This window comes from Lytechinus variegatus, chromosome 7 (assembly GCF_018143015.1).
Source record: "Lytechinus variegatus isolate NC3 chromosome 7, Lvar_3.0, whole genome shotgun sequence".
NCBI classification, from domain to species: Eukaryota; Metazoa; Echinodermata; class Echinoidea; order Temnopleuroida; family Toxopneustidae; genus Lytechinus; species Lytechinus variegatus.
In genome coordinates, this window is record NC_054746.1 from 37,346,035 (window position 1) to 37,418,123 (window position 72,089).

Consider the following 72,089-nt stretch of genomic DNA (forward strand, 5'->3'; position numbering starts at 1 on the left):
GGTCAAAGGTCATTTAGGGTCAATGAACTTAGACCATGTTGGAGGAATCAACATCGAAATCTTAACCTGAGGTTAAGTTGAAGCGAACCATCAGGGCTAATAGCCCCATCTTAAGTTCCCAACTAATCAAATGTGGCCAGGTTCATTACCCATAATGCAACAGTCTAAGCAGTAGAGTCTTGTAATATAGGCACACTTGAATGATAACACACTAATTCACTACTCACTACACTAATTGTGCATATTACCAAGTAGCAAAACAGGTAGTTTTCATCTAAAAGTAAAAAGAAAAACACTTCAGTTTGTCTGAGAAAAAAAAAATATCAGTGAAGTTTCTCTCTGTAGTTATCTCAAAAGGCATATTTTAAGACCAGCTATTGATAACACACAGTCAATGGAAGGCACTGTAGGTCAGTTTGCTCCCCCTTTAAAGTCATTATGCAGTATTTAATTGTAAGAATATAAACTTTTGTCTAGCTAGCACTCACTTATTTGTAGAATCTAATTGTAGAATTTACTGGTAGTTTGGTTATATTTAGTATAAAGGCCACACTGTATTAATGAGAATGGATAAATATCTCGATATTTTCTTGAAATTTATATAACATTTAATCATGTTCATGTTATTTGAAATATAAATCTTATTAAAAGCAACTAATATGGTACTGAAATGCAGATTGACATTCTTTTTAAAATATTGTTCACATTGTATTTTATTGTACTGGTTTATAGTACATGTATGGTATTACTTATCATGATATATAATTATTTGAATACTGTATGTTATTAATATTCTTATATATTTTGTAATTTTGTAATTGGAAGTGTCTAAAATATTAAGTTTTATGTTTTTCTTGGGGGCGTCGTGGTCTAGTTGTTATGACGTCTTTCAATCACCATCAGAGGGACTTGGGTTCGAATCCCAGCCATAGCGTATTTTCCGTCAGCAAGAAATTAATCCACAGTGTGCTGCACTCAACCCAGGTGAGGTAAATGGGTACTCGGCTGGATTTATTCCTTGAATGCAACAAGGGCCTTTTTCCAACTGGAGCTAAAGCTGGGGTAATATACAGGGCGCCATTGAATAGGCAACTAGATAACAGGCGCCTCATAACTGCTATATATTACTATTATTATTATTAATTTGTCATTCTATAAAGCAATATGTTTTTTTAATATTTATTTTCAAACAATATTGGGAATAGTATGTTACAGCAGCTTATTCAAAAGTGTAAACACTTATTTCAAAGATTCACTGCACCAAAGCATACATGTAATATAAGTACCAAGTGCTGGAGCATGGTAAACCATAATCATTGTAGTTTTTAGTGATTACTTTTTTTTGTTAGTTGATATGTTGATCACGAAAATCAGTAAAACACTCAATTATATATATTAAAAAGTGTATTATATCCTCATGCAAACAACAAAATGCAATGGAATGAAATAGCTGTCTTGATAGAGGAATCACTAATATGAGGGTTAGATGATACTTACATGTAGATCTGTTCTGGTCAATGGAAAAATAATTTAGCGAATTGCCTTAGAGGGTTATAGCTGTCCCAAAAAGTAAGTAATTATACCATTTACTGATTCCATCCACTACATGTATTAACTGTTTCCTGCTGTATTATAACAGTACAAAATCTTGCACAAAAAGTATATTTTTCATTTTGACATTTAGATGATTGGTTTATGTATCTGCACAAGATCAATTAATGGGACCGTAAAATCATTATGTGTTCTAATTCATTTAATTCATGCATTGCTTGTCGTGAAGTCAGTGTATAGTCTACAGTTTTACTCTTTATTCATTAAAAGATCTTAAAAGGGTCTGGATAGATTATTATGCCCTCCCTTCTAGTTCCATAGTAGGGAGTTTTTGCAACCAATATGCAGACGCCTTCTGGAATCTATTGTCAAAGCCCTTAATGACAAAGCAGTCTTTGTCAATAATCAATGAATCAAAGCAGCTGTGTCGTCCGACTCTGAAAAAACGACATATTTGAAATTTTTCATCCGGTCTGAATCTTATTGGAAGATCTGCTGTCCTGGGGCCTGTTGCAGAAAGAGTTGCAATCGATCGCAACTCTAAAAATCATACGTAACTTGATTTTCAACCAATCAACAACGCGCATTTGGGACTTGCGATTGACTTTTTTACTTTCGTTTAAACGCAACTCTTTCTGCAACGGGCCCCTGGATTCACCAACTTTCGACAAAAACCTCTCAGCTGTCCATTTTAATCTGACATGTATTTTCGATAGATTTAGCATGTTGTAGAATCCATCCCTGTTGCATTTGCGAAAACTCCCTATTTTCTATCTAGACCATACAGACTGAATTTTCACTTTTGCTGCATTTTACCATATTGTCTATTGTGTTTTATGAATTCTGTATTGTCTTCATTATATATTATTATTTTTATCATTTATATACTGCGCTTTTCCCAGAATGGCCCAAAGTGCTTAAAACAAGAAAATAAATTGTTACAACAACTATAAAAATGAACCTTACAATCCTAAAAATCAGGATTTGAAAAAAGAAAGGTTTTAAGTCCCTTTTAAATGAAGCAACAGATGGTGATTGTCTAAGAGTAAAAGGTAAGCGATTCCAATATTTAGAAGCGGTTATTACAGTTTATGTAGTATTACTTAGAAGGGTGGAAACCTAATTGATGGATGCACTTGCATGGATAATTCATGGGGAATACAAATCATGATGTGGATTGTTTATTTCTCTGCGTAGAAGTTTGGACCTTCATGTATAAGGATGCTGTATAGTATGTTCTGTCATACTTTATTATCATTTTTAGTCTATAATGGGACCAGTTTGTGGTTTAACCTTGACTCCTTGATACGAGAAAGGTGGAAGTAATGTGTTTAGTTAACCTTTTGCACAAAATGTTTAGTTATCGGCTGAAGATGACATTCATTGAAATATAGTAGTTTTGGTAATATATTCAAGTTCATGTATGTTTCTTCTCTGAACAACCATTTAAGTATTGTATTTATAGAGCAAATCTTATATCTAAGATCAAGAAAAAAAAAGGAAAATTTATACAAGATTTGAATACATTTATTCACAATAGTTACTCAATTGCGTGTACTAAAATGTAATAATTCCCAGATATGTATTCATTCTTTGAAGAAAGAAAAAAAGATTTAACAAATCCCCTGAACATTGTGCCAATGTTATGTTATATTTTCTCTCTTCTGTTGAGGGTTATTTCATGGCTAGTACATAGCCTCTATTTTAAAGAAATTTATGTTTTATATATCATTGGATTCAGTTCCCAATTTGATTTGATTCTATCTGTATATGAATGTTGTATTCCATCCATAATTTGATTCCGATCATGTCTATTTTTATTGTTTGAAGCATTTGTCCATGTGGTTGTCATGGAGTAGGTATTCTTTTTACTTCCATTTAACTCTACTTTAGCACAATTTCACATTCATGTAGTTTGAATTATGATATGTATCTAAGTATTTTTGTAATAAAGATATAGCTTGTTCATGCCTTCTTACTATTGGAGATGATTCTTAAGATTTATCGTATCATTATATTGTGAAGAAAATGGTCTCAGTTCACAAAGTTTTAAAAACTGTATATTTGAAACCATGGTTTAGTATATATTTCAAATACAGGCATGAAGTACATTTTCACACTTACACTGAGAAATCTCTAAAAGTTTATACATGCCTTTTTTCAAAGATGTTAAGTTTATGCTTGCTATGATTTGAGACCAAGGCTTGCATGTATTTGAATTTGATATACTAAATCTGTGGGCTCATTAAATAATCATTAAATAAATTGTGGGTTCATCTGAATAAACTCAACCAAATCAATATGTGTCAACTTTGCACTCTATATCACTCTTGTCACTTGAACCTTTTATCATTCTATGTGCCAAATGAAGTGCACTTGATGCTTGAAATCTGCATAAACCTATTTTCAAAAGTACTTTTGTGAATTCAGGCCAATAATTATGTTCAAGTGAATGTATATTATCTGCCTGCAACATTGAATTAGATATACAGTAGCTTGTTATAATTCAATTATGGCCTTGACAGGTGATTCAAATACTCATTTTGCAAACTTAGCTCTATTTTTGAAGGTCAATGGATCATTGATTTCCATTTTAATTTGACAGATTTTAGTGAGGTTTTACTGCATCCACTTTATTTCTCCAAGGAGATCAGACAACATACTCAGTGTATGCCATGGATAAATGAATCATGTAAACTTAAAGCACATAAAAAACAATAAGTGCATATTGTAAAATTGCTGAGTTATACACATGTTTATTTTATATCAAATAACAATAATAATTCCATGCTTAATATCAACTGTGTCACTATTTCAATGCTCTATTGCATTGCTAAAAACTTATAATGAAATTATTTTTTTCAAATCTGTACAAATGTTCTGTTGTTAAACAGTTCTATTTTTGTTTAGAAAGTTGTTCATATAAAGTGATCTAACTGAAGTCATAAAATCTGGTTTAGTAAGAAATGATTGCGATCAAGTGTGAATTCTTCTGATTGTTATACTAGCAGTGATTAAGAGAAAGTGATGTAGAGAGATTTCTGGTAGAGATAATGCAGAAAAAAACATTTAGGCAACATTTTATAACCCTGGTGATCAGTGGAAAGTTGTAAGAATGACATTCTGCAATTTGAATAAGCATTTACAGTTCATAGATATGAATGAAAATGAGCCCTTATTTTTAATTGTGTTTTATTTTGTCATCAAAATACCCCATGTATCTTTGACGAGTCTAAGGTTTAACAGGAAACTATAATATAAAACTGATGGAATTATATCAATGATGAAACTGCCCTCAAGTGCTAAATGATAAACAGATAATATAAATACTTTAAGAATTCGGTCCCATTCAAAAATGAATGAATGAATAACTAACAGTAAAAGGCATTAATTAATCAAATGGAATAAGAAGCTAGCCCCTGAATGGTTTGGAGTAGGACTGTCCCTACACTCATTGACCAACTTCTGTATGCATCAAGTTACACATCAATTTGGATTAGTTTAAAAATAGGCGAAATGTCTTTTCAGATGTCACAAGGGTTATTTTGTGTTCTGTGATAAATTGTTATGACAGATTCTGTATCTGATGTCCCATTTACACACATAAAAAATTAGTCAATGAACTAGCAACACACCTGCACAATAATTTCCTTCAAACTTCTTTCTTTAAACAATGTTATCTTCTACTTGAAAAGGGGGCATTGCATTTTTTATTTGTTCTCTGAATTCCTGAATTTGACCTGCATGAAATTGATATGTAAGGAATGACCACAGATACAAACTGGATGAAAAAATGAATGACAAATGATGAAATCACATTTGCAAGACCAATTTATTTCAATAGCGATATTCATGCTAGACATCAAATGCGATTCAACACTTTAATTCATCACAAGGTTGACAAGGCTAATAGCTTACTGTGATTGATAAACCCATTTTGGTTTAAAAGAAACATCTTTACTTTAATTTTTTTTTTCATAGCTTTAACATTTTCCAAATATGAATGAACTGAATCACTTCTCATCGGTATATTTAAAAAAGCAATTGTGGTGCTGCAGGAGTGTTAAAGGATGGCCATTTCCTACAGTTTTTGCAAATGATCAAGAAATAAAGAAGAAAGATGTTATATGAATATTGAAAAGACTATGCTATATGTCATGTCACTACATAATTCCCCTATTCTTTCTTCGGAAAGGAATAAAATCATTTAGGTGACCTTTCTCCAACCCGTCACCCCCCCCCCCTTTATACATACAGCGATAACTCAGTACCTTATCATACAAAATAAAGAGAAGAAAACATACTGACTTCCCCCCCCCTTTTTTACATAGACATCCTAAAGATGCATGCTTCATTTTTTAATAAAAATAATAATTAGGCAGACATCAAATATCATGGATGTAGGCCATCTGTGTTCCATTTTTCTGTATTTTTTTTACCAGATTCTTTGTTTAATGCTTACAAAAAAGATACATTATTTCTGTGGTCAATGTAAGTCTCTTATTATTATAGCAGCAGTGAGTGAGATCATTGATAAATTTGCTACCATATATATAGGCTATAAATAAATAACATGCTTACAGCATAGAGGGAACTACGTCACAAACATGATTACCTTTACATAGAATATATGTATACATGATTTGTTTTTACATTTTCCCATGTTTGATATACACGCTCTACTTATCAAAGTTCTTCATTGTCACAGATGTCTACAGTGCAGGTGACAGCTCGTTCTGTAATACAAACAAAATCAATGTTATCTAAAAGAATCCACTATGAGTGCATCTTTTCATTCATAAAATCACTGTTAATTTATTTTTTAACATTCCATACAGTAATTAATTAATCCCTTCTTAAGAACACACAGTTGCTAACAATGATGTTTCATGAAAATTCTTAACATTTCGGTCGGGGGGGGGGGGGTACTCTTCATCAAAGCAAATCAAGATGGTAAGCTACAAATCTAATATATAAGAAGTATTGAAATACACAAGACAAGATCAGTATAAAAACGCTGTTGGTTTTACATCAAGGTCCTGAAAAGGTTAAGAGGCTACATAAAAAATCAAAACTGATAGAAGAATATGACTGCTGCATATAACATGTATAATAAGCAAGACAAAAGAAGAATGACACTGACAACTCATATTTAGAATAGCAGATTATAATTTACAAAAATAAAGAAAATACTGCATAGACCCGAGGTTCGAATATTGGGGAACTGTTTTTTTTTTAATCTGTCAGCTCTGACAAGTTATTTTCATAAAACAAAGAAAGTTGTTATAATGTTGATGATGCGCCTCTCTGTCCTATACGAATCAAAACCCCAAACAATTATTATTCAAAGACATAATATTAAATTTAGGCAAATGTTATTCTCAATGAAACCCGTAAAGTTTTGCTAATGCAGCATGTTGGCATAAAAAAGAATGGAGGAAAAGTTTAATTCTTTGGTCCATTCGAATCAAATAAATTACTGACATGAATACTTTGTCTCTACCCCATATAGGCTGAATCACATAGTTAACTTGATAGGTTAATCTATAACAAAAGGAAAGTGTGAATAGAAGTTATGTCAAATATTATAATCATTCTCCTGTCCTCTTCCTCTGCTGAATAAGAACCATGATCATAAACATGATAAACTAGTAATGTAAAAATATGAAACTTACCTTGACACAACTGCCCTGGAACGTGATAGAAAAATGAAAGGGTTTAAGGTATTATTAGCTAATCATTCATTCACGGCAGTGTGCCCTGAATATTATCTCATGTTCTGGCCTCCCATGCAGGATTTAAAGCAATTATTGTACTCAAGATTCTCCTTATAAATAATTCGTTATTCAAATTACTGTGTGCCATTAATAATTATTCTAATAATTATTGTCCCTTCAGATTTCATAATCTTTTCGAGATCCAATTGTATTGATTGTTTATGCATTTCCATATACACTTACATTTGTAAAGGGAACAATAATATAAATGAAGAATAAGAACAGATAACATGAATACGTGTGTTCAGAATACATAGTGAAATGACATTCGTGAACTTTATCACCTGCCAAGATCAAGGAGATAATAGTGCAATAAGTCAATTTGTAGAGGGTGCTATTCACATTAGGAACATAATCAACGTCGATGCATTTGCCCTCACAACAATGTAGGATAATTACTATCTCTCTTGTTATAACAGATGCATTTTCATATTGCTCTAATGCTAGCTATCAATTCAGTGTTGTGATAAGTCTAAATATTTGAGGGGCACAACTTGGCGAATAGGCCCAAATTTCTCAAAATCGTGAGAGAACAAAAAATTTCACCCTTTCTCTTCATTTTCTTTCCTTCTCCCCTTTATCTTTTTCTTGGTGTTTCTTAACCATTTACTGTTGGGGGGGGGGGGGGGGTCAAGTGCCTCCCCAAGCTCATATGCCAGTATGATCCCCCCCCAAAAAAAAATACAAAATAGCTTTAGGTGGGTGATCATAGTCTCATTATCATGGTTATGCAGACGATGCTGAAACTGTTGACTGGGGTAAAAAAATAAAAATCGGATGTGACTATGAAACTTCTTTAAAAATAAAAGAGATTGGTCTGTACTTGTTTCCATGATTGACAAAACCTGATCTTCAATACGATCCATTGGATCAAGAAAAATATTTTTTGGGTCTTTAAAGAATGGGGGGGGGGGATGTGCTACTGACCATAATGATAATATTCGAACGAGTCGTTTCTGATGAAATGAAGGCAATACTTACTTCAAGACAGAAGCTGCAAATTAGAATTAAAAACAGAAACAAAGAGGATAAGCTTTTCAATTCAGATAAAATCAAATTAAGGATAAGGAACAATCGCGATATTTAAATGCCCATCATTATTCCCATCTACTCGCAAACGTCAAAATACAAGTATCACCAAAGTTTTTGGTATCATTATCTTTTTTTTCTAGTTTGGTATGTTAATCAGAACTGATATTTGAATATAAAGATTGCATACATTATACAAATGACAAGAAATTAAGAAATAAAATATTCACCCTTTCTTCATTCTGCAGTCACCCTGTAATGAGAAGGGAAAAAATAGTTAAGAGAAGAACAGCTAATACAATATATAGGACATAGCGTGACTAAATACTTAAATTACTAGCAAATTATTTTTTCAAGCAAATTAAGATAGATATAAATATCATAAATGAATTTTAGACAATAATGTCGTGAAAATCAATTTAGAAAATTATGAAAATACATAGCGCTATACTAAACAAGAAACAAACATCAAGAAGACATATAAATTATCTAAAATATGTCTTAAACTTATCAGTTGATAAAAATAATCTAGAGGCTAATTTTGCGTTTAGACATGCTAGACTCTCTGAGAAAAAATACGGATTACTCATCATACATTTAAAGGCGTCTGTATAAAATGAATACTTGATAATGATTTAATACATTGTGATTGGAATCAACAATAATTAGTCTTTCCATCTGCGCTTTCTTATACTCACATTTGGACATTGCCTGCATTTGAGATGAAGAAACAAAACAAAACAATTTATTTATTTTCTTAGAAATTATATATAAATATCAGGGATTTACTTTTTACTAAAAATGAAATTCACTTTCATAATGGCATGAGTGCAAACATGAAAATTATCTCCGCAGCTCAAAAATGGAGGAAATAATTATTGGTATGAAGAAAATCATGGGTTTGAAAAGTAATATGGTAATAATGAAGGAAGACAAAGGTGAAGTGTGAGATGATTAGAAGGGCGAGCAAGTGACGAGAGATACAAGAAAAAACGGAATGTATAGTCGTAATACCTACAAGCATAAACGAGAAAACAAAGTGAGTGAATCCATAGGAGAGGGGAAGGAAGAAAGAGAGAGTGTGTGTGTGTGTATGTGTGTGTGAGAGGGGGAGGGGGAGACGAGAGGGGTAGGTAGGGGAGGAAAAGGGAAGTGTAGCAAATCATATCCTTTTTAAAATTTCAAATTATTAATCATAACGAAATCCACAATTAAAGCAAAATATATGCCTCTTTTAAAGAAATTGACGACTATGATCATGACGAAGATAATTCATTTTTTGATTAATTGATAATAATAAAATATCTTTATACATATATGACAGGGCCACATTTCAAAACCAATCCTTACCCAGTAGCTAGCATCCTCAGCATCTGAATATTATCATTGTTATCACTGATGCAAACAGACGATTCAAAACCAGAGAGTAACATCTTGTAATCAGTCATAAAGGCATTCAACTTGGTAGTTACAGCTTGGAGAGTACCTTTATGGTAAAAAAAGTTTCTTCTGTCACAAAATGTCTTTACTATAGCCTTTCTATTTTACAAATGGTTTGATATTTTCGGCCATTTGAAAATAAAAAAGGCGTTATATACCATGAACCTAACATGAACTGAGACATAGTTATAAAGTATAGTAGTATAATAACTATCATATTGTAACCGCGGTAAATTGCCAATTCGTCTACTGCCAACTCGTCCACGCACCACATGGTCTTGTTTCATTTAATCTAATGCCATTCCGTCCATCAACATTTCGTCTAACAACCATTTGGCCCATTAATCATTTGTTCCAATTATCACTACGTCTAATCACCATTTCGTCCATGACCAGATGGTTTAATCCATTTAATTTTCAATTTAACACTTAGATCATTTAGACCAAATGGTATATGGACTAAATGGCTATTGGACCAACTGGTTATTAGACGGAATGACATAAGACTAAATGAAAGTAGAATATGTGGTGAGTGGACGAAATGATGGTAGACGAAATGGTAGTAGACGAGTTGGCAATTGGACGAATTGGCATTAGACGAATCCGAAATTAACCGTAGCCCCCATGTGCAGCAAGTACGCGAGATTTTTGGTCTGGGAGGGGAGGGGCTTAGAAGACCTTTCCCATATCAGTGCTGCTGCACAATAGTCGAAATTTTAGGAAGGGGGAGGCGCACGCACCCCCTCCTTGGGGTTCGCTGCCCATTGTAGCCATTTGCGGCGGAAGCCAAAAATTTAGGGGGGTCCCCTGAAATTTGGGATGGACACAGGTAAAAAATTTGACAAGCAAAAAAAAAGGTTATCAATCAAAATTTTAGGGGGCCACCTGAATTTAGGAGGGGACGCAGGAAAATAAATTGACAGGCAAAAAAAAAAGGTTATCAACAGAAAATTTGGGGGACCGTCTCCCCCCTCCCGCCTCAAATTTAGGGGGACAGGGCCCCCGCTTCCGCCGCCTATCATTGTAGCCACTATACAGCTCTACAGTGCGTATCAAAAAAAGTTTATACTTTGAAAAAGCCCTGTGAATTAAATAATATACAACATGTGGGTGATTTTTTCGCATACACTTGAGTAAGCACTGTCCATTTTTGTAAAGCTCGCAGAAACATGTTTGCGCAGAAATGCTCGTTGTCAAAGGGAAAGGGCGAAATCAAACATACCCTGCGAAACATTTCTCATACATTTCCCTTGCACTTTTAGTCAATTGAATAAAAACGGATACATTCAAACATTTTGTAACAATTTTTTCCACCCAAATTGAAATTTCAACACTTAGTAAGCACAACCTTTACCATTTTTATGCCAGCTGGATCTGAGGAAATAACTGAATCTGAACAAAAGTTTATATCAGACATCTCCAGCATTTTTTTTTACTAAGGTTTTATAATTTAAAGTGAGTTACATTTCATTTTTCATTCAATATTTGTTTCTCCACACTTTTCCCAAGCCTAAGCCATTCCATGTAAATCACAGCTCAGTGTAAAGCAAGTATCGTCTCAATGGCCTTGGTGTGTGGGGGAGGTGGGTGGGGCGCAATGCACTCTTCGAAGTGTTATGGGCAAGGAAACAAGTTAAAAAGGTAAAAGATATCTTCTAATAAAATTTACTAGCTAAATTCCATGTGTTCTTCATGATTAGGGTCTACTTTTATTCCCATAACTATTTCAAAGTTCTGCGCAAATCATTTTTCACTAGCTTTTCAAAAGTGGTGCTCACTCAAGCGGAAATATTTTTCGACAGTTATATCGTCATTTGCTTAAATGGAGCTGTGCCAATGTTACAATGTGAAAAATCTTCAGGATATTACAAATGTATAATTTTACAGGACTTTTTCTGAGTGTAAACTTTTTTTTGATACGCACTGTATAGTTGCTGATCTGAGTACAGAAAGTACAATGATGTGCAGTATAATAGACACACAGGGAATAAATATAAAAAACTTGTTCAAGATTTTACTATAATAATTATTTACCTTGTTGGATTTGGTCATTCGCGACAAGTTGAGAAACGAATTGAAGAGCATTGGCGATGAGGGTGGCGTTCTCCACTCGGTTGCCGATTTCGTTCTCCTTGTCCACGAGATGTTTCAGAAGATTGGTGTATTTGGGAACAGATCGAGCTCGACATGCTAACACGTTCTGTGTATCGACTTAAACATAATAAAGAGTGGGTGATTATGTTTGGTTAAAAATGAAGCACGATGGGAGTATTTTCCGATTGGTTTTGAAGTCATTTTTCATTTTGATCCGGTTAAGCCATTGACTTAAAAGGAACGAAGCAAATAATCAACATTAAACGTAATACGTATTATAGTTTGTATTTTTAGTCTCATGGAATTGGATTACAAAACTCGAGAATGGTAAGTCGTAGTGTAGATCAAGGATACACTATGGGGGGGGGGGGGTCCAACAAAAATGTCTTCAAATGGGGAAGGGGGCATCTGTCCCTCATTCAGATCCGCGCTCGTAAACGGGGGGTTAGGTAGTGACATTTGATCACGAGAGGATTTTGTGTGTTTTAAGCTTGAAATAAATAAAATAATGCAAATTTTCGATGGATTTTGAAAAAAAAATCAATAAAAATGTGGAGGTTTGATTTGCCTGTTGTTGGGTATGTTACAGGAGGGGATGGGATAATAATTTCTGCCCACCCCCTCTGCGTAATTCAACTTTTTTGTTGGTTCTTCTCGACTAATAACTTGTATAATTATGCAAATTCCCACCATCGATTTTTAAGCGGTTTACTCCTCTTTCCTATATCTCTCCGTCTGACACTGAACTCTTATCCAACTCTCTATCTTTCTTTATCATTCATTCTCAATGTACTTTCAGTAATGACGGAGAAACTGCGGATGTAAACACCTGTTGTCTTTTCTGTTTATTCACTAGTTTAAAATGATCTTCACTATCTCTGCCACAGTTAAATTTCCGAGGGTCTACACTTGCTTCGTCTACTAATTCTACCTACTGATCTCTTTTTGTTCGTTTGTCTCGATCTCGTCACCTATAAAAGTTATCATTTCCTTGCTCAATTTCTCGACCAGCTCCCCCTTTTTGAAAAACAGTGATCCCATATGTCCCTCCTTCCTTTTGAATTTTATTAGGTATCACCTTTTCTCGAGAATAATAATGGCATCCTTTCAAGTCGAATATATATAGATATATATTTTGCTGAATTACCTGCAGGAACAGTAATGGATGCGATGTTTAGATTCTTCTGATTCGCAGTAGCCTCAAGTTTTGACCACTAACGAGGAAGGAAAATAGGAGTCGGTCTTTGAATAAAAGTGATGTCAACTATAACATTTTATGCAATAAGAATGATAGTTATTAATTCTCATCTAAAAAGAATAACGACAAACCAAAAGAAAAAGAATCACTTCAGCTGTAGGCACTTGGTACTTATTCTTAATTATATTACAAATGATGTACCTTGATAACCCAGCCTGTTTCAAAGTATTAAAGGATATGAAAAAATATAAAAGCGGCCACATCTCCACAGAGCAGCTGTTTGTCAGCTTGTTTTTTAAAGGGGTGAAGAAAATAAGAAAGAAATACGATATCAAAAGATAGTTCAATGGAAATGAAATGAAGATAAAAACAAGATAATTTGCTTATTTCTATATTCTTGAGTTTTATCGGTATTTAATCTAAAGACGTATTTGTTACTCATAAATAATCTCATAAATTAACTATGATGTTAGATTAAACGATTTATTCAATACTATTTCACAAAGGAATCGCAACAAAGTGGTATTTTCAAATAATACGAATTCTAAACAGATCCATCACTACTTTGATTGTATTGAGAAAATTAATTTGCTTGCATTTTCGCGGGAAATTTGACTCATCACTGTCTAAATTCTTTTGAAAGACAAAATAAAACTTTGTGTTGAAAAAATGGAAACAAACGTTCAACACAATAATGAATACCCATATTAATTATAAACGTGCATTGACTTTGACTCAATATGCCCATTTGAGAGATGTGATTTTCATATAGCATGAAACTGCACAAAGTTTATCCCTTACAATTGTAAATAATAACCAATCAATCTCTAGATATTCTGTAAATCTATATGAAGAGTTATTTTCAAATCACAAATGACTTAAGAATTCAAATCTAAGTCCGGATTTCAACTTGTGATAATCACAGTCGATTTAGATACATTATTATTAAAATTAATGTTTTTATAAAATAAGAAATTAAACCAATAAAATACCTGAGAATCAAGTAAAGAGAGTGCTGTCTGTAGAGGAGATAGTGCATCTACTACAGCAATGTGAGCAAGATCCTGAAGGGATTTGGCGGATTCTACCAAATCCATCGTCTGCTGCTGTCCTCTCATCCCGTTGATGCACACACACATCACCAAGGCAACTCCCGCCAAAAACTTGAGAGAAGCATCCATTTTCGTTCCGATCTCACAGACTTTTGTGAAAGGCTTTGATGGCTCTGCTTGGGTATAATTGCTAACTTCTTTAATAAAATCTATCGTTTCTCTCTTTGTTATATACCATAAGGTGGCAACCTTCGCCCTACTTGGTTCTGAAAGTACATTTCAAAGGCCTGTTGCCACCACCTAATCTGCGTGCTGTCGGAGACTTTTATCAGTTCAATTATAATTAGGAAAAGAGATAGCTAACTTGTCCTTAACACGTATCAGGCATTGACAGGTGCACCGATCTTGGAAACAAGTGCAAGGAAGAGTGATTGAAATGTTGAAAGTTCTTCCTTTCTAAAGTACAATCACAATTAATAAACCATTGATTGTTTTCACTTGGGAAAACGAAAAAAAACCCCGTGCATATCTATACTTTAATTATTATACCGGGTTATTTTCTCAGTATGAGTACTCCCACTTTGTGGAAAGCACTCTCTTCATTAACAATACGCAATGCCAAGTCTATAGAGTCATTCAAAGGCAACCTTAACCCTAAAAGGACTGGGGGCACGATGAACCCCTCAACCAACGCTTCGCGCGATTTTTTCGAAACGCAAAAAGATAGCGCCGCAAAATTTTGTGACTTTTTTGTTTGAAGTCTCGCGCAACTTGTGAGACCAAATTCGCGACATACGGGTACAGCATCGCGACGTCACATGACTTTTTACGAGACAATTTAATGTCTCACTTAATGGCTCATTTTCATACTTTGTGTACAAAGTCTATTGGAGATGAAATTCATAAAAGCGTGAGTATTTTCTTTATAATAGGTCTGATTGATTTAGGATTTAATTTAGTTATTAAATGGTCTGTAATAATTTCCATTGAAAAACAATGAAGAACAAAAGATTAAAAAACAAATGAATTCATAAAAGTTCTAAAAACAAAGGGATGATTAAGGAAAAAAATTGTCTTTCGCATTTTTTTGTGTGGAAACTATTTCATTAAAGATGACATCCAAAAGAGAAGAAAATTTGAAGTGAAATTGGGTGTTAAATATGCAAATAATATTTGCATATTATATTCATACACAGCAAAAACTGTGGTGTTAACCGGTGTACATAGAGGACCACACACCAGTTATTTTACACCGGTGTTAAATTGACAGTGTTAGTTTCGGTTGTTACAGTTACACTCTTTGGTGTTATATTCAATCTCTAGGGTGCAATTTTTACACCTCAGCGTGTGGTTCTCTATTAACACCAACTGGTGTCAGTTTTAGCACCTCAGTTTTTACAGTGTAACAAAAAAAATAATTCATACAGGCTTGTAGTTTTTGTGGTAAAGAATGTGCGTGCCAAATTTCGGAGGCGATCGCGCGAACGGCGGCCGATAATCAGAAGGGGGGGGGGGCATGGACCCCAGTCTTCAATACATCTCAACGGACATATCTATTCTCATCATATTTCAATAACACTCCCCTTCTATGTTTTGATATCATCTGCGTCTCTGAATATGAAACTACATAGAAGGTGCATTCTTATCATTATTATTAGATGGGGTTCGATCTCCGGTGGGGCCTGTTGCATAAGAAGAAAAACTCTGGCAATCATTTTTTTGCAATAGTTTTTCAATGTGTTAATGTCAATGACATACCGGTAATTTGGTTTGCAAGAGTTTGTTGTTGTTGTTGTTATTTATTTGCCTGAGTCTCTATACCGGTATGGCAAAACTTGAACGAAGCCCCTCCATGCCCTCGGATGGCTAATGATATTCGACACTCTCGACAGTTCCATCTTGCAGAGCGTGTTCATCAGAATTCGGATCGACATAATCTTTGATGCTGGCCGAATCAAATTTGTGCACGATTTACAGGCACTTAGACGACTTATTTGTATTAATCTGTGTATACCGCTGAGTTTCGTTTCGGACCCGTCGCAGCTAGCTAGGTTAAGTTAGCTCCGTATAAATCGACATCGGGAGCCTGCCTTCGAGTTCCGCCCTACCGGCGGCCGAGGCACATCGAACGATCAGATCACTAGACTCTTAGTGTTAGCTGTACCGCCGTAACCAAAACAGTCTACCCGACCTTACTGTCGGGCTTGTATTCTAAAAAAAACTCTATGACACTGAATGTGACAGTCCTCCTCAAGACTCGAGCCAGCTGATGATTTGATCCTCCTGAGCCTTAGGCCCCCTCTGTTTAATTTTATTGCTCCAAAATCAGAGAGACGTTCAATAATGTCTACAGAAGATGGGGGATTTTCCTCCTCGAGCTCAACGAACTTCCTTGCCGGTGCAAACAGCAGTGATACGATACAGGAGGAAATGTACACACCTGTTCGAGTGCTTGGAAAGGGAGCTTTTGGTGAAGCAGTTCTCTACAGGAAAACAGAGGTGAGGTTTTATTAACGTTACCTCAAGGCTGATGTTTGTGCAGACTCCATCTCCACTTTATTAAGTTACACTTCGACTACGTTCCACCTAGCAAATGCCTAGACAGCTGGCAGCCGTCTGTTAGTGTTAAACTAAGTTTCGAGGAGTTTTTTAACAATTTTTTTTAAATTTCTCCTCGTACACAGACGGCTCGCTATCCTGCAGCCACCATTAGGGGACTTGCAATGCAAAATCCCCCCATCTGGGCTCTTCAATTTTTGTCTTTAATGAATAAAAATATTGAAAATTAATGCGACCAAAATACAAATTAATATTCCCTCTTGGCATTAATTGCCAAAAAAAGGAGAAAAATCAAGTTAAAAGGAACAAAAACAGTGACTTACCTCGGCTGTCGCGCGAATTCACTTCCCCGTTTTATCCGATCTTAAAGCTTGTCTATAGTTTTGGTAAACCCACCAAAATGCACCTATCACTATTTCCAATTCATTGCTAGCTAATATGAATGGATATGCCCTATAACAGTTATGATGTGGAGGATATGAAATGAAAATGTGTTTTACAGGATAAATTTTGCGATTTTACATGGAAATTTACCTTGATCGGGTCACCCGATCAAATTAAAATATCTGTGTGTTTTTGTCTTTCAATTAAATCCTATTCCAAATCATGGAATGGGCTGAAACTTTCAAGATATGTTCTTTGTCTGTAACTTGTGGATATCTAATCACTAAATTTATAAGATAAGTGCTTGAATGTCCATTTTTTAATTTAAAACAAGCATCGCCGAGAGAGGGCGCTATATATCCAAGATTTGAATATTTGAAATTTTCTCAGAGAAGTGCAGTTGGAAAAATATCTAACGGTCTCTACGCTTCAGTAAGACTGTCATATTAGATGCTATTCGATTATCAATCACATTATTGACCCTTTACCAAAGCTATACACAGGTTTTAAGTACATAAACATATGGCCGAGTCCCCTGTACAGATCGCGCTAGAACTTCGGTCTCTGTATTTGGTGAGTGAAGCCAACGGAGTTCAGCTGAACAACCAACATAACAGAGACCAAAGCTTTTGGTCTATGTTCCACCTAGCCTGGAGGCGTTTGGGGAGTAAAAATCATAATACTATCGTACCTTTACTCCCTAACGCCTGGCGTAATTGGAGTCTATAGGGTCCCACGCACAGAAGGAAAAGGCAACTATACAAATAAATGCACCAAACTGCTAGTTATGTTTAGAATCTGAGGTTAACACTTCTGTACATGGGTAAAAATATCGGTTGGCAATGTTTGGCGAAAAATTGATAGTTATAGTTAAAAAACATCGCAGAAACGCGATGAAGAAATAAAAGTAGAAGAGAGTTTACTCACATTTGTTGTCATAGCCATCTTTGATCCATTGTTAATGCAACCTAGTTACGTGACGCGTATAGAGGGCTGCAAAATCATGAGCGGTGCTAGATTAAAAAGTGCTAAAATGTCCCGCTTCAACCACTGAACTAGAAATACGTATTTTCACTTTATTATTGTTAGTAAAATACATGTAACTAAGTATTAAAGTCTAAAGAGTCTAGCAATAGATCTAAAAAGTTAGATTTGGAGTTAGTTCTGTGAGCTTTTGAGTGTGAGTGACTGCTCTATCTCAGACTCAGTGACTTGGGCCTTCCAATTTCAACCCATGAAAAACTTTGGCCATCCAAGTTGGGCTAGATTTAAAGCTCAATAAGCTTGTTGTTAGTAATCTTGTTTAATATGATTTAGCTTAAAAGAATTTTGTGATGATTTTGCAAATAAATATGATGTACAGTAACCATAACGTTGTGATGTGTGGTACCCAAGTCTGCTCCCCTAACGGTTTGAGTTGAGATTTAACAAGAATTTCTTTTTATTTCACAAATGCTTTCAGTTTATCATGTGCCTTATATTATTATGAGTAAGTGTGCCAAATATCTCCAAATAGGCCTATATGAGTTTCTTAGAAAAAACCTCAGGCATTCATTTTCAGAGTTTAGAACAAAAACTGGTGCCCCATGTCTGTGCACCCATTAATTTTGCATGCAATTCCAGGATTTTGACGAGAAAGACTGCATTTTAAGGTTGTCACATGAAATCCCCCAAAATTGTTATTTTTTCCACCATTTGAGTAGGATTTTTTAATCTGTCTATGTCTTGTATAGCAGGTGTAAGGTTGATGGTCGTTGTGTATCTTCTTTCACTAGAATTGTGCAGGTACTCGTGTCCACAGACAAGGGGAACTGAGCATGATCGGTTAAGGGTTCGCATTGAGGTGAAAATTTTTTTTTAAGGTACTTTTATCAAATTTGCTTTTAAAATAATCTTTGATATCTCAGGTTTCAAAAAACTAAGTTTCATGAAGATTGATGATTCCGAAAGTACCGGAATAGTCCATTTTATTCATGGGGGTGCTGCTACCTCTCATCACGGACGGACATTTTTACTCAAATTAAATTCACTCTAGTTTTATTGTTTTTAAAGTTACTCTAATTTGGTTTGGATGTTCTTGCACTCTGAACATTTCTCTATTATCAGACATAATATAGTAGAAAAAAAATATTGGGGACTAATTTTTTTTGGTAGGTGTTAACATTTCCATTTTGAAATTTCCGTCCGTGATGGAAAAAAAGATGAAAAGTTTTTTAATTCTTTATCAGAGTAGAAATAAAAGATAAAAAGGTTTAGAGGTATCTCTCTAAACACTGTACATTATTTTATTTGAACATGGCTAAAATCCATACATTTTATCCATATCATAAAGTCAGTCAAAAATGATCACGGACGGACATTAATTTGATCACGGACGGACAAAGTTAATTCACTCAAATTCATTTCACTCTAGTTTTATTGTTTTCAAAGTTACTCCAATTTTTTTAATGGTCTTGCACTCTGAACATTAATCTATCATCAAACATAAATTAGTAGGAAAAAAATATGGGAAGTAAACTTTCCTTGTAGATGTTAACATTTCCGTCCGTCCGTGATCATTTTTATTAGGATAATGTCTATGGACTCAGCTTTTTATTCTTTATCAGAATAGAAACAGAAATAAAAGTGTGTAGAAGTATTTCACTGGACACTGTTCATCATTTTATTTGAACATAGCTAAAATCCATACATTTTATGCATTTAATAAATCAATGAAAAATGATCACGGACGGACATTAATTTCATCACGGACGGACGAGTGAAATACTTGTGGAAAGATTCATATATGCAAATGAGAAACTTTGCTGAGCAGATTATGAGTTTAATTTTAGCTTCTAATTGCAGTGAAAAATGGCTCTGAGAATTACTCAGAACTCAAATGGAATAAGCCTACAACTCTTCACAATTTTTTGTGATATCTTTGTTTGGCCGTTATTGGGGCTATATTGTTGTCAGGAAAATTGTTAAGCATTATTGGAATGCAGATAGAGTTGAAAAGCTGCATGTACATGTATATGCCAAAAAAGCGGGAAACAAAGTATGGCAAGAACAAGTCCAAAGCTGTAGATTTCATCAATTCAAGCTTGCAGAAAGTGATGGAGAAGAAGTAGAATGCAATGCATAATCTGATAAGCAGAAAAATCAATTTTTCCATGTACAAACTTATGGATTCACAATGCTTCTAACAGAACATAGGTTTGTGAAAATTACATGAATACCTTTTTTCGAAGTCCATTTTGGAGCTAATTTTAAGCAAATCGCTTATCTGGTAAACTGTGAAAATGCATAAAGCTTGCAATATAGTGTTTAGAAGTTAAGCTTTGGATTGGAATATCAATTTCAATTTTGGATTCGGTCAGGGCCTAAATACATGAGGGCTGTTGATGTTATGGGGTGTCTCCGCTTTGATATATGCAAAAGATGGATTTAAAGAGAGCCCCTGACAAGTGTTGATCCAACAAACAAGCATAAGGATCAGTGACCTGTTAATCTTTTAGATTTAGCTTTTGGACCTTAAAAAAACATCTTTGCTCTTGGAAAATTAATGCCTAAAATCATCATGATCATAAAAATACTTGTATCAACATGATCAATAATCAACTAGCTGTTGATTTTGAACCTACTTGTATTCTACACTTTAAATAGACAACAGGGGAAGGCGGGGTAAGTTGTGACACTTTTTGCATTTTGCACGTTAGAATTGATATGACTAGTAATATTGTAGAAATAAGTACCTTACCTTTAAATTTGATTCTTGGGAAATATTTTTCACCTATATATAACGTTCTACCCCCACGCTGAATGTCATTGTGACCTTTGAAAAAAAGGATGTCAAATTGCTCAACTTGCCCCATCTGTGGGGTAAGTTGTGCCATCGTCTGGGGTAAGTTGAGCCACAAAAACTATGTAAAAAATGTATGCGGGAAGAACCAGGATGTCAATTTTTCATTTAAAGTCTTTTCACTTGCTAATTCCCTATGAATACTAACATCTTCTGAAAGTAAAAGGACTGTCATGTGAATTTGCTCCTTTCTGCCTGCATATCAATGGCTTTTTACGTTTTTTTATTTTTTTATTATACAGTTGTACATCACCTATTCTTTACGTTCGATTTTGACAAGAAATGTGTTAAGAGCAATGGTATGTCTAGATTATACTGTGCGTCTAGCATAGAAATCAAGTTGCTACATCTTAAATCAAGTTGCAGCAACTTGATTGAAGTTGTAGCAACTTGATTGTGCAACTAATACTGTTTAATATTATTAAAATATGTACAAATCATCAAAACAATTGCATTTGTTTACCAAAAAAGTACTAAGAACTTTTTACAGAGTACTTCCATTGTATTTTAATTGTGTCCGTCCGTGATGTCCGTCCATGATGTCCGTCCGTGATGGAAAATATTTGCAATTCTCTCGGAAGTTTGATATTGGTTAAGAATTCAATATGCTGAACATAGAAGCTGACATACCCGAGTGTTAGGTGCATTAACAATAATTGGTCCATGTAAAGCTGTTTAGATAGAAACAATAAAAATGTACAAAAATTCTAAAAACCACATTTCTATCTTGTCCGTCCGTGATATGGCACATTTAGTGGATACCTGTGTTTGTAGGTAACCATGGCAACAAACTTTTTTAATCATTCAGCATACTATGTCCTACCCTTCACTATAAAACACAAAGGAACCTTGTTCATCTTATTCCTAATTTGTTACAAGCCTTCAAAACTTTCAAAATCTATCAAATGTCCGTCCGTGATGAACCGATCATGCTCAACTGTGCAGACTTGGGGGACCATACCGTATATTCACACCATGGTCTTTTCGGCTCCATTTGGATTGTTTAAAATTTTAAAGGGGCAGCAACAACAGCAGCCAAAAATCTCCTCCAGCTCCATTTTACTCATTAGCCTCTAAATAAGCAAGTTAAATTTTAAATTGTTGGTGGGATTTTACACTATTATGTCCTTCCACAACACTCCATTTTTGTGTAGCATACAAAATCAAATGTTAAAAAATTAACTTAGAAATGATTGGGAATATGACATATTTATAATCAAGAAAATATTTGACATGGGTGAAATTTATTGGATGCACATTACTTCTTTATTGGATATCTACAGTTCATGTCATTGTTTCAGATAAAATTAAAGAACTAAGTGGATTTTCTGTTTTGATTTGTGTGTTAAAAAGTTCAGAAATTCACTGTCCTTACGATGTGTGCATTTCTTATTTTTAGGACAATTCGTTGGTGGTATGGAAGGAGGTGAATTTGACACGTTGCTCTGAGAGAGTCATGTATGATGCTCAGAATGAAATAGAGATCCTCTCAATGTTAAATCATGCAAATATAATCTCTTATTTCAATCATTTCTTGGATGAACAATCACTCTTCATTGAAATGGAGTATGCCAATGGTGAGTTCTTTCAAAATTACATTTGAATTTGAATATTGAATACAGGTCAGCATACAGTACCAGTCACAATTCTTTGACTACCTGTTTACCTGTTTCACCAGAGAGCAATAGATACAGGTAGTCAAAGAATTGTGACTGGTAGTGCAGCAGGAATAGCAGTTCATTTCATGTTCAGTGTTTAAATTTCCCATCCAGTCTACTTCACTCTAATGTACATTACTAGTACCCGGTTATGTATTTACATTGGTTTTGAATAAGTTAATTATGTAACTTCTGAAGGTTTCCATGGCAAAGAAGAATAATGTAAGTAGGTTTCACAGTACACCATGTCAACATGTATCTTTCTTGGGCAAGTGTGGGTCCTGAAAAGGACCACCCAAACTCCATCACTCTTTATTGAAATAGAGTAGGAAGGGGGGTTGGGTGTTCGGACATATTTTTGAAGCCTTCTTTTTTGTCTTTGGATCTTCTATTTTTTTCTCTATGATATTTCCTAATAGTTTGTACTAAAAATTGATGAAACTTCGCTTGTAAATTTTTCAAAATGACTTTCTAAAATTGATCATCCAGACACACAACAACTGGGTATACTGGTATGCCAATGGTGAGTTCATTCAAAAATACATTTGAATACAGGTCAGCATAGCAGTTAAGTTTGGGTGGTCCTTTTCAGGACCAACACTTGCCCAAGAAAGATACATGGTGTACTGTGAAACCTACTGCACTATCAATAAATTTTGTGGAACAAACAGTGCAACTTGTAACTTTTGAAATATACAAAATATGAATAGAGTAATTGCTTTATTTTTATCAAAACATTTGACACTGATGTTCATTTTTTATTATGAATAATTGAATGCGTTTTCCTTGATTTTTAAGATTATCAAAGACTGAAAGTCAATCCAAAATAAAGCTTATGAAAGTGAACTTCAAATAAGCAAAAAATATACTGTTCCAAAGTAGTTAGTACTAATACTGCTACTGGAGAGCTGTATTTTCATATGACCACCATCCTTTGTATCATTCATTTCCCTATTCATATGAGAATGAGGATTCTCTCTCTTGCATCAAATTATGTTAGATATAGGACTTTTTAGATGGTTGTACTAAGTTGTTCCAGTGAGAAAGCAAATTTGCCATGTTTGGCATTCTAGTAGCAGAATATTTCTCAAGTACCAAACAAAAGAGCTAGCTCGTTGAATCATCATTTTTCACTCCTATTCTTTGGAAACATTCTTAGGTATTTTCACTTTTTGACGAAATATAGTGTACTTCTCTCATTGTGCAGAATTGTTATCCAATGAAAGAAAATAGAACTGTTGAGCTCAGGTCCAGGCCGTAAACCTGTAATATATTGTAGTTCATGCTGTCTGCAGGTGTATTTGGAATATGATTGAATTTGAATAAACTTTGCATATTAATGATGTTGGTGTTTCCCCTCAAAATGATTGAAAATTGATCGATTTTTTGTTGTATTATCATTGTGTTTGGACTGTTTATGAAAAAAAAACTGTTTCACATCATGTGAAAACCAGAATTCTAGTTAACTGATTTATACTTTAAATTATATCACTCATATTACTTTATGTTTACAATTTCTTCAAAGGATTAAAAGTGAAAATTATTGATGAAATCATTAATTCGTTTTCAGGAGGCACCCTTTATGAGAAAATTGTTCATCAAGATGGTACACTGTTTGAAGAAGAGGTAATGATTCCCATCAATTTTCCTGTTCAGACTAAGAAAACCAATAATTTATCATTTACACACTAGTTAGTCTATCTTTGTGAGCACTCCACATGCTGCAAAACAGAGACAAAATTTGTAAAAGCTGGTGTTTTGTTTTGATAACAAGTTGTCTCAAGTTTTGTGTGATTGTTTTGTTTTCAAACTATCTATACAAAAGGGTTGTGTACATATGTAGCTTGTAGAAATGACCTTGATAACCTTTATAGTGTATGTCACCCCATTAACAATTGTCAATGTGTTATGGTTACTCTGGTGTCCCAAGCAAAATAAATATTACTCTACATTGTAAGAACAGTAAGCTAAGAGTAGTTGTTGGTATTGGGGTTTTTACCTTTGTCATATTCCCATTGTATCAAATACACAAGATTTTGTAAATGTGTATGGTACATGTAATTTTGATTTGATCAATGTTTTATTTCAGTCATAAAACTTGTAACAATTTCAATGTCATAAAAGTACTTAATGAAAGTACACTAGTTTGACTTGTTATTTTGCTTTTTTTTCATTGCCATTTTTCATTATCATAATTTTCAATTGAGTGAAGTGATTGACATTTACGGTATTAATCAATGTATACAATGTACAGGTATAATGAAGGATATTGATTCAATATCCTTCATTATACCTGTACATTGTATACAATCATACCTATATCAATATGTATTATTATCCTCATTTTAAAGTATTGTAATGGGTAGCCCCACTTTTAAACTATTGACAAATTTTGACCTACTGTACATATCCATAGCATTTAGCATACAGAAAACTAATGTTTTTTTTATTTTATGGATACGTGTTTATCATTTTGGATAATATTCAGTCTATGGACATTGTCATGTCATACAGTATTAAAGTAGTTTTGAAGGAAACATAAATGATTTTCTTTGACATTTCAGCTGGTGTTATGGTATCTGTTCCAAACTGTTTCTGCTGTGGCATATATTCATCAAATAGATGTCCTTCACAGGTAATCATTTGTAGTTTGCACACTACATGTGTATTTTCACATCATAGATATTACACAGTTCATTATCATGAAAATGTAGCTTTTGAAATATTTTTTTTTGTAAGTCTGTGCGACATACATGTACATGTACCTATTTAACAATTTTACCATCAATGATGTTCTTAGTTGTAAACATCTGTAGCCTGTACACTTTTAGTAGAATATACCAAGCAATGTACATTAACTTATATTAATTTTTTATTAATTTTCTTAATTCTTATAACACTTGTTATATATTTCAGAGATATTAAGACACTCAATATATTCTTGACGAAATCTGGATTGATAAAACTTGGAGACTTTGGCATCTCTAGAGTTTTAGGGGATGATAAAATGGCAGACACGGTAAGAAAACCCTGGAGTTTACATTCTATGCTCATAGAATGTGAAATATAGATTTGTTTATCAATAAATAATTTTTTCATTAATGGCTCATTCATTGCATACATGTAATAATGACATTTGAAGTAAGCAGCAAATTTTCTTATTTCTCCCATTTCGAATTCTTCGGTGATTAATGGAGACCTTTGTTGCCTTCTTTTTTTTACTATGTACATTCTACATTGTAGTATTAAAATTATTATTTTAATCAATTTAAATGGAAATAATAAAACAAGGTGTGTCCACTCTATTTGTATGTGATGTTAATGATGCAGTCACATTTCCCCTACAGTGGCTGTACGACGAGTCGTCTGTCTGATTTATTAATTTTTATTCAAACCACCTACAACGTATGTAGCTGGTACCCAGTACAAATGTTAAAACTGCTATTTTTTACTCGCCGTACGGCCGCTGTAGGGGAAATGTGACTGCACCATAAACAATAATAACTTTTTATTCTCAGCCCAAGTTTTCCCAGGAATTCTGATTTAAATCACCTACGGTACCTACATGTACATGTACATGATTTTCCTCTTTTTTTTTGGGGGGGGGGGTAGGGTGGTATAGTATTTATATGGTTGTTTACTTCTCTTATTTATACATTTACAAAAACTTGTCTTGGTAGTCTAAACATAATGAGGTAATACAATATGTTCATGTTTTGAATATTTGATTTACTTTTATGTATTCTGTGCTTGAAATTTAAAACAGGTTGTTGGGACACCATTATACATGTCACCAGAATTAGTAAAAGGACAGCAGTAAGTAACTTAGGAAATTGTAGAATTACCAATTGGTTTTTATAGAAAAAGCAGAACTAATAGCTCTCATTTACATGTTTAGTTTCAACAAGTTGGACTACTCTCTACCTCAGTTCTTTTATGCAGAAAATAAGCAAATGACTATCTTGCAACCTTTATGATAGTATTTTGTATTGTGAAGTATAAAAAATTATCATTTGCTACTTTTCCTTCTGTCTTTTCTATCAATGAAAATATAATTTTCATTTGTTTTTAATTGTTACAATAAAATTCTTTTATATTCACAGGGCAAGTTACAAACTGTGTTTAGTGGAATTTATATTCAGTAATTACACATATTTTTTCCACAAACAAGTTGTTTTATATGAAATTGAAAATTGTTTTCCCTGTTCTTGTGGTTGGTTAGATGGTCAGATCAATTCATAAGAGTGTTACAAGCTTGACTCATCTACTGCCCTTCTGCCAGAACGAACAAATATCCATCAAAATAGTTCCAACAGTATACATGTAATAAAATATTATGGCTTTTCAATTCAGTATTTTCTAATTATATACATGTATACAGTGCGTATCAAAAAAAAGTTTACACTTTGAAAAAGCCTTGGAAATTCAAAAATATACAACATGTGGGTACATGTATTTTTTTCACATATAATCTTGGGTTTGGGTCTCATCTATCCAATGAAAGAAAAAGTTTTGACAGAATGCTACATTTGAGTGACCACTGTCCATTTTTGTAAAGCTCGCAGAAATTTGTTTGCGCAGAAATGCTTGTTTTCACTCTGTGCCAAGGGGAAAGGGCGAAATCAAACTTACACCATTTCTCATACATTTCCCTTGCGCTTTTAGTCAATTGAAATAAAACGGATCAATTCAAGCATTTTGTAACAATTTTGCCACCCGAATTGAAATTTCAACATTTAGTAAGCACAACCTTTACCCTTTTTGTGCCAGCTGGATCTGAGGACATAACTGAATCTGAACAAAAGTTTATTTCAGACATCTCCAGCATTTTAACTGTGTTTTTATCATTTAAAGTGTGTTTACATTTCATTTTTCATTTAATACTTGTTTCTCTACACTTTTCCCAAGCTTGACAATGATTACCAAATTAAAATCAAGCCTAAGCCATTTCATGTAAATCACAGCTCATTGTAAAGCAAATATCGTCTGGATGGCCTCGGTGTGTGGGGGAGTTGGGTGGGGCGCAATGCACTCTTCGAAGTGTTTTGGGTAAGGAAACAAGTTTAAAAAGGTAAAAGATATCTTCAAATCAATTTAACTAGCTGAATTCCATATTTTCTTCATGATTAAGGTCTACTTTTATTTGCATAACTATTTCAAAGTTCTGCGCAAATCATTTTTCACTAACTTTTTAAAAGTAAGTGGTGCTCACTCAAGCGGAAATATTTTTCGACAGGTATATCGTCCTTTGCTTAAATGGATCTGTACCAAGGTTAGAATGTGGAAAAATCTTCCGCATATTACAAATGTATAATTTTACAGGATTTTTTCAAAGTGTAAACTTTTTTTTGATACGCACTGTATATAGTATTTTATATTCATATAGTATGTATTATGTTTTCCCCCTAGATACAATGCTAAGAGTGACATATGGGCAATTGGATGTGTGCTTTATGAACTTCTCACTCTCAGAAGAGTATTTGAGGCTTCGGTGAGATTTTCTTTTTCATTCTGAAAAAAAGGTGATAAGTATACATGTGGAGATTTAAGTACAGTTTGATTTCTTTAGCGTCCATTCTAATCACTTCATGAATGATATTAAGTACAAACATTTGATAAGTAGTTATGATTAAATGCAGTAAATTTGTCTTTATCATCGGGTTGAATGTGATTTTACTCTTTTACTTTGTTGAGTTATAAATCGTTGAGTAGAAAAAATATGTGTGAGAGAGAGAGATAAATGAATATCAATAACAATTTCTTTCCTGCTCTTTTAGAACCAGTTGAAGGTTGTATGGGGGATCGTACAGAAGGAACATGAGGATATTGATGAAAGATACAGCAAAGAGATGCACAGCTTAGTTACACAACTCCTTGCCAAGGTACTACTTTGAAATAAAGAAATTTTCTTGAATTACAAAATATGAATAGAGATGTCCTGCTTTTAGGTCTAAAATCTCAATTTTTTCCTAAACAGGAGAGAATACATGTAAAATCTGTTCCTCTCACTTCAAGGATTTTGTGATGTTTACCTAAATTTATTTATTCATAAGTTACTGTTATTTTTGTCTTTGTTTTGTTCTCTTGTATGTTTATTACATTGGCAATTCCAGAAGAGGAGGGGTGCAGGGGATGCTGCCTAGGGTATCCTAAATCATAGGGATGGAGTTCCCATCCTTGGGTATGACACTGGATGTACATGTAGTCATTGATGTAGAAAATAATTTTCCTGTTCAAGAGATTAGGAACTACTCGCACTAAAATGAATAAATGTGCATAGTGTTACAAACCAATATCACAAGACAGTCATTATGGTTTAGTTGTGAAATTTTTGACAGCCTTGTGCTTAAAAGAACGGTACATAAGTTGTTACTTTGTGGAAAAGTAATTGTTGAAGGCATTTGATTGAAGACAGATTCATACAAGCTACTATAAGGATAGCTACCACACATGAGGGTGAATTGGCTGACCTTGTGACAAATCTAGTGTGGGCTGACAAGGGGGAAACAAAACACCCTCTACCTCTAATTGGTGTTGACATATGAACAGTGTTGGCATAGCAACAGTGCCATATCAATATATTTCAAGTATTTAGTCATATTTTTCCTTTAATATTTCTTGATTTTTTTGTTTTGTTGGTTTATGAAGAATCTTTGAGATGTGGAAAGTATCTATTAAGTAATGTTAATTGTGTTGATGTATGTATATCTTGTTACTATGCCAGTTTTCTTGACAGTTTAATTCTGATGCAGTAGTGAATTAAGTATCAAAGTTCATTTGAAATCTTCCTGCTTAGGAACCAGAAAAGAGACCAAGTGCTGCTGAAATCATGGCAAACCCATTGCTGAATGACAAGAAAAAGTGAGTCCTTTTCTCTGAACATAAATATACAGTTATCTTATTTTGTTTGTTTTCATTAGCCTTTATCAATTTGTATGTATTCATGTTTTAATATTCAGTTTCTTTTATAGTCTTTGAAATATATTATTTGCTTATTCATTAATTTTTCTTTTCTTAATTGACTGTTTATTTCTTTCATAATTCTTCATATATTTAGATTAATGTATCCATTTTATTCATCAATTTATTAATCTATATATGAGGGGAGGGGTATGGTGTCTTTTTTAATAAATTTCTTGGTTTTTTTTCTCCTTTTTTAAAATTCATTTTTTATCTTAATTATTTATTCCATTATCATAATATTTTTTTTTTTTTTTTGGGGGGGGTGTTTACTAAAGACAGTTAAAACCTTTGCATACCAATTTTGTGACAAGAACCTAGTTACTTTGAAGAGTTATTTTGTGCATATAACTTTCCACCAAATGAATAAACAAGAAGCTTTGTGTATCTGTGTTCAAAATGGAAATTATCCATGAAGTTGTGCCTGATCAATTGAGCTTTCATTTTATATAAAGTGTTCATTTAAAATGTTCCCAAGAGACATAACCCAATTTCTTGCCATTCATTTCAGTGTGTACTCACTCAACCATGTTATTTAATTATATCTCTTCATATTTAGCAGGAAAAGAATTAGAGCCAAATCTTATATATATTTTTTATTACTCTTGAAGAGATGAGCATCAGCATTAGCTCCTGACATTATGTTTACAGGCAACCATTGCAAAATATCTTAAGTGTTATTATAGGACGGATTTGGTCCAGCGATTAATGATTAACAACCTATTAATAATCAATTTCATTTTACACAGAAGAGTATCTTACCAGAATTCAAAAAAACAAAAACATTTTAGTTATGAAGTCAAACCACTTACATTTATTTGGAACTCATTTTTTGTGTCATTACACACTTCCTGATAGAGAACGAGAAAGGAAGGTTTGGGAGCTGAATGGCATAGTGAGGAAAGCTAAAAGTCAAAGCAGCTTCCAAGCAGAAACGGTACCAGTTGTTACCTTCACAAACAGCGAGGTATGAATCTCTTAAATAGTGCTTGATCAGCCATGCGTAAACCAGATTGTTTACTATATTGTTGCTATTGTAGGCAGCCAGTCTACATGTGTTTGTTGAATGAAGTTATGAAATTTCAAGCTGTCTCAAGAATCAAATCTTTGTTGGTTATTCATTGGATATTTTCTTTGATGGAGGTATATCAATATCATTAAAAAATATGGAACTTTTGTGATTTTCTTGTTTAATTTTGATGCCATAAATGTAGTTCAAACAACTTTTGATATCCTTTCTTACAGTGGTGCTCAAAAGTTTATGAACCCCTCCAGGAAATGAACATATTTAAAGAGTTCAAGTGTTGCCATGTGTTAGATATTTAATTGTGAAGTCAGGTGATAAAATACTACATTCAATAAAGATTGTTTCTTTGAGCTCTCCAAATATTGGATATTTGTTGTCTACATTCAACACGAAAGAATGCATTTTTTGGTGGGATTTACAAACTTTTGAGCGCAACTGTATATGTTTTACTCACTCATTCGTAAATAAGGCACCACATTAGTTGCATCTGAAGAAATTTGAAGAAACAATATGCTATACCATGTTATGATAAAACATTGTCACTTCTCTGTTTCATATTTTTTCTGGGATGCACTGTATAGGTGCACGTGTATAGTAATTGACATTGATCCCAGGTGCATATATAAATAGACCCAAACCATAGATAATTAGATCACATTATTTTTACTCCACATATGCAGCTGTGTTCTGAAATTGATACACTTACAATGCACCGTCACTTTCTTTACTATAAAATTAATTGATCTACCTGTAGTTTTCATTATTAAAGTGATTGGTCAACATTGGTTTGACTTTTAAAAAAAATCTGAACTAGAAGGTCACACTTGTCACCTGTGTCTGTGATATGTTACAAAAACTGAAGCCCTGAAAAAATTGCGTTTGAAAATCATTATTTAGTGCTTCAAAAATTGAAATATAAAGCGACCGGAAACACCATCTTAATTTCATCCCATACATTTATGTGTACTATTTAGGCGTCTATAAGACGCTTATTTACAAAATCGGGGTTTGCCTTGTAGTTTTAGCTTTTCATTCTCAATAATGGTTGTTTTCAGGGTATATTAGTTCTAATACATGCACTTGTACACATGTTTCATCTTGGTTTGAGTATTTTTTAAATCGGCTGCTCACAAAGTTAAACTATACCTTAAAGTCAGCATTGACATGATCTATAAATCAATATTTTCCCCATCATAATCTTTATATGATTGCTTTATATTCATATTGATATTGTAACATTTAAAAGCTGTAAACGATTAATTTAGATGAATGTAAACTGGAATGGTTTTTGAAATAGCTTTCCTTTCAGTTTGTTGTCATGACTAATGTACTGTCCTCTTCATACTGTCATCAACCTACTTACAGTGGTAATGATTGATAAACAATCGTATTGCTTTTCACACATTATAATGTTGCTGAAAAGAGATTTGCTGCTATTAAGCTGAGCTCTAGCCTCCACTTTTGTTTTAAAGTATGTCCAATCAGACCAGTATAAGGTTTTGTAACAGTATTTGAAAATGCTTCCAGTTTCCAATTGCCTTTGAATTAATGATTGAGGTGTACTTCAAATGACATACAGTAGATATTTTTTTTAAATTGGTTATTAAAACTCAAATTGAGTTACCCTCAAATTGATTTGATAACGAGAGAAAATAATTATATTTTTTATTGTTGATGGGATATTTTGTTTCGTTACTTATATCTATAGGTATTTTACTGGGGTGGGGGTCGCCTGACTCCTCTGAAGCTTGAAGCATTCAAAGATGGAAACAGAGCATTACAAGTGGCAGCAGGCCACTCACACTTTGCTGCTGTCACCGTAGAAAAGGAACTTTTTACTTGGGCAGTAAGTACATCATGTTACTTTATAGGATGGCTTACATTATGTCATTGTGATTTCACTTTTTTCAGTCTCTTCATGGTTTCTAGGCGGAATATTTCAGTAAAACAGCAATTGCTAATGGCTTACTTTTGGATGCCCTAACATTGATATGGCACATCTAAAACCTTTGTTAAAATGTTCAGTCAAACTAATTGTATATTACTAGTAGATAGTGTCATATTTCATTTTTATGTGAAGTGCATGTGACTTGCAGCAAAGTAGAGATATTAACTGAATATTTTTGTTATTAAAAATCTCACAGCATGCATACATTAATTCTTGCATTATAATCCACATTTTTTAATCATAAGGAGACCGTTTCTTCCACAACTGAACCTCATGCCAGAAATTATGTTTAACTCATAGGGACTCAAGTTTAGTGACTTTTGCATATTACTGGCAATTGACTAAACCAGTCTGCTGAATTTCCTATATTGCTAAGGTCATATTTAACTGGTCCATTCAGGGACTTGTTGGATCATATTAAAACATACATTATATTCCTGAATTTGGGAAGTGTCTTAATATTCTCCAGCAGCTGTAGGTTTCATCAGATTCTTTTCTGTTTGATATTTCTTTATTCATCTGGAGACTGATCCACCATTGTCAGATAGTACAGACTTATTTTAAGTTTTTCTATTATTTTGAAAGCTACATGATTGTTGTGTATCATTGGTTCAACATATATTTCTTTTTTGTTTGTTTTATATTTGACCATGTGTTTAGAATGTCCATGGTGGTCAAGAGTTAGTTGGTCAGCTTGGACATGGAGATACAGCTTGTTACAAAGCTCCCAAAAAGGTTGAAAAGCTACAGGGTATACCGGTCAAGGCAGTATCATGCGGGGAAGAGTTCACCGCTTGCGTCACAGGTCAGTAATGAAATGTTCTTGTATTCAATTGTTATTCAATAATATTCTGTTTGAAGAGAAATGATATACCAGATAATGATCTCTCTGCCATTGATAGTATCTCCATGGTTAAATTTCTCGATGGCCAATTTTGATCAAGATCTCCATGGAAATTATGATTAGAGTTAATGACAAATCAACAGTAGTTATTTTTGTGCATTGTAGTAAGTTTGTATTACCTTTTTCTCTAAGTCTGTGTTAGGACTAATCTATGTAATTATATTTTGGCAGACCATTACCACTAAGCCACTATGTGCAGTTGGAAAGTTGTGTTTGAGGCTGAGAGTTGGTCATATGTTGTGCCTGTTTGCCGGATAGGAATGGACTCATGTTCAAGATTTGTCTGTATAGGACAGAACAAATTTCAATGTTTTGATTTGTGTGAACTTGAATACTGACTGATTAATGTCTCTTTATGTCACATTGTGGCCCCGTGTATTATACTCTGGACTTTGAAACAAAGGATTGTGGTTTCAAATCCTAGCCATGGCATGATTTCCTTCAGCAAGAAAGTGATCCACATTGTGCTGCACTCAACCCAGTGAGGTTAATAGGTACCCAGCAGGATTAATTCATTGAATATGCAGCATCAGAAACAGCAGCGCAACCTAGTTGGTATAATAATAATAGTGTGCACTGTATTTTTGCCTAATATATATTTTTCCTTTTTTTCAGATGAAGGGAAGTTATACACATTTGGCTCAGACTACTATGGTTGTTTAGGAAGAGGCGAAGACTATGAACCTGAAGATGATGACGACGACGACGAGGAAGAAGTGAAGAATCCTATCATGGTATCATTCTTTGACGAGAGACCTGTAGATAAGATATCATGTGGTGATAATCACATCTTAGCTCTGACTCAAGACAAACAGGTCTACTCATGGGGTTGTGGAGAGTTTGGTGAGTCTTATATCTTTTGTTCACCTGCTTGTGTGAACTGTAATGAATAATTAGTAATACATATTAGTCAAACACTTTTATATTTAGGTTAGAATTGAGACGTTTGGTAGAGGCCCTGTGTGCTACATGGCATTCTTCCATCCAAGATTATAGAGACATTGATATATAAAAAAAATTGTTTCAGTCTTGGCCAGTATCCAGTTGATTAGTAAATACTCTGAAATCTGAATAATCAAGGATATTGAATACCTAATCCTAAAGTATGAGAAAGTTCCATTTGGCAAATGATTTTTGAGCTTCATAAAGCAATCGTTTATATATGCTCTGATTGAATTTTAATTCAGTGTGATATGTCCACTGGAGAGTGCCAATATTTTAATATGTATGTTTATGATGTAGAGTGTGTGGGTTGAATGTTCTTGATCTGTGTTTATAAATTGAATTTGATGAGATAATTTATCTGCCTGCTAGTTGAGATATGTTTCACATTTCATTGGTATTTACAGTATATAGTTTCAACAAACGTTGATTCATTGACTCTTTTTTTTTTTTTTATTAAACAGGACGGCTTGGAATTGGCACTGAAGATGATTGTAAACTGCCTCAGAAGGTAAATCATGACATTTCTAACATTCTATACCTAGTAAATAACAGCAAATAAAAAACTTAAGAAGAAAACTTAAAGAATGAATTTTTATGTTCAAGGATAGATTGTATAATTTTATTTTATTTTAAATTTTCATTCATCTGTTTCCTCATAAACAAAAATAAATACACACAGAGAGAAATATAATACAATTATAGAATATATGGGAGCAAGTAGAGGCCATTCATATATCTAAGTCTGGGCTCCAAACAATAACCATATATACTTTAAGGAGAGAGAATAGAAAGGGCATTTTTTTATCATCAACTATACAAATCCACTTTTAGGGGTATTCTGTTGTCTAAAGGTTATCTTTATAAAATGTATGTTCATGAATATTGATGGCAATGGCTGTGTTCTGCTGAATAGTTATGATATTACTATGATACACTGTGTGCATGCAGTGCAGGTGGAAACTAGCAATTAAGAAAAGGAAATCTGGCTATTCTACCCCATTTATAGTCTTGAAAATTAAACATCTCTGAAGAACAGCATGTTTCAAAGATTGGATATTAAGAATAGATACTGTAACAGCATGTCCTTGATATGTTCACCCGGTGAAAGACCATTGATTTCTGCTGTCACTGTCAGAGTAATGAGGAATCATACAAGTTTGAAGGGACACTTACTAGATGGCCATTTGCATAATTTTTTCCCTCACTAGATTATAAATGAGATTTTAATTTCAAAGAAGAAAGCCTTGCATCTGACAATGTTGAATTTTTATGTGGAGTGAAACAAGAATAAAAACATTGGTGCTATAACACCTCATGTATTAGATGTTATTTAATGCCACATAATTAATGCAAAGTAACTTAATTTGTTTAGACAGAGAGCTTGGATTCTGACAAGATATCACGTAGATAAACTACGAAGTCACTGAAATGTAATGTAAGAATTTGAGATGCCTGTCCAATCACTTCCAATGGTGATATAACTGCTTGTTAGTAGGAAAAGAACTCTTTTATTGGTATCTTAAAATTTAATTTTATTAAGTTTTAGTTCTCTTCTCTCCTTCTTCCTTCCACCCACTCCTCTTTGTGTGTTTCCGCTGTTTTCTATTTTTCTGTCTTATTTTTTTTTATTCATTCTTTCTGTCTTCCCAATTCAATTTTATTGCTGTCTCCCCTCATACTTGATTGATTACTGTCTGTCTATCTATTTGTCTTTGTTTATTTTTGTCTCTGTTTCTTTATCTTCGTTATTTGTAGTGCTTGTTATATATACTGCACTTTTCATGTTAATCCCAAATTGCTTACAATCCGCTGATTTAGAGAATTGTGTAATCTTAAAAACTACAAAAAAACAAAAAAGATTTGTTTTTTATGCTTTTGCTCTCTCTGTCAATCTAGGTAACATTCCAAGGTAAAAAGGAGATCAAGACAGTCTGTGCTGGTTCTGAAGGGTCATTCTTCCTGACTACTGATGGCAAGATGTATGCTTGTGGTAGCAATGAACATAATAGATTAGGATTCAACACCGTCACAGCTGGTCTCAGGAAGAGAATAGTCAAGGTAAAAACAATCGCTTGTATGCAAACCAGTGCAGAAGCACTACAAGAGTAGGAGTTCAGGGACCTATTGCATTAACATGCAATCAAGTACTTGAAGAAAGCAAATGGTTTTGAAAGATGTACTTTTGAGATGGGATGAAATGAAATTGTGAAATTGTGAGATATTTTGAATGGTGTTGATTGCAACACATCCTGATACAGCCCTGGATGTATGAAAGCTCCCTGATTGCCATGTAGTGTATGGAAATTGAATGATTTTGAGTTGAACAATGTTCATTTTGGACATTTCGGTGATTCACACATAAACCATTTGGAAAATAAAGTAAAGGGAGCAAGTGGTTTGCTATCAATAAAACACAAGGGAAAAAAGAAATGAAATTAATTATGTGTCGTTATGAAATCCAGGAAGTTGACCAATCAAAGCTTTAATGATATTTGTTTTCTCTATTCCGGTTACAGGAGTGCTATGATATCCCTTATAAGGATGTACCTACGTTAGTGAAACCTCTTAACAGATATAATATCAAGGCTATTTCAGCTGGACATACACACTCTGCTACTATTGATAGTAAGTAACATAAGGGAAACATGATAATTTGATCATATTAAATTTCATTAGAGACACAAATCTGAGTTATTATATTCTTTCTTTCATTTTAGATTCAAATTTGATTTTTTTTAGGGGGGGGAGTGCCAATACTGAGGATATCAAAATGAATTGAATGATACTTGATCAGTATTGGAAATGTAGTTTATTTTTATCTCTTTCACAGAGAGAAATTAATGCACATTTATTAATTAATCAACAATTTTATTTTTTGTCCTTGAACATGTTTATTGTTTGGTCATCATAATGGTTTTATAAGATGATTCTTTAAATATTTCCCGGAGTATGCTTAAAATGAATGAATAGTAGCATCTTGGTATTACACTTTACAGTGTTGTACTTTGTACCATATTAGTTTATTGCCCTGTGTACTCTCTCACCCAATCACACCTAATCACACTTAATACACATTTGAATTAAATTTAGTAGTGTAATTTATGTTTAGGTGTTATTTCTTGGAAAAGTATGGTCTCTTTTCTTTCTATATTTAAATAATTTCTTATGCGGAATTTAAAACAACTAATTACCTTTTCAATTCAATGGCTGAAAGAACAATTAACTCTTCCTCTGTGATTTGAATGTAGACACCATCATTCCTCAGCTTCACTTCAGAAAGATAGCTACATATCCAAATCATCTTTGATATGATATCTTGCCGCATCACTTATGCCAATTCTTTGCTAACTGAGACTTTTGTGGGTGGTGATTTTCACTGACAAGATGTTTCAAGAGAAGCTTCCCTGGTCTAAAATGCCTGAACTACAAAGCCCCTTTCATGTAGTTTCTTTCCTTGTTTTACAGGTTTTGGTCGTTTGATCATGTTTGGTTCCAATCAGTATGGTCAGTTAGGTGTAGGAGATTGCAAAGGAAGATCAGGAATATGTGAAGTGAAAGGCGTTCTTACTGGTAAACATGTAGTATCAGCAAGCTGTGGAGATGGTTTTACTATCATTGCTACCACAGGTAAGATACATCCTTCTTCATAACATTAAGTTTACATTTGATGAAGTCATGTAGGTCCATTCAAAATGCTTGACCATCCCTCCCCCCTCCCCGCATTAGGTACGGATACTTGTCCTTATATTTAGTAGTTGTTTGAGTAAGGTATCCTCCATAGATTTCCCTGGGGAAGTTGTACCTCTGGGGTTAACAATGATGGTGATGGTGGTGATGATGATGATGGCAATTACGATGACCATAATAATATTTAATATTCATTCAGCATTTAATAGATGTGCAATTCTATGTTTAACCAGCTGTGTACACTTAATTACATTCTGGTTTTCGTTCTTTTGACCATGTGAAATTGTATGCACAATAGAGTAGTTGCTGAATTTTGCAATTACTGATGATATGATATAGAAATGTCTAATGACCAGTTTCAGACAAAAGCATATTGTGAAGGTAAGTTTTACTGATAAGTAGCCTGTATTATTTCATTTATTTTCATTCTATTTGCTTTTACCTGATTAATCTCTCCTTATAGACAACCAGATCTTTTCATTTGGTCATGTTGATAGCGGTCGTTTAGGTCATGGTGATGACCTTTCTGGTAGTCATAAGAAGAAACAATCTATCTCTACTCCTAAACCTGTATTCGGATCACTTCATATGGTCTCTGGTCTCTCTTGTAGACACTGGCATACCATTATCATTGCAGGTAACAATTCCTTCCAATATCTTACTTATTGTATGTTAAGACAAATGATTAGTATAGAATTGATACTGGAAATTTTGTGTATTCACTAAAGGTATGTCACTCCAATTATCCCATTTGAGCTGAGCTACATAAACTGCATTAAAGGATTTTTTTCCTGCTGATACCTATTTGTTCCTATGTAGAGAGTGGCAAATGAAGATTAATGTCTTGTCAATAAGATATTAGTGTTGAGGTGGAATTTGAGCCCCAGACTTGGTTTTAAAAATTCTTAAAACCTATCCACTGATTCATAACACCTGTACCCCTGATAGATACATGTTAGTAACATTGCTTAGATAACATTGGCTAGTTAAAAAAAAATTCTTTTGCTCCTATAAATCACAAAGTCTGACACCATTCCCAATGTTGAAAAAAATGTATAACAGTGGGTTAATGCCACTAGCACTCTAATTGCTTGAAACAGCAGAATTCTGAGTTATGATTTATTCTTTTATTTAATGAATATTTTTATGTTATTTTTTTTTTCAATAACAGAAAAAGTTTTATCTAAATCAAAGACATTCCGCTCACCACGGATGGATAGTACATCAAGCAAAGGTAAAATAAATTATTTCAAGTTTAGCATGATACAAGAATGTTGTAAGCACTGCATATTGATTTCTTGTACTGATGTGAGAATGCTGTTTGCTCCAACATTTGTACGTTGAGCAATGGCATTTAAGGGCTACTTGGGCGCACACAAATGTGATGCTAAGAGTGCCCTTGCTTTGGATGAATCGATATTATTCAGTTATTTTTTTTCTCTGTTTGTAATTGGATTTCATCAATCAAATATAATTTTCTTTTAATTCATGATTGTATATATATTAAGTTTAAAGTGTCTTTGGTAAACTAATTTATGTGTGCTGCACTTCCCCCCATCATTAGTGTTACTTTAAACTACAAATGTAGTGTTGCAAGAAACTCACAATCAAGTGCATGTCATTTTTGAGTCCCAAAATCATTCACAAGTATTGAAAGTAATTGCAAAATTGGACTACAATGCTGGTCTGCTTTTTTAAACAAGAAAATTGGCTATACTTCAAATTGATCTATCAATTGAAAATTTGTTAATGATTGCAAACATACTTTAGAAGTTGCAAGAAACTAAATCTGTCAAGGGAAGGGAGTAAGGATACCTTACTCAAACAACTACTAAATCTGTTTTCATAGGCCTTTTAAACTATTAGCAGCAAAAGTTTGAAAGTGCTCACTTTCATCACCATCCCTCTGCATCAGATGTTGGAAGGGGCTCAATTTTAGCACCTGCTTTGGTACCGTTTTTTCTTACAAACCCAATTGGATTTTAATGTAAAGATGTCTAGCTCTTCATGTAACAGAAATTTAAGCTAAATACAGGGAATACATCCTTGCCCTATCTTGTTTCATTAAACATGGATCGTTGTGCCATCGTATATCATCCTATTTTGGTATTTTACCATACCATTTTCTGCTCCTAAAATAAACCCTTTTAAATGAAGATAAATTGTTGCAGTAAACCCTTAAAATTCTGCCAATATAGTAATGGAATTCAATAAACAATTTTATTGTAGAGTACTCAATCACACTAATTAACAACTCAAATGCACACTTCTGTTAACTAATAAAAGTTGCAATATGTTCAATGAAATTAATAAAAGCAGAAAGGTGATCACTCTCTTTGATTTGGATTCCTTAAAACTTAGCCTGTCATAAATGCTTTATATTTTGGTGAGCAAAATTGAAGAAGTTAGATCTTTTAGAATGATGTTACCACATTTTTATTTCAATTAAAGCTAGATTAAACTAACACAATATGTATTGTTTGCAGTGAAGTTGCAGTGTTTCTCTAATCTTTGTTTTGTTCAGTGAGTTCCCAAGTCAGCCAAGATAGTGTCTTTACAGGAAGCTTTGATCAAGAGAGTGAGAAGAGCAGCCCTGATCCAACACCTGTAAGAAGCTCTCAGAGTGTTCAGTCAAGACAGTCATCACAGCAAGGCCCATCAGTGAATCATACACCAGAGACGTCATCTAATGATGTAGAACATTACACAGGGAGTTCTGGACAGGAGACCGGTGGTAGTGTGAGCCAAAGAGATGAAAGAACTAATGGAGGAGGAGATGATGATGATGATGAGAATAGTGAAGAAAGCAGCATGCCACCATGGCTTAAAAATGTAAGTATAACTTGTATTAGATCTGACTCATGTTTGAACTTTTCTTTACAGATTCTAATGAAAATCTGATGAATAAGACATATAAAAAATCAATAAGTTTGAGCAACAAAATATAAACGTACCCCATCCAAATCTTGATATTGCAGTTCCATTTGACTGAAACAAGTTTACATTAGACAAAAATGAATAAATAAGAAAGTAAAATGAATACCAAGCTTTATTCCCATGTTCTGCTAAGACTGATGACATACAAAAACTGGAATGGATGAAACATTACCAGTATCCAATCCGATCAGTCCGGTTCCATTGAGATGACCTGAGGTACTATGGCCTAATATACCTAGTTTTTATATACAAATAGCAAATAGGCGTGAGTACGATGGTGTGAGATTTCGCATGAGGTGAAAGAAAGATGCTCTATTTAACAAGGCGTTAGCCGAGTTGAATAGAGCGTCTATTTCTTTCACTTAATTTTGAGGTCAACATTAAAGTTTACGTGCAAGGCTCTTATGAAAAGTGTTATTCCATCTCAGTCATTTCACAATGAAGTTTTGATATGATTCTGTTGCCTGCCTTCACAAATCACAATATTTCTGGTTATTTTCTTAAAATCGCTTTTGCCTTGTGTTACTATCTTGTTGACATCATTAGATGTTGAGTTTTTGTCATGCTTCCAATAGTTTTTTTCATACATTTATGAATTTTTACTCTACTCCTAGGAGCTGGAGGAAGCTGAGTTCATTCCCATGCCAACGATAGACTCTGTGAATAACGATAGGACGGATTATGCCACTCCTATCAATAACGATCCTTCTCAACACAACTCTACACCAAACACGCTCCCATCAGATAAACCCACATTAGATGGTACAGGTTCTACAGACAGTGGTTTCCATCGTCCTCACTTTGTACCTCCTCTAAGCTTTGCAGCACTCTCACAGTCTGGGGATTCTTTCAAGATGGGTTTGGCTAGAGATGCAGAGGTGGAAGCTCTGAGAGACAGGGTCACACATCTAGAAAATGAGAACCAGAAGGTAGGAATAAGATAGAAATATTATCTCATGTGTTCAAACTTTGAGCAGCATGAATTACATATATGTCTAATGTTATTTCTGAATTATTCATGAAAAGATGCCCAATTAAAAAGTTGTGTTCTTTTCTATTATTTTCTGAATCAAGCTTAAGTAAAGTAAGTTAATAGAATGTCATATAAATTAAAGTACATTTGGTTTTAACAATAGTTTTCTCCAGTCCAAGTATTTAAATACATTGGGAGGAGAAACATATCTATTCATTGAATTATCAGTTCATCATGAAATTACCATTTTTTGCCAGATGTTCTCATTTGTTCATTTTCACAGAAAATAATTCTTAACAGTATCTTTGTTATGACTTTAGTTTAAGAAGTATGATTGTTTGGCTATCCTTCTTTGCAGCTGTTTAACATGGTGTCTGACCATCAAGCACGTCTTCTAGAACTGGAGAAGCGATTGACACAGATAGAAGGAACAGGGGTATGATCTTTCATTTATCTGTTTCAAAACAAGAGACTGTCTTCGTGATGCATTATAATCCTCTACCATCATCATTTGTGACTTGTGAGATTGATGACAGATTCAGAGAGTCAACCTAGTACCATGCTTCTGAGCTAGGCCACTGCTGTGCTTCATACCTTGCGGTTCCACATTTAACAGTTTATTAAGAAAGCCAGTCAAGGTCTCCTCGTCATCTTCTTTTCTTGTAGACAACCATTTAGGATTCTGATCATCAAACGATCATCATGACACACTGTTGTGATCTAGCCATTTCGTAGGTCTTTCTCTGATGTTTGGAAGTAGCATACTGCTCGGAGGATGCATCAATGATGGAAAAAAATGGACCTTGAATCACTTGCAAAAATTGCTTTGTGGATAATCACCATTCGTAGATAGACAGACCTACAGTATGATATCTAGTTATTTTCAGTAATTTCTTCTTCTCAGGATATCTGAAATTAAAGATGGTTCATTTGACTAAAACAGGTTGTCATCCAGATTTAATTCAAGGTTTGAGACCTACATTTCGTATATTATATGCATTTTTTTGTGAGAAAAGCCTTAGCAGTGACCTCTGAGGATATTTGAACTGTCTCATCTTTCTCACATTAATGAACTCCGTGCATTATTCATATCCATTTAATTACAAAGCAATTACCAAGTGAAGATATTCCTATTAGTGTTTTGTATTTTTTACTTTAAGAAAAATTCAGCCACATGTTTGCTTCCAATGTACTTCACCTTACAGCTGATATTTGATGTTGATGAACAGATTATGGAAATGATATACTAGTAGACAAATGCCCGTCATCATTTGAATTGCTATTGAAATCAAGAATTAATGGTATAATTTACTACAAAGTTGATCAAAACATTCTTTCTGCATGTATGAGATAATTTTCTGCAGATACGGTTGATCTGTTGATTGCAACTATTGTAGTTGATATTTGCAGTAGAAAGAATGTAAGTTTGTTGGTACACCCTCTAAGTGAGGGACCACCATATCCCAATATGATGTGGCTGATTTCAAGTACAGTGTCAAATGCCACTGGGTGTTGGAGCAAAATAAACATCGGGCACAATATCCAACTTGAAACCTTGCTGGCGTTACTATTGACATCATTGAATTTGAACTATCAATAATAAAATAAGTATTGTTTTATAAACCCAGAGATTATTTTGAGCTTAATAAAGCAGCTTGATTTTCACCCTTAACATCAAATGCCAACATCGAACACTGTACTTAAAATCAATCAAAATAGTAGAGTAGACCTTGGTATTCATTCAGCAGTTTCACTTAGGAAGATTTAAAAGAGCTTCTCTTTAGAAATGTTAAACTATATTGTGATTACAAAAATGAGTCATACACTCATTCTTCATCATTAATTTAATATCTCATGATCTGGCTCATCAGAAAAAATAAATCGAGCCTGTCATGGCTTGCTGATTGCACACTAGTTCATATGAATGTACTGAATTTGATCAATTTGATCACAATCACATATAGGATGTCATGGAAGTTTATCATTCAAGTACATGGTGATCATAATTAAGGCCTCAAATTTTGGAAAGAGATAGCTAGCTTCTTGATATTAAGAATACAAAGTATAACATATGGTAATAATGACAATATTTATAAAATGAAACATATTCATTACTAGAGATGCTCCAGGCACATATATATTTGCAGACAGTTAGGTGACAGTGTGAGAGTAAAACTTATCGAGGATCGGTCAATGTTTTTGATGATTTCTATGTGGGTAAACATCAATATTATGCAACTATTGATTACATTTTAATGTGATGATATATCATTGATTAATTTCTATACAAACTACATTTCCGATTTATGCAATTTTCCATTATATATATGCCCTCTGTCTTTCATTCTGGCAGCATTTCATATAAACTGCATCTTTCTTCATTGTCTTATTTGAAAAAGAAAAATAATGTGTATGTAATTGATTTTCAGGCTCTCTGAGTGCAAACCAGTGATATAAATATTTGGTTCATTTTCATGTGGTGAAATTACTTAGTAAAAATCTGACTGTCATGAATTCTGTTGTCCTTATATATCACTACTTTGAAAAGAAATGTATATCATGTTTAATATTTAGCATTCCCTTTCTAGATGTGTTTATGATGTTTTAAGTTGTGTGCAAAAAGGAATTGTTTAAAGATATGTTTAAATGCTGCTTGCTGTGCATAGTTTTTGTAGTCTTGCCTTTTTATTTAGTCTGTATTTACTATCATAAATTGGTATCAGGGTTATTTATCACACTTTCATTCATTAAAAAAGAAAATGTGCAATGCTGTAAATATCCATGACAGACAAACAACAGTAATAGGTAATACAAACATGTAAGAATAATACATGCATAATCATAGCTGTATGTACACATGAAAACCTGTAGTCTATGTAGCTCTAATCAAATATTTTTTGCATATTCACTTTGTTTGAAATGACTGTATATTGATTCAAATATTTTATTTCAGAAGTTGGTGAGAAGATTATTTTTATAGAAACTTGAGAAGTGAAAGAAAATGATCGTCATTTTTCATCCTTCTGTAAAAATTGGACTTTGTAATTATATCTGAAAAGTTCAATTGGTAGATTGCTTTAAGCCAATATAGGAATGAATGAGTTGTTGTTTTAAGTTGGAAAGTGTTAATTCATGATTGAAGTGTGTATTCAAGTTGTTTAAATTATCGGTAATGTGTGTAAATTGCTTGATGACCTCTACCTGATTCTGTAGAACTGGTACACAAAGGTTAGTGATTGATCATACATGTGACTTATATGATTGATTGCACATAATGATCAATGCAATCAAACTTATAAGTCATTCCTATGATCAAACACTAAGCATTGTGTTACTGGACCCAATATAAACTATCATGATAGACATGTACAGTACATGTAGTTTATTTCCAACATTTGTATGTGGTGGAATGCATACCCAAGTGGTCTCATTTGCTTTCATAAACTTTTATATAAACATTGTAAATATAAAATTATATTTGTTATCTCTACTTTATTTTCTGAATTCTGAAATATAGAATAGAAGTGCATGAAGCTATTTTTCTATTTTTTTCATTTACAGAATAAGGTAGGTTGTATTAAAAGAGGTTGTCTTCTTTTTTTTCCTTTTAGAATCAATGTATTTTTCTGAAATAATTGTGGCAAAAATATTCATCATGCTTTTTACTAATACAAGACTTGGGCATTACAAGTACATGTAGTTAAGTAGTGTAGTTTTCAGTACTCTTTTTTTTTCTTTTCCTACTCTAGAAACAATATTTCAAGCTAATTTGAATTCTGGTAGAAGCTATTGGAACATAAATTCCAAGATGAAATATGGTCCTCTTTTCTGAAGTTAGAATTCAGTGAGTATTACAAATTATTAATTCAGTGAATATAAGGGATGAGTAAAGGCAATGATAATGGATTAATTAACTGCATGTGAACATGCAACTCTTGATACCATGCTTAAAAAAAAAAAGTAATCCATTGATAAAATTTGTAGTGTTTGAATATGATATCTGATTAAAAGCATGTGCATAAATATCATGTAATTCATTCACCACTAAGTAAGAGGATTCGATTACTAGCTCCTTATCTCTACATAACATTTTCTATTAATACTGTTCATTGTCAATTCATTATACACTGCACTTGTACATTCACACTCACAGTTAGCCATTTATTGATCTCATTAAAGATTCTTTTGTCATTTTGTTGTATTTCAACTGGTATGCAGTCTTTCTAACTTGCACCAGAGAAATGTTTGTTGCTACTTTTCCAGCTTTTTCTCTTGCATGCTTGCATTTCCTTGTGAACCACTCAGTATCCTCGGTTCATATTTAAAGCAAATTCTTGTTATCATTGTTATTTTTTTTAAACAAAAGTCACGCTCTCTTCAATACTCATCGTAGAAAACAAGCGACACATAAACACAATAACATGAACAATGATAATAACATATTGAGTTATGTTTTCTAAACTCTGAACACATTATGGTAGTTATTGTAGAGAACAGTATGAATTTAAGATTTGAATACCCATTTGATATTCCAAAAGCTGTGGAATATCATGTTAAGGGCCCTGTAACTCAAATGTTAGCGATTAGTTGTACGCTCTATTTTCATGATTAGTTGTATATTGTAGCCATTCATGCTATAAATGCAATCAATAAAAAGAAATGTTCTATGATGATTGGTAAGCTTTCTGTTACAGACCCCAGAGCATGTATAGTAAAAAAGTCATTTCCATTGTCTTTTTTGACTGGGCTCTGAACCATGTTCAATATGTGGTGTCTTACACTGGCTACACTCCTACTTGCTGAACTTATTCCTACAGAAATCAGAAGTATGGTCATATTTATTTGTCTTGGACATGGGATGTAGGTGTACTATCATTGTTTCCTCATGCAGTACCCTCTCACATGTTTCAATCAATTTTATATTGATTGTAAATAAATTCTAGCAAAGCAATTACTAAAATTGTCACTTAATTGAAACTATTGATTGTATCTATTTATGTTGCATGACCAAGAACTCTGTTCTTTTATTTGCAGATTAGTTCAGATAAAGTTCTTAGTTTTTAGGTTTATTAGGTATTATGTACTAAGCAACTGAAACAAAATCACTGGGACTTAATGTGTATGGTAATGTGACTGTTTTGGTTAAATTGAGATGGAAAGACTTACTTACAGTGAGAAAAGCGCTCACTGAAAAAGGATTGAAAAGTTTGTATAACATTTTCTTTCACTCGGTGTTTGAAATCAAGGCATTCTTGGTGAAGAGATACTTTTCAAAACAATTTCATGACCAAGTTTACTCCAGCTTGAGTTCTTGTTGCAAGCGCATTAATCCCCAGGGGTGTGTTTTACCTATCAAAAATTGAATATTTACATCAGTTTTGTAGACCCTTACAAAGATTGAAACCATTTTTTAGTACAATATGCTGACTTTGCAATAATAATGATGGTCAAGCTAACATATTCCAGATGGTGTTATGTCAATTTCACCATTCAAGTATGCAGGAAAATCGATTCACTATATTTACATGTGATATAGTGAAGAAAAACAAATGTGTAGTAGTAAAGCCCAAAATAGCCTAGTTTTCAGTCCTACTTAATCACAAAATGATGTCACAGACTTCCGGCTGGGGAGGACAGCACTTAATCTTTTTTTTTAGAGGCTGATAATTGACTTTGATATTCCCAAGCAAAATTTTCAGCTTGCAAGTGGTAAAAATACTTGAACATGGCATTGCTGTGTTTTGTAGCTTATAAGCTTTGAATTAGCATATGATTTAACAATTCGACTTTTTGCTTCAGTCAGGGTCCTTAAATGATTTCTTTAAATGAAATATCATTAGAATATAATAAGTTTTGCCCATATTTTTTTCTTGAAACTCCATACAATGTGTACCTTCATGTAACTGTAAAAGTGTGAGGTGGTTTTACTCACTGTAAAGTTGTGTTTATATTTTATTTTCAAATCTTTCAGACTTTAATCCTGTTTCCCTGTAATTTCAGAGAAAATTTTGTAATTTTCACATTCCCAAGAATGTCTGGAATTATTTACAGCTATTTACTGTTACATTCATGTAAATTTCATCCTCTTTCTAGTGGGTACAATGCAGATGTATCAGGTATAGAAAAGTGTCTTAACTACATACACTCATTGATAATGTTATCAATATATTTTGTGAAATAAAAGACTTGTTATGAATTATTTGTGTACCTGAGTTTTTTTTTCATTTTGTAGTTATGAGACAAATCCTCTATTTGGACTGGTCTCCAAAGTTATCAATTGCATAATGGGAGTTTTATGATGACTCATTTTCTAGAGAGTAGTCTGGATACATTTGATTAACAGGTTGAAGATCAACACTGCAGCTTGGAATAAATTCCAATGGAAATTGTGATTGTGTAAAAAAAAAGAGAAATGTTTTGAGACAATCTATGACAGATATGTTCTTAAGTATCATAAATGTGTGGTGTGACTAATGTGAAGATTAAAGTGGACAAATTTGTTATATAATAGGAGACTACATATGGTGTCATTTTAAGTTGTGAACCTGTAACTGGTTGAGCAAGACTCCAGCTGAGGGTATTTGATATTGAGGGCCCTACCATTTTGCCTTTGATGATTTTATTCTGATAGGCTGCTTCCATGCAATAGCTCCATCTAATGTTGATTGAATTGGTTGGAAGCTGTAGAATGGGAGGCTTGACGAGATAAATGTAAGACAGTGAATTCATTATCTGATTCTTATATTATGTTTGCCCATGGGCAAGGTATTTAATACAATATTCTCTAAAACAAACTAGTTAATATGACTAGATTGGTAGTCAGTTGGGTGCAACTAATATGACTAGTCCTATGGTGTAGTGAATGAAATGACCGGGAAATAATCAAATACAGTGTATGACTAAAATAACAGTTGCACCCAGCTGACCCTTTCTTTCTTTAACCTTTTTTTTCTCATCATAGTACTTTCATGTTTTCAGGTTGGTCTCAGATGTAAATAATCATATCAGAATCATCTGTAAATTCCCCAAATCACATGTACACTAATTCAAAGGTTTTCTCCCATAGGCTCCATTCTCTGTATTTACATTGGAGGTAAGTTTTTTTTTTGTAAACGTTCTTTATAATAAAAAAAGACAATCAGATTCTTTGTGAATAACGAGGGTTATTCAATATTATGTGAGACGATGCTCAAATACGTTAACATTTAATATTGAGCTCTATCAGGAAGTATAAAATTTTAGTAAATTAAACTTCTGTGAATAGTGAGTGCTCAATCATTGTTCGCTTATCTATAAATAACTGCTTTACGTGGATGTTGGTTTGTTGGAATGTTTAGTTTCGATTTCTTCTTTATTACACATCTGGTAGGTCCATGAAATTAGAATTAGCGAAAAGAATTAAAAGAAATTTAAGCTTTTCTTTTTTTCTTCCCCGGTATAACATCCCCCCATATGTTGAAAGACTATAAAATTAACGCAGCATAGGTGTATTGGAATATTAGAGGCGCGGTGCAATTGGTTCTTAGGCCATGAATACATTCATCCAATTTAAATATTAAAATTACAGTTATAGCAAAAAATGAGTAATTCTGAATATGAAGATTCGATTAATAATATAACCCTTTGTTGTTTCATATTCGCTAAAGAAAAAAATGCAAAGTTTTTGTGAAGAGTGTTCGCTCCCCCACCCCTCTATGTCTCCATGTGTCTTTTTTTACTCTATGTGTATTTGTACCTGCATTCAACGGCTTGTCGTTGGGAGGGGTGCTTTTGGCTACTGGGAAGGGAAAAGAAAAGAAAAAGAAAAGAATGGGAAAGGAAAGAATAAGATTTTTTGTGAATGCTATCTTAAAATCTATCAAAAAATTCATTTTAGAAAGTCCACTCGCTTAATTTGCGATCTCGCAAGCTTTCAGATAATTATGTTGCCGAATACGCCATGTTTGGGACCCCTTTTGGTGGAAAATGGTCGAATGAAAATTCTAGTTTACCGAGCGAAAAAAGCCATATAAAGAAATTCTTTATAGAACATCATAAATGTATATCTTAATCTAACATCTACTTAAGATGAAAACACCTTTTAAAATTTATCTGAAATTAGACTTTTGAACAATTCATTTTGAATTATCAAATACTTTTCATGTACATTTCACATGTTCACATTCCTTCTATAACTGTTGTATAACCTGGATTTTTTTAATGTATATTGACACAATCCATGGAAAATATTTGCTTAAAGATTCCCTATAAATAGAAGTTGTATTTGGTTTACGATTAAACTATTCGTCCAGCCAAATGCAGCCCATGCACTGTTGATATTTTCATCCACCCGTAGCCTGATATCCAAAACAAATGTGTATCATGTTTTCTTTTACTTTATATTATTCTAACGATTAGCCTGATTTATATTCCTGAAGTATGTAATTGGATTCTTATTACCCTCCATAAAAAGATGTGGTCATTCAGGCAAAACACTTCACGGTTAGAATAATTTCTATCTGCAGATTTTGTGACCTGTTTCTGTTTATAGTTCAGTATACATGTATGTAGGTCAGTGTAATGTAAATGGGCTTAACCCTGCCTTTATTACCACGTCTATATAGCCACGAGGGATATGATTATTTTGCCCTCGTTGGCCATTGTCGTATGCATCAACGGATTGGACGTTCAGTCATCCGTGATCATCGACGGCAGCGTTCTACTGCAAGGTCAAAAGAAATTATTATTTTAGTTATTGAAGAGATGAAACCTAATGTGGGCCTATAGCTCAGTAATCTGTTTTAAAAGCTGAAATGTAATGGCATTTTGTCTGCAACATCTTTCACTTATGACAACTTTTAAAATGCATTCACTTTTTTTAGTATTGGGTCACCTCTGATAATTATTTGTCATTCTGCTGGTTGGTACATCATTTTTCTTACACGAAAAACCCAAATGCACACTTAGCATACACATACTAGTATACTGAACATGCACCTACTCACACACACACACCCCGGACACACTCCTACCCCATACCTCAGAAAGTCTTATCTATCACACCAGCCCTAAACCCACATATTTCTATTCTCACACGTACACACCCGGACCCCCCACACACGCCACATACACATCTCTATACCGGCAGACACAAAAACACGTCCAAAACCCACTTATCTATATTCTAACACACATACACCCACCCACACTCTCGAAACACGCACACACACATTTTTATTCTCACACGTACATACTCGTAACCCCACACTCCCACACACGCCACATACACATCTTTATTCAGGCAGACACAAAAACACGTCCAAAACCCACTTATCTCTATTCTAACACACATACACCCACACACACGCTCTAAACACACACATATCTCTGTCCTCACACGTACATACCCGTATACACACTCACGAACGTCACATATTTACACATCTCCATTCTGACAGACACAAACACACATCCAAAACCCACAAATCTCCACACACACCTTCACACTCCAAACACATATCTCCTTTCTCACAGACACACACGCCCATTCACACGCACCAACTCGCACATCTCCATTTACATTTTCTCCCGGCTCTCTCCATCCCTTCTATCCTTGACTTTCCTTTTCTCGGTCAATCATTTTACTTGATCAGATTTACCTTTACCCTACATCCAGTCCTAGTAGTCAAACTTTTGTTTCCATTTCTAAATACCTTAAGATTTCAAGACCATCATTTTATTTTACTCAACAATAGGGAAAATGGCATTATTTCATTTCGGGCTTTTTCCCTCATTTTTTCTTTCTTCTTTAACCAATTCGCTGTTTCAAAAAGTCCTTGATCCATTTATCAGAGTTAACGTGTGATTGCATGTCATTACATTGTTATATCTTAACACAAACTCCCTTTTTTGCAGATGACTGGCTCATGGTGAAATAATCTAATAACTTACGTATATATTACTTCTTCATGACTTACAATCAAAACAATATTCGAAAATTGCAATCGCAATGTATGTCTTAATGGTATGAATATGATGTCATATCTAAGAAAACCTGATCATAAATTCGCGATATAGACTATGCGTTAACACAACCACTTCAATCGCCGTTGCCTCTCCATCTTAAAAGAGGAAGGAAGTTATCTCGAAAGAAAGAAAAAAAAAGTCACGTCACTCTCTTGCTCCAATAACTGCCATTAAGTTGATTTAAACCTACTTTGATGCCGTTTCCATGGTGACCAAAATAAAGGCTCTTCCTTGTTGGTTATTGCTTTTTTCCATGTCCACAAATGCATATTATTCATTTGAGAAAATATAATCTCATTAAGAATTGCCATATAGAAAGAATGGCTCTGTCAATTATTATCGGGAAAGTAGGTTTTACAAGCGTGACCCAGCTTTTTCCTCGTACTTGGCCTCATAATTATGATTATTAAGGATGGATTCAAAACTGCGTTTGTCAATCATATTTACAAGACCAAGATTAAATAATACCAAGACCTAGTACATTCAATGCTCCAGTCTATAATAAATGTTATACTTTGAAATCTTTAAGACCTTACATCCCTTTCCTTGATATTCTATGGTAATGGATTCCCTTTGCTTGTCTTGCTTTTTATGTATTCATATCACCTGTCTTGAAAGTGGCACATATTTAGATCTATATATATTTTTAAAGCTTTTGTTCTTTTGTTGTTTCTTATTCAACGCGATGATATGAGAAAGGGGTTTTGCACTTACTGATCCTGCTCTTAGCTTGTAAGAAATTGCACTTCCGTTGATACACTGATATGAAGAACACACAAGGACAAAATGCTTCACATTCTTAGATATCCACTGTCACGTGTCTCTTCATCTCGTCAATTCCTTGAGCTATTATTCATTAATGACAAACATTTTTCTCCTGACGTATTTTCATTCTCAATTTTCTGATGATTTATTTTTTATTCAACAATGTATTTCCTTGAAATGTTCATTAATTATCGAGGTATAGCCGAGTTCATTTCCTGTGACGTACGGAATATTCAGGGACACAGAGTTGATGAAGGTACATGACTGTATTTCAACGTTTAGAAAACAACTGATAAACTAGTCTGAGAATTGTAACATTCTACGATTATTTTCATACCAATATTCTTTCCATTAGCATGATAAAATCGCACTTTTTTAAAACAGATTGTGAATGTCCTAGTCATGGTGATGAAAGATCTTTTATTTTTAAGATTCCAATGATAAAATGTAAATTAAATCTGAGAGCGCCTATTTATAAGCAGTGAATATTTGTATGATTATAAATCAATGATGATGTAGATCAACATGCTTCATTCCTAGAAATCTGCACATCTCTCATGACGTCCGTAAATCTTTCATGTTCATCCGTTATCTTTTCGTCTAGTGCTGTTCCCCCTTGACCCACTTGCCTGGGAATGTGGAACCCCTCCCACTAATTCTCCTCCATACCCTTAGGAAGGAATCTTCCTGGCTCATGCCTGCTTCAAAGTGTGAAAATAGGTCGACCGTGATTTCATCTCGACGGGAAAGACATATTTCTTGAAGACCAGCTTCCGCACTCTTGCTATTCCTTCGTTGCTCAGGGCCTATTTTCCTGCTGTCTTAATTTTTCCGTCGTGCACTGGCGTAATTTCTGCTTCTTTTACCGATTTTGTAAGGGGGGGGGGGTGAAGGGAGAGGCGTATATGGGGGAAAACAGTTCTAAAATACTTTTGAACCTTCTTTCCGCACGCTTTGCTCATTATGCACTGAAAATGGTATCAGGAGGATAAAAATATTAGTATAACGTAAATAGCAAATAATTAAAGAGTTGGAATGATAGATAGGGGAAGGGATTGAGGGAGATGAAAAAGGGGGACAAAGAGAAAGAGAGAGGGGGAGAGAGAGAGAGAGGGGGGGGGGTGATTAGGTGCGATAGACGAGAGGGAGGGAGTTGTGTTTTTAGAAGTAATGGATAAGATGGATGGTGGTTACTGTATGGAATATTGTCAGCTGACCGGAAAATGAAAGAGTACGCCCAAGCCTTTCACCGATAAAATGTGTTATTCAAGATTTATTCTCCACTCTGATGAAAGAGGAATAATAGTGAAATCAGGACAACCTGAATATAAATTAGACCAATGGTTTCGAAGAGTTTTTTTTTTCAATAGAAAGGTGTAACAAAGGAGATTAAATATAGCTAGTTTATATGGATGTGGAAAGTACATAGTATAGAGTAAAGACTGGGGATTCAGGTTGAGAGAAGAAAAGGCGTTATTATACAGGTGAATATTTTTTTTACAAATTGACTTGATGAAGTGGAGGTGTTCTACATGGAAAAAATAATATTGAGGCCAATTTCGATAAAGTGTTTTAGAGGGAAAAGTTCACCCTACACGTTGATTTTAATCAATGCAGAAAAATTAGAGAAACGTAAAATATTTAATGAAAACTAAAAGAACAGTTATGTGTTAAAAATGTATTGTCTAATGTCATCATGCGAGCAGCCGCCCTATTATGTCATAGGATTTCAATACTTTTGAAGTTTGATATGGCTCCTCGGGATGGAACACATGACCTTCCTGTTTATGAAGCCTCCTTCCACAGAGGTTCTGTGCAAAATAACAGGTTCTGTGCAAAATGCTCCATAGAAAGAAAAAGAAAAAAAAGAAAAGAGAGATTCATTATTGGTATACATAAGCGAAGCCATGGTGTCTCGAAAGGTAATACAAAGCTCTAGTTTTTCGGATTCTGTAATTTCCCTTTTTTTCCATTTTTCTTTAGCAAGAATTCCATCCATATTATGCTGCACTCAACCCAGGTGAGGTAAATGGGAACATGGCAAGAGTTTATTACTTGAAACCCTGAAAGCATTACAGCGGCTTTGGTGTAAAGCCAGTGTAATTATGCTACATTATTTCTAAAATGATTTCTGTAAAAATAATTGTAATAGGTATATCCTTTTCCTTCCAGTACTTAAAAAAATCCTAAAGGTGGACGCCCCTGCCTTTTGAAAATCCATAATTTATTGTTCGAAATAGACATGAAATGAAATACTCCGAAAATTTGCTTTGCCCAATTGATCCTGGGCCCGGCAGCCACTGTGCAGCGCCAGATCGACGAGGCTCTATCCCTTTAATCGTTGAACGCCAAACAGGGTAGCAGCAACTCCCATCTTTTAACGTCTTTTGGTCTGACGCGGCCGGGGTTTGAACCCCCGACCTCCCGGTTGTGAGACGGACGCTCTACCAACTGAGCCAACACACCGGTTTTGCGAAGGATTTATATACATGATAATATTGTGTTAATATCTTTTATTTTAACTGACGTGCAATAGATTACATATTTCATAGGTATTTATTTCAACAATATCAATAATGATCAATGTGCACAGGACTGTGATTGTTTGTGAGTAACCTAATATTTTCATTATTTTGTTTGTGGCACTTCACTGTAGTGTAGTGAGTGATGACATCCAATATGATAGCAGAAGTGGGTCAATTGTTATAGGAGTATGGTGAGAATCTTCATCCCTTGTTGGGCATGCCTGGAAAGAGATCTACCTCATTAAAGAACGATCCAAAAACGTAAATCATCGCTCAACACTTGATGATAGTGGCCTAGCTGCCGTAATGAAATCATTATATGGCACGGATTGCCAATCATAAGCTGGGTATTTTTGTCGACTATCCTACTCGGCATTCGAAATGATGAAGATTTAATGCCCCTATCTGATATTGTTCCATTTGACTTATAGTTTCTCTCAGGAAATTGAATAGCAAGGAAACCAAAGGCTTTCGTCGGCATTGTTGGAAAGTAATCAATTAGGTTTTAATATATAACTGTGTTGCATCAAGTAGGCCTATGCAGGTGTATCTATCTGTTTTGCATTTCCTACAATTTGAAAATGCATGCTCAAGTACATGATTTTAGTTTACTCGTGTGTTTCGTAAATAGAATAAGGTGATTCCCTTGATTAAACGATACGTCATTTGTAATTATTACCAATAACATTGTCATAGTTCTTAAAACAATATTCTGGCTTCTTTAAAAGAAGAATTGACATGTTAATGAAGACCTCGTAGCTGTGATATAAAAAAAATCGACTTATGGTTTGGTTGATTGTATAGGCCATCATTCACAGAGGCATATTATTTTTTCAAGATGAAAAAAAGGCATCGCAATTAAGAATTAGTTGATTTTTTTGGCAATCAATATTCCTGCTGTTTTATTGGCAGCATGGATTTATTTGATATGTCATTGTTTTTTTTAATATTGTTACCTAGTTAGTTGGTTTGTAATTGCCATTAGAAGATGATTGACGTCAAGTCACAGGTGTTCCACATTGCATCTTGGCATGATGGCTACACGCGCTCAGCAGTCTACGCAGCAGGAATACATTGCATGTCAAAATGTTATCATCTTTTGATGTGAAGTAAAGACTGGGTCTTTTCTCCTTGTCTCCCTCTATCCATATCCCTTTGTCTGTCTCTTCATTTGCTTTCTTTCATTTTGTCTCTTTGTCTATGCCTCTATCTCTCTCGCTCTCTCCTCTTCTCTCTCATGCACGCACACTTACACGCATCCGGGACACGCATCATGTGCAGCGGGGAGGGATGAGGGTGTGTGTATGTGTGTGTGGGGGGGGGGGGAGGGGTGGGATATATGAATGGATATAGCAGTTACCCCATGAATTTTGGTATGGAATTTACACGAAAAGTCTGTCCAAAGTATTATGATCTAAAAACCAACCGGGGTAAAATAACATGCGTGATCATTTCGGTCTCTTCAGTCCATCACTTGCATTAAGTTCTTGATATTCGATAGAGAGGTTCTCTTGTTTACCATGACATTATAAATTAATTGAAATATTTAGAATTCCGTCTTATTCAATAAAAAGGACAGTGTGTAAAATCATTGATTTCCTCGATAAAAATCACTTTGTGTTTAGTACTGATTCTTGAAAAATGTAAATCTTGACCAGGGCCCTTTGAACGACACAACAAAAAGTTAATTTTGGTCACGAGTAATTTGAATTTGACAAGCCCCCCCCCCCAAAAAAAAGGAGGGGTTTTTACTATAAAACATGAAATTTATTTTGGTAACTAGAAATTTTGTAAGCAAAACAAGAATATACCTACCAAAATAATATCCAGGGGGTGCTGCGTACAGTGAATAATACACGCAGCACCTTCCAGGTTTATAATGGGTGTGCTGAAGCACCCCCTGCACCCCCACTTCCCAAAGCCATGATCTCGACAGTGCTACAACTTTCTCGTTCAAGGCCAGGTCCCACTACCCGACGGGGGAAAAATGTATTCTTAAAGGACACAGCGGACGAGCAAAATTTCCATCCGTTTTCATCCGCTCCAGAAATGTGCATATGCGAAAACATAACGGAAAATAACGGACGTGGGTCGTATGTAACGCGGATGTTAAACGGTTGTTCATCGAAGACCTTGCGGATGAAAACGGATGGAAGTGGATGACAGCTCCGAAAGGGTTACCAGAGGATGCAGACAGGATACAGCGGACGTTTCACGGATGAAACGGACATAGAACGTTTTTTGTTCGTATATGTCACATACTGTATATACATCGTACACGGCGGAAATGTCATCCGTTCTGAAAGTTGTTGTGCAGCTCAAAACTTTTTGAAATCACAGTGGACGGATGCTCGAAGGATAGAGCGTGTGAAACACGTATGCAATGCAATGGGTACACAACTGATGCAAAGCGTATTCCGACGGATGGAAAGATTTTTTCCGTTTAACATCCGCAAGCGAGAGGTAAATGCCTTGATATCCGATTCTGATAGGGTTTGGAATCACATTTGGGGTGGACTTGGCCTTTATACAGTGCGTATCCAAAAAGTTTACACTTTGAAAAAGACCTGGGAATTAAAAATATACATTATGTGGGTATTTTTTTCACATATAATCTTGGGTTTGGGTCTCATCTATCCAATGTCCATTTTTGTAAAGCTCGCAGAAATCTGTTTGCGCGGAAATGCTAGTTTTCACGCTGTGTCAAGGGGAAAGGGCGAAATCAAACTTACCCTACAAAACATTTCTCATATATTTCCCTTGCACTTTTAGTCAATTGAAATAAAACGGATACATTCAAGCATTTTGTAACAATTTTGCCATCCAAATTGAAACTTCAACACTTAGTAAGCACAACCTTTACCCTTTTTGTGCCAGCTGGATCTAAGGACATCTGAACAAAATCTTATATCAGACATCTTCAACATTTTTTCACTAAGTTTTTATCATTTAAAGTGGGTTTACATTTCATTTTTCATTTAATACCTGTTTTTCCACACTTTTCCCAAACTTGTTAATGATTAACAAAATGAAAATCAAGCCTAAGCCATTTCATGTAAATCACAGCTCAGTGTAAAGCAAATATCGTCACGATGGCCTCGGTGTGTGGGGGAGTGGGATGGGGCGCAATGCACTCTTCGAAGTGTTTTTGGCAAGGAAAAAAGTTTAAAAGGGTAAAAGATATCTTCAAATCAATTTTAATAGCTAAATTCCACGTGTTATTCATGATGAAGGTCTACTTTTATTCGCATAACTATTTCAAAGTTCTGCGCAAATCATTTTTCACTAACTTATCAAAAGTAAGTGGTACTCACTCAAGCGGAAACATTTTTCGACAATTAAATCGTCATTTGCTTAAATGGATCTGTACCAATGTTAAAATGTGGAAAAATTTTCAGGATATTACAAATATATAATGTTACAGGATTTTTTTACAGGATTGTAAACTTTTTTTGATACGCACTGTAGTTTACTTTTTGAAACCATCCTTCCACTGTAAAGATTGTATTACGAAAAAGAGTTTTGAAAACAAATAAAACCAGCCATATTTATCTTTTTAAACTTGGTGAAGCGATGAAGGGATGATGGGAGCTCTAGTTGGTGATGCAAGCGAGAAATGCAATAATAACAACAAAAACACGAAACAAAATAAAATGGTGTATCTTAGAAAGTGAGGAGTGTCGAAATCGTTTGTCAAAGGAAAAAAAAATCTTGCCCCCATCCTCAAACAATATTGAGGGCATAATGCGGTACCACGATATACATCGAATTGATTTTTTTTAAGTTATAAGTCATTACTGTTGAGTGTTGTCGAAATCGTGTTTCCTGATGATTGGTTTATTGGAAAGGGGTAAAAATAAGCTTTCTATCTCGAGTATCATGCCAAACACAATGCCCTGGAGTAGAACATCAATAGGGAATAGTGCATAGTCGGTCATTGGCTCTCACCATCCTCACTTTTTACCCTAAAATTCATTTATTCCACGGCTCAGCTCGAATGATTGCGAGGTGTTCTATAACACTGGCTAATTATAATTTCAGGCAAACTGCAGACACTTCCTCCATCCTCACCCTATTCAAAGAGATGGTGGAGATATGGGGTCATTCTACTTTCATTTCATTTGAATAGTATTATTACGAGTCTCATCACGGCTAGTAGTTTTGTCTCTTGCTTTTCGGTCTGTCGCTCTCATTCAATCTCTGGTTTCTCTGCCATACACGCTGAGGTTTCTTCACACTGATCGATGATTGCTTGAAACCATTAATCCTCTTTCACTCAATATTAATATCTACTCGTCCTATGCTATCATGCATGATAATTAGAATCTTGCATTCAATGGCCCCAAATTCGTGATCCCTGTTCTATGCATCCTTTTTTTTGTGGAGATAATAACAAGTTTTTATTCTGGCATGATTAGTAAATCGTACGATAATACTCTCCTTTCTGTCTCTACAGTGCGTATCAAAAAAAAGTTTACACTTAGAAAAAATCCTGTAAAATTATATATGTGTAATATCCTGACGATTTTTTCCACATTTTAGCATTGGTACAGATCCATTTAAGCAAATGACGATATAACTGTCGAAAAATATTTCCGCTTGAGTGAGCACCACTTACTTTTGAAAAGTTGGTGAAAAATGATTTGCGCAGAACTTTGAAATAGTTATGCGAATAAAAGTAGACCTTAATCATGAAGAACACGTGGAAATTAGTTAGTAAAAATTGATTTGAAGATATCTTTTACCTTTTTAAACGTGTTTCCTTCCCCAAACACTTCGAAGAGTGCATTGCGCCCCATCCCACTCCCCCACACACCGAGTCCATCGTGACGATATTTGCTTTACACTGAGCTGTGACTTACATGAAATGGCTTAGGCTTGATTTTCATTTTGTTAATCATTGCCAAGCTTGGGAAAAGTGTGGAGAAACAAGTATTAAATGAAAAATCAAATGTAAACCAACTTTAAATTATAAAAATTTAGTGAAAAATGCTGGAGATGTCTGATATAAACTTTTGTTCAGATTCAGTTATGTCCTCAGATCCAGCTGGCACAAAAAGGGTAAAGGTTGTGCTTACTAAGTATTGTAATTTCAAATTTGGGCGGCAAAATTGTTACAAAATGCTTGAATGTATCCGTTTTATGTCAATTGGCTAAAAGTGCTAGGGAAATTTATGAGAAATGCTTCGCAGGTTAAGTTTGATTTCGCCCTTTCCCCTTGACACAGCATGAAAACAAGCATTTCTGCGCAAACAGATTTCTGCCAGCTTTAGAAAAATGGACAGTGCTCACTCAAGTGTAACATTCTGTCAAAACTTTTACCTTCATTGGATAGATGAGACCCAAACTCATAATTATATGTGAAAAAATTACCCACATGTTGTATATTTTTTAATTCCCAGGGCTTTTTCAAAGTGTAAACTTTTTTTTGATATACGCACTGTATATTAGTATTTCATTTTCTATCTTTCTGTATACTGAGATATCAAGAATAAGATTTTTAAAAATACAAAATTTGAAAAAACAAATTCATTAGAGTATAAGAATATTCTTAATTATGTCATGTGTGTATTGCATTTTTGTGAGAGTAGCTCGATCGAGCTTCTACTAAACAATGAACCCTTTCAGGAAATGATGTGACAAGAGTATTCTAAACTGCTTGTTTGATAAAAGCGAAGTCTTAATAAGATTTCTCGTCACTTACATTACAAGACCTACCGATCAAGGCTAATATTGCCTGAGATCATTTCATATCAATCTAAACTAATTGTAGGACTAGTGTCTCATCGTTATTGTCATTACCATGATTACGAACAAATCGTCTATTATAATATAATGGCAAGCAGTATCCACACTTCTTCGGCTCTAGACATTAAATGAACTGTTACTTAAAAATGAATTGTATGGTTTTGCGTATGACACAGGAGGGGGGGGGGGGTAATCAAGAAGATAATTATATTGCCCTTAGATGAGAGGCGATCTGATTTCCATCAAGACAAGAGTAAAATGTATTTTTAATGAATAACGATCTTTCAACACGACTCACTCTTGAACAGCCACAACTCAGATAGACAGTGTGAATGCCGTAGATTTAACATGTTAAGACAATCGTAAACGAGGTTAATGTATTCAATGTCTGGTTATTCATACCATATCTGACATCGACTGATCGAATGAATTCAGCAATCAACAAAATGATCAATATCTTTAACAACGACACTTATCATCACCATCTGCAAACAATGCCCAGATTGCCATTTCCCAAATTCTGTTGACATAAATACCTTGGTCACATTTGCTCTACGGCGGCCGCACGGCGAGTCGAAAAACAGCAGTTTTAATCATTTTTATTCAAACCACCTATATAAAGCTGGTACAAAAATGTCAAAACGGCTGTTTCCGACTCGCCGTATGGCCAAATGTGACCAAGGTATAACCTCTCACCTAACCGTTCTGACAAACTTGCTCGATAATATCCAATGCATAGTTCACAATATCTGGGCCTGCGATGTCCTTAAGGAGCCCCAAAACTGATCGTATACACCACTGTGTTAAGACAATTCCGACTGAACGATATTCGTACAGTTTTACTTATACTCATTAAGAGCGTCGTAAGTTCTGAAATATTTTTCAGTGTATTGTTCGACACATTCATAAAATAAAAATTATGAACCGATAAATCGTATAGTCTCATCGTAGATGATAAGGCGATTATCGCGCGGTGACTGTACGATTCTGAACAGACAAGAGGACCAAAGAAAAAAATCGTACATTGGAATGTCACTGCGCAATCTCCGTTCAACCATTAAACAAACATCGTAATATACGGTCTTCTTACGATTTTGAGAAGAGGCTGTAGAGACTGCATGTAAGTCCTTTTCTCTCACTCTCACCCTTTCTGCTTATTAGTGTATATTTTTTCTGAGTCCCTGGATATATTTTTTTGTTTCATCCGTAATTGCATCAATGCCATCGGGTCTATTATTCTACCACAATTTCCCGACACCAATGTGTCACTTCTATTTTGATAAGTGACACATTATTCTTCCCTTTTATATCTTTTAAGAGGAAAGAGAAACACTGCGGGGGGAATTCATTTATCTGTTCATTGCGCTCCAGATACAATAACATAGGACGGAAAAGATAGCGGCTGCCACATTTGAAATTTTACAATGATTATTATTTCCTTTAATCATATCAGTCATTTCTGGCCCTGTCATATAGTATTTAGAATCAATGTATATAACTAATTTTGATTATTGCTACGTAGTTTGAGGAAGTTTAAAATGTCGGTTTACAATGACAGAATTAATAATAGGCCTATATTATAAGTATCAAGGCCATGCATGACGTATTATACATCTATACTGTTGTTCAGTGTTGTTCATCACAAGTGTTGTAAAGAAATGTGAATCAGATTCTACGCTCTGTATATACAACTATTTCATTGTAATGTCAAATGATAGTACTATATTAAACAAACGAAAGTGTCAGAAAAGCAGAACCGTATTTACGGAATTATGATGGATAGAATTCTTAATGCGAAAGAATATTATCTTTAGTGCAAAAGCTATAAATCAGAAAGATTTTCTAAAATAAATGCTAAGATATATATTCATCTAATAACTGATTGGACCATACTTTTTTGTCATATCAGGGTCATACATAACCTTTAGATATCAGCTCTAGTCCTAAACTACCAGAATATAGTTCCTTGGAAGAAACTTTCCCTTTAAAATTCAAATAAGGACTTAACTGAACTTAAAAAGTCCCATCGACATCAGTTCAAGCAATATACATTATTTGATCCTTATCCCGAGAGTCAGTGTGGCACTTAACCCTTCAAAAATTTGATGAGATTTTGATAATTTACATGGCGTGCTCATGCAATCTGTTATCCTCTTATCTGATATAATGTACACTTCTTTTATATCATAATTCACAACGTCAGGTCCAGGTCGAGAGTAACTTCAATTTAAAAATATATATATATTTAAACAAATAATAAAACATTCGGATAACGATAAATCCTTGGCATCAGCTCTTGTGTTGTCACAGGATTTGATGTATCTATGCAATAGGACAGCTCCACAATTCTATGATAAAAGCTACACGATTGATTCCTTTGAAAACGATATTACCATGATTACCAAGGTTTGTTTTTATATAATATATCATCCAACGAAATGCTATCTTTTACAACAAACCTTATTTCTCGTTATCTTTTGCGACAAAACTATCGTCTCATTCTTAAAGAAAATGGGAATCTGTGGATCATTTGGTTAATTTCCTAATGGAACACCGTCTTAAATTAAACATCGAACAATTTAGTAGCTTCTTCTTAATTAGTTTTCCACCGTTCCCTCTCACTATCCCTCTTTCAGATTTTCTCTTCTCCTCTCCCCTTCCTCCAAGACAGATGCACCTTGATTTTAGGTCGACAAATTTCGGAATCGCTTTCAATAATCGCCCCAGGCAGCGACAAGATTCGGCTTTTCTTTGCACGCAATAAAGAAGCTGTAGTATTTTCATATCTTCTAATGATATTGCTTAATGTATTCGATCGATGGAAAGAGACAGCGGGTGAACGGAATGACGGTACAATACTGACAGAAGAAACTTGAAGTCGCATTTCTATACATTTTTGTGGAAAGGTATATGTGAGCGTTGATGTGTTTGTGAGAGGGTGTGTGTGTGTGGGTGTGTGAGGGGTTAAGAGTGTGTGTGTGTATGTATTACAGTTTAAAAAACTTTCATACTTATATAATGTATTGTGTGTTTGTGGATGTGTCTGTATGGGCGTGTGTGTGTGAAAGAAAGTGAAATTTAAATACTTCTTCCTCCCTCTCTCCCCTTCCTCCGCTTATCTAGCTCTCTAATAGTATCTTAATAGAGGAAATGAAAGAAGATTGCACATAGTGGGTTTTTGCGGAAGAACATTATGATTCAATTAATTCATTGCTACATTAACGAATTACATCAAATTCAATTTGATTTCAGTATCTTGCTCTGGCTGTTCTGACTCGCTTGAAAACAGAGTGTCACGGATTCCCAGCATGTGGTTAATTTCAATCAGCAAGAAAGTTATCTTCATTGAGCCGTCCTCAACCCAGGTGAGGTGAATAGATAATCAATATCTCGAACGCAACAAGCTGCTGGAGCTGAGGACGCGGTATATAGTGGATATCCAATATACACAATGTTCCATAATAACAGTTAATATATTCCTCAACCCTCGCCTTTAAAACATAATTTTCAAAAAAAAATTGAAGCATAAATAGATAGATGAATAAAATAAATACACAAATAAATGTATGGATGAATAAATGACGAAATAAATAAATAAATAAACAATTAAAAATGAAATAGAATAAATTAATAATCAAGATGAACTGGTTGAGGCCAGAAGAATAAAAAAAGAAATACTACAAAATTTAATGTCAGACAGATACTTAGCTAAACATTTAACATAATATAGAGAAATATAGATTGCAAATGGCTATTAAGAAAGTGCAAGATAAAGAGAAGAGGGGGGGGGGGGGGTTGACGATAGTGAACAAGATTGTGCATGACACATGAGACTGATCCTCATGAACTAGTTCACGTCTCAGCTTTTAGGAGGCAATAGATGCACATTTCTTCCAGGCTTAATGCTGTAGGCTCCTCATCGCATCGATGGATGAAAATGCTATTAGGTCACAAATAATAGATTGCCATAGATTAGAGAGGGTATAATGCGATAGAACACATCGATATTAGTGATGTTTGAGATATAAAGAACGGAATACTAAATTGGATAAGTGACCAAAAATATGGGGCACATCTATGCAGTACATCCATACGACTCAAGTCATAAATTCATTATCAACGCAACTTTGTCACATTCAATGTATCGTAATCAGGCATTCTTTGTCCCCTCTCTCACTTTCTCTCCTTCCCTCACCACTGCACTCCTATTTTCACCCCATTTGACTATGTCTTTCTTTCTCTCTGGTAATTTCACCTCCACAAACATGAGGAATCAGTGTCATATCGAATCACTTCATCTCACTTTATTGATTTTTTTCTCGTTTTACTTCAGAGCAGCAGGCCGAAAATATCATAACCATAACAAAATATATCAGCGTAAGAAATCTACACGGGAATGAGCATAATAGGCCTATGCTTGATTAAAAGGAAATTATGTAGTACTTATTTTTACTGTACTGGATTATAGGACATGCTCATAAGACCTGAAAAATACAACTTTTCATATTTCCCTCAATAGTATTTTTCAGTTATTCAGTAATTTAATCTCTCAGTCAAACTTGATAGTTGTCGTATCGTATCGATATTTGTATCGGACAGGTACATGTACTCTTGTATTTGTATGTTGTTTGAATACATCGACATGCTGTTCTGACTAATTGCTAAACGATTATGTTTGTTGTCAGAATGTTTTTTTTTCAAATGTAGCATCATTATATCGTATCATATGTCGGCAGGAAAATACGATAATCTAACGCGTATGAACGCGAGGTACATAAACTGCAAAAGAAAAGAGAAAATATATTGACCAACATTATGGCAATGTTGTTATATTAGCTTATTTTGATCATGATTGCAGGGATTTAAAGAAGGTTTACAGTATTCTCAACGGATGGCATAGATTGTACTCTCGTCTATCGAGAGATAACATTTTGGCGTCTCTTAGCCCCCAAAGATCTTTAAAATACTCTCACCATGGCCATATGAGACGTCAAGATGTGAAGTCATGGCTTCAGAAGTGCTCTCTAAACTGAACCCTTAAAGATCATATCTCAAACCTGACTGGATGTAAATATGAATAGTGTAGGAAACGTATTGCCTTTAATCATACAAAATGGCCTTCTTTTATTTTTATGGCAACCAAACAAAGTTGACTATTTTGGTTTTGAAAGGATCCCCTGGTCGTCTCTTCAGCTATACAGTGCGTATCAAAAAAAGTTTACACTTTGAAAAAGCTCTGGGAATTAAAATATATTCAACATGTGGGTCATTTTTCTACATATACCCTTCGGTTTGGGTCTCATCTATCCAATGAAAATAAAAAAATTGACAGAATGTTACACTTGAGTGAGCACTGTTCATTTTTGTAAAGCTCGCAGAAATCTGTTTGCGCAGATTTGCTCGTTTTCACGCTGTGCCAAGGGGAAAAGGCGAAGTCAAACTTACTTTGCGAAACATTTCTCGTACATTTCCCTTTCACTTTGAGTCAGTTGAAAAAAAACGTATACATGCAAACATGTTGTGACAATTTGCCAACAAAATTATAAATTTAACATGTACTTAGCACAACCTTCACCCCTTTTGTGCCAGGTGGATCTGAGGACATAACTTAATCTAAACAAAAGCTTATATCAGACATCTCCAGCAGTTTTTCACTAAGTTTTTAGCACTTAAAGTGGGTTTATATTTCATTTATCATTTAATACTTGTTTCTCCACTTTTTCCAAGCTTGACAATGATTAACAAAATTAAAATCAAGCAGAAGCCATTTCATGAAAATCACAGCTCAGTGTAAAGCAAATATCATCACGATGGCTTCAGTGTGTGGGGGAGTGGGGTGGAGCGCAATGGCTCTATTCGAAGTGTTTTGGGCAAGGAAACAAGTTAAAAAGGGTAAAAGATATCTTCAAATCACTTTTATTAGCTAAATTCTATGTGTTCTTCATGATTAAGGTCTACTTTTATTTGCAAAACTATTTCAGAGTTCTGCGCAAATCATTTTTCACTAACTTTGCAAAAGTAAGTGGTGCTCACTCAAGAGGAAAATATTTTTTGACAGTTATATCGTCATTTGCTTTAATGGACCTGTATCAATGTTAAAATGTGGAAAAAATTTCAGAATACTACAAATGAATAATTTGACAGGACTTTTTCTAAGTGTAAACTTTTTTTGATACGCACTGTATTGGTCATATTTTCTTTTGACGGCTAGAAGGAGGGGGGGGGGGGGGGAATCCCCCTGAAAACGCCCTTCCTGTATAACTGTCCAAGATTACTCTTAGGAGAAATAAATAGAGCCATGCGAATTTACTTTTACAGGCAAGTTCTAACATGTCTATCGGCCAGAAAAGGTTTTATTCTCTAGTTGCCCCTCGGATGATGAGTGCAGGACTGGATGAGTCACTGAGTAATAATCAGGGGCGTCAATCCATTTTTCAGATTGGGGGGGGGGGGGCAAAAATATGAATCAACGTTCCAAAGGCGCTCGATCACATGAAACGAACAAACTCACTCACACCCACCCCCACACACATACATGTAGGCCTATATTATATATATATATGCATATATATATATATATATATATATATATGTGTGTGTGTGTGTGTGTAAAGTTATACATGTACAACAGCTTTTGGCAACTCTTTTTTATTTAAATATTGTAAGGAAATGGATGAAGAGAACAATGGTAGGCGTAGCTTAAATCAAGGTTCCCCAGAGCTTTCTACCCTTTGGAAAAATTGGTGATGCCGAAAAAATGTCTCTGCCGGGAATCGAACCCGGGCCCCCAGCTTTGAACGCCGGTGCCTTAACCACTAGACCACAGAGACGGTTAGTAGTTAGGGCGAGCCCGATCCGATTGACCGTCAAATAGACAGATTTTCGACACTATACCAATTATATATTCCTTTGTCGGGTGAAGGTGAGTTTTGAACAATGACAAGCCGCCATGCCTCAGCTGGATCAAAGCTATTGCTTCGATACAGTACACATATGGGAGAAGAAATACAAATGTGTAAAGTTATACATGTACAACAGCTTTTGGCAACTCTTTTTTATTTAAATATTGTAAGGAAATGGATGAAGAGAACAATGGTAGGCGTAGCTTAAATCAAGGTTCCCCAGAGCTTTCTACCCTTTGGAAAAATTGGTGATGCCGAAAAAATGTCTCTGCCGGGAATCGAACCCGGGCCCCCAGCTTTGAACGCCGGTGCCTTAACCACTAGACCACAGAGACGGTTAGTAGTTAGGGCGAGCCCGATCCGATTGACCGTCAAATAGACAGATTTTCGACACTATACCAATTATATATTCCTTTGTCGGGTGAAGGTGAGTTTTGAACTCACCTTCACCCGACAAAGGAATACCATTGTTCTCTTCATCCATATATATATATATATATATATATATATATATATATATATATACATACATACATAGAGCTGAAAATTTTGATATTTCGATCTGGAAAAAAGACAGTTTAAAGAACAAGATATGTATATATCCAACAAAAGATTATTGCAAATCGAAGCGGGAGTTCTTTTGGGGTTTAGAACTGAAAACGGGTCATTCTACTCACCTATTTGATCATGAAATTTTTAACATTTAATTCTGAAAAGCGGACATTTTGAGCACGATTTTAAATCAAAATCGAGTTGGTATCTCGCTTGCTGATTTCAGTGTAATATTACAATCTTGTTGTATTTTTTAGTTGCACATGCGGAATTATTGGGGGGGGGGGGCAAAACGATATGTTTGCCCCCCCCAATATTTTCATTGGTGGGGCGATCGCCCCCCCCCCACGGATCGACGCCTCTGGTAATAATGGTTACTCAATAATAAAAGAGAGAACAGTTTTCATACAAACAGTAATATGCCCAGCCTGCGAAATACGACTAAACAATAGTCGTTTGAAGAAGAGGAGAGAGAAGACCTTGGAGGGCGAGGGGGGGGGCACTCGGGTTTGGATAGGGTTGTGCGCCATCAAAATCTAAAACTATTCCCTTAAGATCTGAAGAAATGAAAAAAAAGAGCTTATGGCTCTCTGAAATGGGGGTGCTTGGGAAATGGAATTTAACATGAAATGGTGGTCTTCGTGAACTAACGACTGAAATGAGGGGCTTAATTAGGAACGGGTGAGAACGACTGAAAATGATATGGTTGGGAATTGCAAGCAAGGCGGTGAAAAGGGAGCTTAAGGGAGGACATACCCGTACGTACTTTCATTATATGTGAGTGTACCCCTACCTCTCTCTCCAGGGAAGGAAAAAGAGGGAAGGACGCTGAGGAGAGGAAAGGATGATAAGGAAAAGCGTAGGGGGAAAAAGAAAAAAAGAACAATAGGAAGAAGAGAAAAGGAAGAGGTGGAAGGAGATTTAGACGAGGGGATGGAGGCAGAAGAGTAGAGGTATGGGGAAGGAGGAGGGGGGGGGGGGTAGAGGAAGAGAAGGGAAAATGGGAGGAGGGATGGAGACGAAGATGAGGAGGGACATGAGGAGGAAAAATAGAATAGAAGGTTGGAGTGGAAAGAGATGAAGAGAGAGAGGGAGGGGGAGAGGAGAGAGAGGGTTCTGGGCCTACATAAGGATGATGGGGGAGAAAAAAAAAGAAAGGAGGTGATACGAAGATGTCACGTCGATAAGGAAAGGAAAGTAAAAGACAGAAAACGAGGAGGCCAGAGAGGAGAATGGAAAAATAACGAGGAGGAGGAGGAAGCATGAACTCACTTAGCCTTCATTTGACACATTGAACTTGCATTCATTACGAAGATCCAGTGATGTAAGACTTGACTCCTGTGTCACCAGTAAGTATGGCAGTCACGCACTGCACCCCGTGCTATGATCCTCTTCATGAACATTTAATGAGCATGACGTCTGTAACCGGGCTTTGAACCCGTTACCTTGGCATGAACTGACAAAAATGCACAAACAAAAGTAACATTTTTATAGAGGTATATGAGAAAAGATTATCACCATCCATTGCATTCCAGATTGAATTTTTGACAAGATGATGGATTGTACTGCATTGATTTACTGATCTTCATTTTATGGACTGATTACAGCATCTAATCATCACCTTTGGGCAGAACGAGAACGCTATAGACGCAGAGATGGTGGTTGTTACCAAACAACAATGCTCAATATCCTATTTTTTTTAAATCCCAGTGTGATTATTGAAGAAGAAAGTATGAGAATATTAGAACAAAAATAAAGTGTATTATATAATAAAGACGGAAAATGTGCAACTAACACAGACATGTACAATGAAGACGGTAATATCAAGCTAACAAAAGCTTTATCAAAATCCATGTATTGAATCTTTCTCCATGGAGATATTAAAAAAATATTTCCCTTTTTTCACTTTGCGCGATCGCGACTATCAGTTGACGGTAAGTTAACTTGTTTTAATGATCGTTAAGAGCGACAAAATCTGAATGCTTAATGTGGTCTGACCCTCTTGGCTCTCATACTTGACAGAAACAAGATAGACCTCACAGAGATTTGAACCTTTGACTGCATGAAATCACGTCACATCTGAAAATACACACGAGGGTATTAGTCCAGAGGAAAACAACATCTGTTTTCATTGCTATGGTGATTAAAAAATGATTTACGCTAAAATATTGTGAATCGTAAGATGAGAGGAGTCCTGTCTTAACGCATACTTCACCCTATGACCGCTCCATCACCATCTCTCGTCTACGCTAGGGGGCTCATTAAGATCTACGTAGCATGACTACTGTAATCTGAGAGGATAATGACCCATAGGAATACAATATTATCAATCTCAAGAGGTGTGTTGACTACACGAATGTCAAGAGTTCCCACTTGGTTGAACTTTCACTTTTAAAGAGATTATGATGTGTATAATGTTGCACATTATCTGACTCGTAACACGACGTAATGAGTCAGATATACTAACACGACTTGACAAGACAAGAGAGAAAACGGGGGAAACAATGTTATGTCCGGTATTTCGAACCGTTAGGGGCGTGAGGGAAAGAATGCGTAATTTATTCTAAATGGCATAGAACTTTCGAACATTGGAAAAATGGCGAGATAGAGACAAGAAAAACAGAAAATAAATAGTGGAAAAGGGTTTGTGCCAAAAAATAAAGTGAACATGCGAATATTAGGACATGTTTCTATACAACCATCAAATATTTGGGCTCCAAAGTTCAAAACATTTTTTTTTCGGCTTCGTCATTTCATAGTTCCTCAGTCATTCAATGCGGAATCAGTCACTTGATATCCAATCCATAACGAAATCCAAGATTTGTTTCTTGATAAGAAACTACTTTACGTTGTTTATTTATACTGCAAACAACTTAATATCTGATGTTGATTTTTCAATCACTATCAATAATGATCAATTTTCATCAAATATGTATAACCTAGCTTAAAATCAACGACATTTTTACGGTTATGGATCATAATAACATAACAATCAAATTAGGCAAATGGACTGTCGACAGAAACACATTCATAATAAAAGTTATATCAAAGAAACTGAAACAAAATCGTTAAAATCTTGTTAGGGTGAAAAGGAAGAAACGACCGGAAGAAGAGACAGTGGAAACGGTGGAAAGAGATGACCGCCCTTTCAGAGATCACCATAGATACAATTCTGAAGTAATATTTATTTCCTTCGATCAAGACCATTATCTTTTTTTGCGTGCAGATCGCTTTTTAAGCATCGCTAATGATCGATCACCAGTGACCATTACACAAAACAGATAATACGATTCTGACGTCTGCCCAACATGGCAACCACGTACCCAGGGTGTCATCAAGGGTTGTATGTATCGGTCTTCTATACTCACCCATGAAGGGTTCATAAGAACATAGTGAACTCGCTTTGACTCTACTTTATGATATGATTACTAGTGACCACCTGTGTGTTTCTGAATGTCACATAGTCATTCTCGTTCAGAGACCTTTATACGGTAAATGGGTTCTGTGTTTGTACCGAATAGCTCAAGTTATAACCACGATAACCGGTCGTTCTGTGAAAAGGACGAACATACAGTTTTGTAGGTTGCACGAGATTTATGAGAAATCAATGTTAAGATAGTTCCTCTAT

The 72,089-nt window shown here is 34.6% G+C and overlaps 2 protein-coding genes and 1 long non-coding RNA gene across 4 annotated transcripts; 1 reads left to right on the plus strand and 2 right to left on the minus strand.

Annotated features, from left to right (window-relative positions):
* Positions 1 to 5,383: 5,383 nt before the first annotated feature.
* On the minus strand, positions 5,384 to 9,837 carry LOC121418015. The gene is made up of 6 exons (XR_005970421.1): positions 9,708 to 9,837; positions 9,056 to 9,068; positions 8,588 to 8,610; positions 8,310 to 8,322; positions 7,227 to 7,241; positions 5,384 to 6,287 (listed from the first exon to the last, which is right to left on the minus strand). It is a non-coding gene; the product is annotated as an uncharacterized LOC121418015 (long non-coding RNA).
* A 1,986-nt stretch (positions 9,838 to 11,823) lies between these two features.
* Positions 11,824 to 14,642, minus strand: LOC121418123 (sperm-activating peptides-like). Its single transcript, XM_041611826.1, has 3 exons — positions 14,082 to 14,642; positions 13,039 to 13,105; positions 11,824 to 12,008 (listed from the first exon to the last, which is right to left on the minus strand). Exons 1-3 carry the CDS (start codon positions 14,268 to 14,270, stop codon positions 11,824 to 11,826), a joined length of 441 nt encoding a protein of 146 aa, XP_041467760.1. The 5' UTR covers positions 14,271 to 14,642.
* A 1,065-nt stretch (positions 14,643 to 15,707) lies between these two features.
* Positions 15,708 to 47,665, plus strand: LOC121419189 (serine/threonine-protein kinase Nek9-like). Of its 2 annotated transcripts, none has more exons than XM_041613542.1 (22): positions 15,708 to 16,640; positions 22,325 to 22,502; positions 24,154 to 24,209; positions 25,148 to 25,218; positions 25,500 to 25,602; positions 26,350 to 26,399; positions 27,993 to 28,074; positions 28,361 to 28,465; positions 29,380 to 29,444; positions 30,402 to 30,510; positions 32,279 to 32,416; positions 33,179 to 33,323; positions 34,038 to 34,265; positions 34,829 to 34,875; positions 36,264 to 36,425; positions 36,884 to 36,992; positions 37,833 to 37,994; positions 38,518 to 38,691; positions 39,226 to 39,288; positions 40,615 to 40,886; positions 41,606 to 41,920; positions 42,323 to 47,665. In XM_041613542.1, the coding sequence occupies exons 1-22, from the start codon at positions 16,485 to 16,487 to the stop codon at positions 42,404 to 42,406; spliced, it is 2,874 nt and encodes a 957-aa protein (XP_041469476.1). In that variant the 5' UTR covers positions 15,708 to 16,484; the 3' UTR covers positions 42,407 to 47,665. The 2 variants fall into 2 exon arrangements, with proteins under 2 accessions (XP_041469476.1, XP_041469475.1); XM_041613541.1 differs by having other exon boundaries at positions 15,709 to 16,640; positions 40,579 to 40,886.
* The last annotated feature ends 24,424 nt before the right edge of the window (positions 47,666 to 72,089 follow it).

Coding starts and splice junctions, on each gene's coding strand:
- LOC121418123 (XM_041611826.1), bottom strand. CDS start 14,270: ATGGATGCTTCTCTCAAGTTTTTGGCGGGAGTTGCCTTGGTGATGTGT. Junction 13,106..14,081: donor TCTCTTTACTTGATTCTCAG/GTATTTTATTGG, acceptor CTTCCTCGTTAG/TGGTCAAAACTTGAGGCTAC. Junction 12,009..13,038: donor ATCCATTACTGTTCCTGCAG/GTAATTCAGCAA, acceptor ATTATGTTTAAG/TCGATACACAGAACGTGTTA.
- LOC121419189 (XM_041613541.1), top strand. CDS start 16,485: ATGTCTACAGAAGATGGGGGATTTTCCTCCTCGAGCTCAACGAACTTC. Junction 25,219..25,499: donor CAAATAGATGTCCTTCACAG/GTAATCATTTGT, acceptor TATATATTTCAG/AGATATTAAGACACTCAATA. Junction 25,603..26,349: donor ATGATAAAATGGCAGACACG/GTAAGAAAACCC, acceptor AATTTAAAACAG/GTTGTTGGGACACCATTATA.